The sequence below is a fragment of the Xenopus tropicalis genome, chromosome 2 (assembly GCF_000004195.4).
Source record: "Xenopus tropicalis strain Nigerian chromosome 2, UCB_Xtro_10.0, whole genome shotgun sequence".
In the NCBI taxonomy this organism is placed as follows: Eukaryota; Metazoa; Chordata; class Amphibia; order Anura; family Pipidae; genus Xenopus; species Xenopus tropicalis.
In genome coordinates this window covers 88,656,824-88,728,912 of record NC_030678.2, presented here as the reverse complement: position 1 = coordinate 88,728,912, position 72,089 = coordinate 88,656,824, and the positions used below count along the sequence as shown (strand labels likewise).

At 36.7% G+C, this 72,089-nt stretch overlaps 1 protein-coding gene across 2 annotated transcripts; it reads right to left on the bottom strand.

Moving 5' to 3' along the window:
• Positions 1–13,667: 13,667 nt before the first annotated feature.
• c1orf94 (chromosome 1 open reading frame 94) lies at positions 13,668–70,209 on the bottom strand. 2 transcript variants are annotated; one of them, XM_031896920.1, is made up of 8 exons: positions 69,870–70,209; positions 46,352–46,557; positions 43,465–43,662; positions 38,107–38,264; positions 26,459–26,545; positions 17,871–18,058; positions 16,691–16,797; positions 13,668–13,928 (listed from the first exon to the last, which is right to left on the bottom strand). In XM_031896920.1, exons 1-7 carry the CDS (start codon positions 70,112–70,114, stop codon positions 16,731–16,733), a joined length of 1,149 nt encoding a protein of 382 aa, XP_031752780.1. In that variant the 5' UTR covers positions 70,115–70,209; the 3' UTR covers positions 13,668–13,928; positions 16,691–16,730. The 2 variants fall into 2 exon arrangements, with proteins under 2 accessions (XP_031752780.1, XP_031752781.1); XM_031896921.1 differs by having other exon boundaries at positions 26,459–26,542.
• Positions 70,210–72,089: the final 1,880 nt, after the last annotated feature.

Sequence of the window (72,089 nt, the reverse complement as noted above, 5' to 3'; positions counted from 1 at the left end):
GGGATATATGTGGGAGAGACATGCTTAACTGATATACATTGTAGGTAAATGTAGGAAATTACATGTATGTACCATATTATGGCACTTTACTAATGTATATAGTAAAATTCTTCTGTGAATATAAGATTCTAAAATATATGAACTATATCTGACCCAAGGAAGAACATACATATTTTTTGCAGGATTTGAGCCGAGAACTACTATTTGTTGGGATATTGAAATTTTTTGGTGTGAATTTAAGTTTAATTCATACAATATTGATTTCCTATGTCTTTTAAGGGCTTTTGTCATGAGTTTTAACATTTAAAATTGTATTCTTGAACTAATAAATGTATTAACTGTAATATTGGTAGGCAGATTCATGCCTGAATCTGAGCTTTCAGAAGGAGCCAGCACTACACAATAGAACTGCTTTTAGAAAAGCTATTGTTTCTTGCCTGAGCCAGACATGGATATTTACTATTAAGTGCTATCCCCATATCTACCACTAGGTGGGACATGAGAACATTTTTACCAACGCAGGTGTCAGGGAGCTTTTATCTTGCCAACTTCCCATTATTCTGCTGATCAGCTGCTGGGGGAGGGGAGAGTGAAATCACTCACACTTGCAGTCAGTGTCGGACTGGCCCACCAGGATACCAGGAAAACTCCCAGTGGGCCCAGGGGTCAGTGGGCCCTCCTGCTCCTAACCATTTGGCCTACATGATCATTCCCTATTTCTGAATGGGAACAAAGAGGATAAATGGGAATAGATGCTAGCATGGAAATAAAAGAGACTTGGAGAATAAAGTGGTTTAGTAAGGAAAGGATTAAAATTAGGTTGGAGAGTTGGCCCATGGTCTAAGGTTTTCTGGTGGGCCCCTGGGGTCCCAGTTCGACACTGCTTGCAGTGCAGTAAATACATAGTAAGATCTAAAAATTGCAATCCTATGGGTTGTAAGTTCATGTAAGCAGACTCCTCTGGTCCTATTTTTAGCCCTTGTTTGTTATATTTTGTAAGATCTTCTGGATAACATGCTAACACTATGGGGCACATTTACTAACCCACGAACGGGCCGAATGCGTCCGATTGCGTTTTTTTCGTAATGAACGGTATTTTGCGATTTTTCGGAAAATTGTCGCGACTTTTTCGTAGCCATTCCGAAAGTTGCGCAAAATCTGGCGATTTTTTCGTAGCGTTAAAACTTGCACGAAAAGTCGCGCCTTTTTCGTAGCCATTCCAAAAGTTGCGCAAAATGTTGCAATTTTTTCATAGCGTTAAAAAGTCGCGACTTTGTCGCAGCTTTCGCACCGAGTACGAAACATTTGGATTCATTCAAGCTTCAGTATGGTGACTTTTCTTGGGCCAGGTTGGAGCTGCAGGGTGCCATTGAGTCCTATGGGAGGCTTCCAAAATCATGCTAAGTCTGAAAGTTTCGCCCGCCGCTTACGAGCGCTCAATACGAAAAAGTCGCGACAAGATACGAGCGAATCATAATGGCTATGAAAAACTCGCGTTTTTTCGCGCAAGTCGTAATGGCTATGAAAAACTCGCGTTTTTTCGCGCAAATCGTATTGGTAATGAAAAAGTCGCGTCAATTTCCAAAAAAGTCGTAAAGGCGCCGAAAAAATTGCCAAAAATACGAAAAAGTCGCCAAATGTTCGTTTTCCAATCGGAATTTTTCCAATTCGGATTCGTGGGTTAGTAAATGTGCCCCTGTATAGATGATGATGATGATGATGACGATGATGATGAATGACCATAAATCTAACTAAAACTGACAGCAGGGATCAGATTCAGCTCAAGCCAGAATGGATGCAAGACTGGCCACCAGGCAAGAGACCTTGGGAGTAGTGATGAGCGAATCTGTCCCATTTCACTTCACCAAAAAAATCTGGGAAAATATTATACATTTTTAAGATTTTAATAGTCATGAGCAAATCTGTCCCATTTCACTTTACCTAAATATTTGTGAAACTGCTAAAAATTGGTGAAATGTGGCTACAGCACAACTTTTTTGACGTATGAGATTTATTTTGGCTTGTTTTGACATCACCGTAAGTTTTTTGAGGTGACCTCGACTTTTTTTTTATACAACCAGTACTTTTTTGACGTGACTGTGATTTTTCCTCATGATTTTTGTCACAGTGAATTTTTTCACAAATAAATTCACCAATGGTGAAATGCGGATTTTGAAATTAATTTATGTCTGCCGGGGAAAACTAAAGGGCTAATTTGCTAAACAAAGTTCACTTTGCCACTCTATAGCATTTATTTTGCCTTCCTCTTTTCAAGGACAAGAATATTTTGTGTAAGAAAAATATTTGTGTCATCATAAAACCTGCTTTTCCGTATTGTTGCCTTGAAATTGAATTAGTTATCCAATTGCTTCCTTAATTATTATACTGTAAATTTATTTCGAGAAATTGCTTATCAAATTAGACTGTCAGAAGAGATTAATTAGTGAGTCAACTGTCATAAAACACCTACTATATAATTTACTAAGTTTCATTTTACGTAATATAGATTGTATTATACAGTATAGCTGCAATATGGAACCATATGGCTCCATTCAGCAAAGGTCAGTAAGAAATAATGCACGCTATTGAGAACATTTTCTGTCATTTCTATCGCTAAAGTGATTGAGGCATGTGATTTTTATACGGTATTTAATAATAAAATGTATACTGGAATATCATTATTCCTTAAAATATAGGATTGTGTTATTTGTTAAGATTGAAGGGGTAGTTTACCTTGAAATTACTTTTAAGGAGAAGGAAAGGTAAAAACTAAGTAAGCTTTATCGCAAAGGTCTTTTTAAATACAGCCATAAACACTCACAGAAATGCTGCACTAGAGAGATAGATAGAGAGTCCTCTATCAAAATAAACACAGGATTTCTTGTCTTCTTGTTCGAGTGTCTGACTTCCTGTCTCAGAAAAATTCTTAATTCCCTGGGCCAGAGTCTGGGCAGCTCTCTCCTGCTCCCTCCCTCCCCCCTCCCTTAGGAATGTGTGATCTGAGCTCCCAACCTCTAGAGCTGTAGCAGGAAGCTACTTAAAATGGCAGCTGCTGTCTTAAGGTATGGTAATGCTTTTTGCAGAATAAATATATTCTTATAGGTGGCACTAATGTGGTGAATCTATTGGCAGTAAAATTACTTTCCTTCTCCTTTATTCTGTGGTATAGATTATCTATACAATTTTCCATCTTTTTGCTATTTTCTCTGCAGCTGTCCAGTTTGAAACTGAAATTATCTGATGGGCGGTATATTTCATGTTTTATTACATAAACAATTTTCTCCAAATTCAGTTCTGTTTTTTTTCCCATTGACGTCAATAGAGTTTCCACGTGATACATCTACATATGAGCAGGTCCAAATAGAAAGGTCAGTAATACAAAATAATCAAATCTAACCTCAGCATAAATATGCAGGTTAAAATTCAGATTAAAGGGTTCTTTTCACAATAGAAATGACCATACCTTAAGACTAGTAAACATCTTTTAAACATTAAATAAACCAAATAGAATTGTTTGATATCAATATGGATTCATGGAGTTTAGTTGGGATCAAGCAAAGGTACAATTGTATTTATAGAGAAAAAGGAAATCATTTTTAAAAATTATTATTTTGCTTAAAATTAAATCTATGGGAGATAGCCTTCATATAATTTGGAAATTTTGAGATATTGATTTTCCAGATAAGAGCATGCTCATGTACTGAATTATTTTGAAACCATTTCAGCAGGTTTGGGATTTTTTTTTTGCTTAGAAAAAAGCAAAGCAAACAAAAAAACCCCCACTAAATATTGATACAAAGCAAAAATCTTTACCTGCTGAAGAAAAGTTTTTGTTATGATTGAATACACTTTGCAGCTTAACCTTTAATAAACTGCCCTTAATGAGACCAGTGAACACAACACATTTTAGAGCTCTCATACAATGTGAGTTTTGTATGTGAACACTAGCGACAGAAGAAATAATTTACCAGGCATGGATTTGTGGCGAATTTCTGCATTTCGGCATTGGAGGGTTTTTTTGCGAAACCGGAGACAAAATTCGCTGTGTGATGAAAAATTGTCGTCCGCATCAAAAATAATTGCATGCATAATTTTTTTGGTACATGATAATCTTTTTTTGACTGCCAACATTTTCACTATTTCACAAATTTTTCGACTTTTCGACAATAAATTGAAAGATCCGCTAATTTTTCGGCGAAACGGGAGAGATTCGCTCATTACTAGTAAACACATAATTAGGTATTTGCTTTACCTCATTCACTGCTCTCTGCAAAAGTGTACAGGAAAAAAATAGCTATTTATAGTACCATACCGTCATAGTAACATGTTACATAGTAACATGTCTTGGTTGTTGCAATACTGTACCAGCTGATTAAAATTTTCAAATATAGGGGATGCCATTGGTTTATATAAATGCTAGAGCAGCTTAGGATCGAACAACACCACCAGTCATGCCTTGAGTTATATATATATATATATATATAACTTAGGATGTTTAATTTGCAGTATATATATATATATATATATATATATACAGTATATATAAATATATATACACTGCAAATTAAACATCCTATGTTTATAATGAAGTAATAAATTAATGATGCATTCCTAGAAACAGTAGGAGGTTTATATTAATCATCTTTTTTATTTTACTTTTCCCATGCACCATATCCTTACAGCCATTATTTCTGTACAAATTAGTTTCATTTTCATATTTATTTAATCTATAATGCATATTGTACAGTATATAATATATATTACAAAATATACAGTATAATAATTCAAATCCCTGTCCTCTTTCTTTATCCTTGCCATTCATATTATGTTGGTCCTAGTGCCTTGAAAAGGGTTTCTTTCAAGCAATTGTATACCATTGTGAATAAGACTGTCAAGAACATAAAACAAAGGAAACCGTAAAGAAAAGAAGTATGTAGGCGTCAGTCTTGTGTATCAACATAAATAAGCTCCATTCTAATGGGTTTCATTATTTAATCACTAGATGTATAAATGTTCTGAGAGCACAAAGAGAGGATAACAGCAATGATTTTCTGGTGTGCATTTTGTGCGGCTGGCGCTGCCATTAAAGCAAGTCAAGGATCTCAAGTGATAAAAGGTAACAGGCACTGTATGCTTAATGTGACGTTACTGGATTTCATAGAAATGCTGCATTTGGCAACACGCATACCTGTTGGACCCTCTCATTCGCTATATTCCTGCTCGCAGAACAAGCACACATATATCTTTGTCTTACTTGTATAGTAACTATATACAGGTATGGGATCCGTTATCCGGAAACCTATTACCCAGAAAGCTATGAATTACGGAATGCCTGTCTCCCATAGACTCCATTTTAATGAAATAATTCAGATTTTTAAAATTGATTTCCTTTCTCTCTGTAATAATAAAACAAAACATTATATTTGATGCCATCTAAGATATAATTAACCCTTATTGGAGGCAAAACAATCCTATTGGATTTAATTATTGTTTTATTGTTTTTTTAGTAGACTTAGGGGCACATTTACTAATCCACGCATCCAAATGCCAAATGGGAAAAAATCGGATTGGAAACAAAAATTTTGCGACTTTTTCGTCGCCGTCCCGTTTTTGTTCATATTTTGCGCAATTTTTTTGTCGCCGTCATGACTTTATCGTATTTTGCACAACTTTTTCGTCGCCGTCACGTTTTTTTCGTATTGAGCAATTGTAAATGGCGGAAAACCCAATCCAATTTTTTTCGCGCCGGCAACGGAAAAGTCGCGCTAATTCGCGAAAAAGTCATGACAGCGACTAAAAAGTCGCGACGGCAACAAAAAAGTTGCGACAAATCACGAAAAAGTCGTGACGGTGACGAAAAAAAACGCAAAAAAAACGATCATTACAGAAAAACGCATTCAGACGCTTTTCGGACGTTCGTGGATTAGTAAATGTGCCCCTTAAGGTATGGAGATCCAAATGACAGAAATTATGGAATACCCTTGTTCCTGTGCACTCTGGATAATGGGTCCCATACCTGTAGTTATATAGATACTTTATAGATTTACCCATTTTACATTCGGCAAAATATATGTATTTTTTGAAAATATTAGGTATTCTGGGGTCAACTTACTTATTTCCTACTTTTCCCACATATAGTTCTATTACCAAAAAATATACGCCATGAAATATGTATACACTAACTTTCTTTTGGTGTCCTTTTGGGAGTTTCCGAGCAGGAGAGGAGGCAACTCTACCTGAAATTACACTGCGTCTTGTGGCTTAACTTAGGGGAGCAAATAAAAAGTTTCTGGTTCTGACAGGTTTACAGAGACATTTTGGATATTTTAGGCTTCTTAAATTATGGCTTACAAAATCCCTGCCTCTTTCATGACTCTAGAAAGTTCTACAGTTGCTGCTGACAAATTATTGTATTAATTAGTTGAGGAGCCAGAAGTTCTTTTATGTGGTAATGATGATGAATGTCTGGCAGCCTTAGAGCATTTAACAAAGTATATATAATAAAATTCCTATACATACCACAATCTTTCAGTTAAATGCTTGCTCATAGGACAATAATGATAAGTACCAAAAGCCTGTACTACTTCTAATGAAGCTGTGTTTTTTTACCTTATGAAGGTTCAGTGTAAATTGACTGCCTTGAATAAACACACCACTGTAAATGAAGTATTCAAAAAAGACTATTTAAACAAGTTTTGTCACAATGTTTTGTACAGGTATTTTCTCTTTTCTAATAGCACAGTCCTTAGTTGTTCAGACATTAGGAAAGCTAAGTCAAATAACGAAGGAATTAGCTGTCGTTCCTTGCCATCAGCAGGCAGGACATGTATATATAAAGTGACCCTATTGTCTAATGTTAAACAATTCACTAGAAATTCTTTGAAAAACCAATCTTCTGAATATTCATTATGAGCCTGGAGGGTTTCTAATGGCCCGTAAGGTCAAAGTTTAGTGTGTATGTAGCTTCTCAAAAGTCAGTATTATGTGCTCATGTGGGAATTAGGAGATTATGAGTCAGAATCTATAATTCTAAGCAAAAGGAAAATTAGTAAAAAGGAATGGGGGCAGGGAAATACATCAATTCTTTTAATTACAATGTGATAGCCATATATAATATATTACTATATGAATATATAAGGCATTTATTATTGCATCTGGTAAGGGCACATCCTTCCTTTGTCATGGATGGCATTTGGCAACAGCTCAATTTACACTTTATATACACGTATATATATATATATACACGTAGAAGGGTGCAGATCTGGCCTTGGTTTACTAAGCAGGAACTGCAGATTTGTCCACCCAGGGAATGCAAATGCACTTCAACACCACCACTCATCCTCTTCAACTTTCTTTGATTAAACCATGCAGAATTGTTAAAGCAAGTGAGCCCCTACATGTTATTTTGCCAGAATTAATGATTTACCTTTACCTTTTAGTTAATCAGAAAAAAAAAATATATTTATTCCACTACAGATTATATTCAAGACCTTATTTGTAAATTCCAGTCTGTGTGTTTACTCAATAAATGGGAACTGTACCCCATACTGTTACTTAATCAATACATTTCTTCTGCTATAATTGAATATATTCTCAAATTCTCAGTTTGTAATCTTTACTAAAGGCATACAAAAATATGACTGGATAAAAATCTCATAGGTAAATGGCCTGCTTACAATTAAAAGTACTTGACAAGTATTATCTAATAGTCCACATCCACCTATAACTCACACTATAACTCATATTCCGCTGGAATTATCATTTGTAGGGTGAATGAGATTCCTAAAGCAAGTACAGTATGAGTGAGGCAGCCAGACCAGAGAGCAGGCAGAGTTTGTAGTTGGACTGGTGACAGTTAAGGCCCTACATATGTATTTTGCATCAAATGCAGTAACCTGTGTAGGCAGGTTAAATACTAGCAGCAGATGAGCAGAACCTTGGCAGACAGGAACTATATCAGTGGTTCTCCAACTATGGGACCTGCCTCCCTAACCTGGCTCAGTGCCTTGTGGGAACCCAGCTGAAATGTTAGCCTTCCAAATACAGTAAATGCACATTTAAAAGCTTATGGAACATATACACTTATGGGCTGCATCCAAACTCTGTTTATTCTACTATACGTAAGTGTCGGTATTCAGTGATATCTTTATTTATCCATACATATATATCCATAAAAAATTGTGCAGTCAAGTGCATTAAATATAGAAAAACAAATGTTTATTTAGTCAAATAAGTGACTAAATAAACAAATGTTTTTCTATATTTTAAGCCCCTTGAGTTAACCATTTGTTTATGGATAATTATTAATAACTTTTGGTAGGGCGGTGTCTTTTTTGAGAAATGCTTTTGCCAAGTAACTATCTATCCAGGGTCGGACTGGGCCACTAGTTCGACCCTGGATAAATGTCCTCCCCTGACACATTGCACTTATGTGCGCTCAGGAGGGGGCCCCTGTGGGGGTTTAGGGAGACGCAACAGGGGACAGAGTGCGTTGGGGGGTGCGGCCGGTGGAAGCACCTTGGGGGGTTGGGGGCCCCTGGGGCGTTAGCCCCGGTCGGTCCTGCACCCCCCAGTCAGACCATCTATCTATCGTCTATCATCTGTCTATTTATCTATATGTAGCCTCAAAGAAGAGTTTGACAGATTAACATAAAGCAATATACACAGCATTTCTATAATTAACTTTAAAATTGACATATAATTCATTCCACAGGCATAATCCTTACCAAACTACTGGGACAAAAGACTCTGATTTTCTGTGCATCTCCTCTGGGTAATCGTCATAATGTTTATTGGTCACACAGCCTTATGAAAGATAATCAGCAGATTTACTTAGTGATTTCAGTCTATATTTTTACTCGAGAAATGAAAACTCTATCCTATGCTGTTACTTAATCAACCCCTTTCTTCTGCTGTAATTGAATATATTCTCTAATTCCCAGTTTGTCATCTTTACCAACGGCAGAAAAAATATGTACTGCAGTGAAAGCTTTATTATGTTTTTATAAAATTTAGATTGTTCCAGGAAGCTTGAAGTCTGCAGAATAAAACAGAAAATTGATGCCCTGCCTGGGTGTATATATCAAAAGCAATTAGTAAATATTGCATGCTTTTTTGTTCCTTAATAATGATTTTACATTTAAATGTATTCTTTTAATTGTGTATTTCTTTTTTGCAGTTTAACTGTTCTAGAAAAATCAAATGGGATGCTTAAAAGGTAGAGAAAAGCACATACGAATGTGAGAGATACCTTAAGTTTTTACTAATATTCCCTATTTACAATTGGCAGGAAAGTATAAAAAATACAAGGGTTAAGACCTTGTTTTTGGCACTTTGCATCCTGCCACAGACGCGTGCACTCTAAAATGGGAGCAAAAACAAGCACACTTATCATGAAGGGGGTGGGCAGCACACAGTACCTGCATCATTCAGAAACACAAGCTAGGGAGCACCAACAGCCAGGCATTGAATATAGGTCTCCATTTCACCTACAGCTCTGAGCTCTGCACTTCATGCATGATGGTTTTTGAACATTCTGTGTGTTTTTTTAGGGCCATTTCCTAAAGGGGATTTTTTGTTTACTTGTCAGGACTACCCAAACATGAAGAACTAATTGTAAGGAATCTATGTGCCCTTTAACCGTAAATAAACTGGTAAGGTGCTTGATGAAAACCAAGAACACAAATACTGTGCATTATGAACAAATGGAAATAAGGTACAATAGAATAGCTGGAAGGCAGAAAAGTCAGTCCATAAATGGCGATGGAGAAGAGGTTGGTTTCAATAGGTACTTGATAGCAGGGCTGCGGTTATTTATCTCCCCGGTACTTTTTCAAATTGTACATGCATATTTTTTCCATATCCACTTGGCAGAACACCTCCCCACACCTGCTTGGCAAAAAACAACAAAAAAAACTCTGGTTTTGCACTGCTCTCTTGTAATCAGCTGTGCTCTGATTTGATCTTTCTTCTTGTGGATTCTCCAATCAAAGCACTGCTCTCTTGACAGACAGTAAAACTCCAATCAAGGCACAGATGTAGGCAGCACTGGGGAGATATTACAAACTGAAGGCACTGCAGAAATGAAGACTGATGAGAGGCATCTACAGACTGTAAACTTAACCTCACCAACTCCTACAGGTACTATACTGTATCATCATCCAACCCCACAGGTACTATATTGCATCATCATCCAACCCCACAGGTACTATACTGTATCATTCTACCACTCCCACAGGTACTATACTCTATCATCCTCCCACTCCCACAGGTACTATACTGTATCATCATCCAACCCCACAGGTACCATACTGTATCATCCTCCCACTCCCACAGGTACTATACTGTATCATCCTTCCACTTCCAAAGGTACTATACTGTATCATCCTCCAACCCCACAGGTACTATACTGTATCATCATCATACCCCACAGGTACTATACTGTATCATTCTACCACTCCCACAGGTACTATACTGTATCATCCTCCCACTCCCACAGGTACTATACTGTATCATCCTCCCACTCCCACAGGTACTGTACTGTATCATCATCCAACCCCACAGGTACCGTACTGTATCATCCTCCCACTCCCACAGGTACCATACTGTATCATCATCCCACTCCCACAGGTACCTGTATCATCATCCAACCCTACAGGTACTATACTGTATCATCCTCCCACTCCCACAGGTACTATACTGTATCATTCTACCACTCCCACAGGTACTATACTGTATCATCATCCAACCCCACAGGTACCATACTGTATCATCCTCCCACTCCCACAGGTACTATACTGTATCATCCTTCCACTTCCACAGGTACTATACTGTATCATCATCCAACCCCACAGGTACTATACTGTATCATCCTCCAACCCCACAGGTACTATACTGTATCATTCTACCACTCCCACAGGTACTATACTGTATCATCCTCCCACTCCCACAGGTACTATACTGTATCATCATCCAACCCCACAGGTACTATACTGTATCATCATCCCACTCCCACAGGTACTATACTGTATCATCATCCAACCCCACAGGTACTATACTGTATCATCCTTCCACTCCCACAGGTACTATACTGTATCATCATCCAACCCCACAGGTACTATACTGTATCATCCTCCCACTCCCACAGGTACTATATTGTATCATCATCCAACCCCACAGGTACTATACTGTATCATCATCCAACCCCACAGGTACTATACTGTATCATCCTCCCACTCCCACAGGTACTATACTGTATCATCATCCAACCCCACAGGTACTATACTGTATCATCATCCCACTCCCACAGGTACTATACTGTATCATCATCCAACCCCACAGGTACTATACTGTATTATCCTCCCACTCCCACAGGTACTATACTGTATCATCCTCCCACTTCCACAGGTACTATACTGTATCATCATCCAACCCCACAGGTACTATACTCTATCATTCTACCACTCCCACAGGTACTATACTGTATCATCCTCCCACTCCCACAGGTACTATACTGTATCATCATCCAACCCCACAGGTACTATACTGTATCATTCTACCACTCCCACAGGTACTATACTGTATCATCACCCAACCCCACAGGTACTATACTGTATTATCCTCCCACTCCCACAGGTACTATACTGTATCATCCTCCCACTTCCACAGGTACTATACTGTATCATCCTCCCACTCCCACAGGTACTATACTGTATCATCCTCCCACTCCCACAGGTACTATACTGTATCATCATCCAACCCCACAGGTAATATACTGTATCATCATCCCACTCCCACAGGTACTATACTGTATCATCCTCCCACTCCCACAGGTACTATACTGTATCATCCTCCCACTCCCACAGGTACTATACTGTATCATCATCCCACTCCCACAGGTACTAAACTGTATCATTATCCAACCCCACAGGTACTATACTGTATCATCATCCAACCCCACAGGTACTATTCTGTATCATCATCCAACCCCACAGGCATCTATAATATCCCTATCACCCTTACTCCAGTCCTAAATGAACTCTTTCTCCCTGAAAGAGCTATTTGTGCTTTTTATATACTGTATTTGTTGATGGGTTTTTTTGCATTTCCTTTTTTTTCTTACTTTTCTTTTTTCTTTTCTTCATTTCTAGTTAGTTACAGGGGAGCTCTCATGAGACTGCATAGCTGGGAAACAAACCAATGTTGGGTTTCAGTGCCAATGTTATAGTGCGAGGGCCTGAATATCTGGCATCAGTACCCATTGCATCTCACCGTATATAATGTGCTGGTTTGTAAATACAGACTGTATATAATGTGCCTGGGATATCAGGACCCACTGCCTTTCTCGCTATAAAACTAACTAAAACACATTTAAGCTAAGTGATCACAAACACAAATGGATGGAGAACCCCTCACAGAAGTACATGCATGAATACTTTTACATCCTTAGCATTTTTGGGTTAAAAAAGCACTCCCACCTACACTTTTGCAAAGTATTCCTGGAAGTCAGTGGGAACCACAAGAGGTAGTTGGGAGGATTATTTTTTATGCCAGCAATGAATCCACTAAGTCTGACATTAGCTTTAGGCCAGTCTATGTATGGCCCATCTTTAGCCTCCCCCCAAAAAAGGTCACCCTCCACTTAATAGCTAGAAATGCAAAAGCGTAGAAAAGGTAAGTATACACATGGCTTAGGAGTATTTATCTGCAAGTACACTTGCCCTGTTTATTCTTTTTTTTGGACTGACAGGAAATGTGCAGATTTTGAACAAGTCTGCATTAGTCAACAGACAGATTTCTGTATTGGTGTGTCTACTGCCTGCAGAGAGCTATGTAATTTTTATGCAAGGTTACTACAACATTTAATAAGCCCAATATAGTAAACTAATAATCATTTACAACTATATATATTTGGAATTCATTCAAATGGCAGAAGTTCCAATACCTATTTCAAAGAAAGACAGCTACACCCAGTGTAACTTCAAGCAGGTAGGAGCCTGTGGGTTATTCACAGGAGGGTTTTTAACAAGACATGTCACTTTCAAATTCACTTCAGTATCAAGATATTTGGCTCTAAACAACTAAAGCAAATAAAGCTATCACAAAGATAATGTTTGTATACATTATGGACAAAAATACTAATTTGGAAAGCCCCATATCTCCTGAGGATGCCAATGTATATATAGTATATTTGTAGAAATTGCTAATTTCTACAGGTCAATAATCTACAGTATCACACTGTCACATTTTCAAAGTACTAGACCCAAAATTAGAATGCTTTAGAGTTCAATGCCAAAATGCCACTAACAGTGAGTTGACTCTTTTCAGTACACTTTTATGTGTTAACCTGCATGGCTTACTTCCCTTTAACTACAGGTAGGTGGAAGCAGCAACTCAAATCACCAAGAACATTTGTTTAAGTGTTCTGCTTTCATTATTTGAGGACATCTGTAACAGCATACATTAATGCATGGTTTGGGGCATTTACATCTGAGCCTTTATTATGATATCACCTTTTTTATGTATACACCTTTACCTGAGGCCCTTTTCATTTTATTAAATTGTTTTCATGGTGTATGAAAGTAATGAGCACTCTCTACATGAGTTTCCTAATATTCAAAGAAAGTTCTAGTATAGTTGCACCTGTTTCCAAGAAGAGTTCACACTACTTGCGCTTAATTACCAGTTTATTTAAGCACAGGGTCGCCAGGTTTAGAATAATCCACACAATTCATAAATAAAGAGAAGATTCTGCATTGGTTACATTCACTACAACGTCTTGCCAAATGCCAAGAGCAATGAAAGTTTCGCTAATTACTCTCAGTCCCAAGTTTTGAATCCTGGTGCTGAATGAACATCAGAGATATGGCAATCTGAAGAATAATTCTGCAGGAGATAAGCTGGTCCAGCAAGCCTCAAAGTTAACTTTCCTAAATAAGAAAATATACAGAAAACAGCAGTAAAATTCCAAAGCTTTTTCATGCCATTTCATTTTCATAGATGTTAGCAAGCTTATGGGCAGTGTGCTTTGGGTCTTAGCAATCCCCTAGTAGCAGCTCAACAAGTTCTTCAATATCGGGATTAGTGATGGGTGAAATTTGTTGTGTATCACATGTACAAGTTGGTGAAATTCCCAAAAAATTGCAAAGTTTTATTGGAGTCTATGTTCCCAATAGAGAAATGCTAAGTTTGTTAGACAATTATGACATTGTGCTTAGCATTTTTCCATCTTGAAGGAGGTAAAGTTTTAACTGTTTTTTTCTGTAACAAACCGTTGGACAAATTAAAGGAGAAAAAATTATCATGAAAACTCCACTGAGATCTATGGAGAAATATTGAACTGAGATAATTTTTCTCCTTGAATTGAACCAGCCCTTTATTACACACAATGCATTAACAGATATGTACAAAGGAAAATTATAGGCACAAAGAAAAACATTTACAGTGCCCATTATTTGCCAATATTTTTTAAATATTTATATATAATGTACAGTTTACTCAAGATTATAAGGATAGCTGTGTAAAAAAAAAAACTCAGACCTATCACAATATTACTGAACACTTAGGGGCAGATTTACTATAACTTCATAATTTCTCATTTATTTTATTTTTAAATTCAACTAAATTCGTTTTCTCGAATGTCTGATATCTACTCAAAAGAAAAGTTGCTCCAAGAAATGTTGTAATCACCTTTTTTGCATTGTCGCAGCAAATATCCCGACTTTATCTGATTTTTGCTGCAACGTATTGAAAAAGTCATGAAAAGTCATGAGTGGAAACCTAGAGGAGTACCTTTGTAAAATGATTAAGGTGTAAGCATACTGGCCAAGGTAGTTAGCCAACCTCAACAATCATAACATTTTGTTAAAAAGCATACCTGATTACTAGTGACGAGTGAATTGGGGTGAACTATTTTGTGAAATTTCAGCGAAAATGTGCCATGGAAACATTCGTAGTGCGTCAAAAAATGTTGTGGTCACGTTGGGTGCGGCAAAATAGGCACGGTCATGGCAAACTGGGCATGGTCACAGCTAAATGGGAGCGGTCACAGCAAAATAGGTGCAGTTGCAACAAAAAAAGCCACGAGCGACAAAAAAAGTCTCTTGACAAACACGTTTCATGGATTTTTCACCGTTTCAAGAAAAAGATTAGCTCATCACTACTGATTACACAGGTTGATGTGGTTAGGTGAATCATGAAAGGAAGGACCAGATAATACATAGAAAATAGGGGTTGCAGGGCAGATCTCTGGAATTTCTTAGAATTTTTAATTTTATTTAATTTTTAAAAAATGTTCTTTGAGTCTTTTTATTTAATACATGACTCTACCTAATAGTCAAACATTTAGAATAAGTAAGATTTTTGCCATGTCGAAGAATAACTTCTGGGGTTGCAGGCTGAAGATAGTCCAGAGAGTAATTCTTTGCTGTCTTTATAATTGTAAAAACTGATCAGCCAGTGAAGGTTTATTAGCTATTGCTAGCAGAAGAACAAATAGATTACCAGCTGGAAAGGTAGCTATTACCAGGCTTTCAGAACTCCAGTACAGACAAAAGAGACAGTCCACATCAGGCCCAGACTGACAATCTGTGTGTTCTGGAAAATACCAAAGGGGCTGCTGTAAGATGCCATAGACAGTCAATATTTAGTGGGCTAGTGGTGGTTGTTTGGGCCTCTGTGTAGTTGAAATGCTAGAGCTTATTTTGAATCCTATTCCAGACCTGGTCCACATATTGCAGTGATAATGCAAAATTGTGTGCTAGTATTGGGATAATAATGGGACATGATCAAATCATGCTCTCCCAGATGGTGCTATGCAGTTTTAGCTAGCTGAATATAATCTTAAATCACTATTTTATAATATTAACAGTTTAGAAATAGTTTAGTAACCCTTGTCTAACGTTTAAACCACAGGAGATAACATTAATATATATGATCACTTGAAATATGTCCACTGACAGTTAAACACAGTCTTCCACTAAACCTCACTCCCATTGTATGCACATAGCAAGCAGAATGGGACCCTAGTGTTAAAAGGCCCTTAAGCAGCCATCTTTGTACTCCACTATACTCTACTATATAACACGCAAGAAAACGCTAAATGCTGACTTGCAGATAATATTCCCTTTAATTTCATTTTGACTGTGCAAAAAAATTATTAAAAAAAGAATGATCCAATTCCTGTCATTCAACATGTGATTAGGAAGCATAGGATTTGTACAGGCAATAATTCTTACTATATGGAACAGAATGTTGTTCAACTGCTCAAAGCAATCAAATATATTCTGATGTATTAAGGGGCTGATTTATTAATCAACATTTTTTTACAAGCATGCCGCTAATAAAAAAAGATAATGATTTCCTTGCTGAAACAAATTGTATTATAATAAGAATGGTCCTCAGGGAGCAAGGATTTTGATGGAATGTCATTATTATCCCTTTTATCTAAATTCATAATTATCAAGATGTTCTTCATTCTGCAACCATTCTGCAACCATTCTGCAACCTAGTGGGACATCCAAGGTAGACTAACAACAGAGAGCTCCCTCTGCTTAAATCATAGAGAAATGGCAATGCTACAAAGGCTATATCATAAAAACCAGCCCTCTAATGATCCTTCTTGCTGCCCCTTGATTAAATTAAAATACCCTCAAACATATCTACATATGTAAAAGAAGTAGGAATTAATTACCTGTGCTTTATATCCTGAAAAACAATCAAAATGGTTTCATTTATTTTCTACTGTAGGTAAAATATGCATTGCTCATCATTGCTGCTCCTGGAAATGGGGAATTGAACCTAATAGAAAAGTTAGTTGTATGAAAATCTTTTTCAGTGAGTTATTTCAAATTGAATTAATTTATAACAGAATGTTTTGCTCCAGTGCTGTCTAAAACCACCAATTCACACAGACTAAATTAAAAACAAACAAACAAAAAAGAACAAGTTTCAAAACCTTCACACAAATACCCTATTCTCATCTCAAGGGAACCAAGGGGAAGATCCCTGCCTTATTAGTTACCTTTCAGTCTGTTTCATAATAAATACATAAATAAAAGGTAAGTTCTACTTTTAAATATAGAAATACAAGTATAGGACCTATTATACAGAATGCTCAGGATCTGGGGTTTTCTGGATAATGGATCTTTTTGTAATTTGGATCTCCATACCTTAAGTATGCTAAGAAATCAATTCAACAATAAATAAACCCAATAGGCTTGTTTTCCCTCCAATAAGGATTGATTATATCTTAGTTAGGAACTTTCTGGATAACGGGTTTCCAGAAAACGGATCCCATACCTACGTACTGAAATGGTTAAAATGATAATCACCCTTATGATATGAAATGATAAGAATCAACCAGATACAGGTATGGGTACTGTCATTTAAACATTACATTAACCCAACAGGATTGTTTTGGCTCCAAAAAGGATTAATTGCAGTATATCTTAGTTGGGATCAAGTACTTTTTTTATTATTACAGAGAAAAAGGGAATCATTTTTAAAAATTAGAATTATTTGCTTATAAAGGAGTCTACAGGAGATGGCCTTTCTGTAATTTGGAACTTTATGGATCATGGGATTCTGGACAACGGATCCCATGCCTGTACCAGGGAAAACATGGTTTCTCTGATACTTTAACAGCACTAGCATTTATTGACGCTAACTAGCCTAGCCTGGGTTCCAGAACAAATGGCAAGTAAACTTTGGTGCACCAATCACTATTTTAGGGCTTTATGTCATTTATTGAATAAATAGTGATATGATATTTGGGGGTGACATAGGCCTTCCTTCCTCAAGTAAAACTTTGCCATAAATGAGCAATTGGTGGTATGTCAACATAATTGCTTGCATTTCCTATTAAGACATACCTGTGTGGATAAGGAAACTGATGTGGAAGTAGATCTCCACCTTGCTGAGGACGACCTCTTGTGCCAGGATTTCCTTTTGGAAAGTTCCATTGTTGCCGCAAATAATCTGGCTGCATACATTGGATGAATCCCGTGACTGGAGGGTAAGTGGCATAGAACAGAGTCTGTGCAACCTCATAAGAGTTAAACTGGTAAGCCAAAGTAAAAAGAACTGAGATTAGGAATGTTATCATATTCACCAAAGCACGAAGATGCTCATTCATAAAAAAATCTTTTTTTTTTCTAATTTTAAGAACTTTTCATAATGACCATGATAATATCGTTAAAATAGTACAACTTTTTTGTGGTTTTCGTTAACTTCCACAAAAAAGTCGTATTTTTTGCAAAGACTATGACCATGATTTCCTGATTTCCTCTGGAGAAAAACCTCCCTCAGTCTTTTTAAAACTAAACTTAAAGACTACCTTTTGGAGCACTTACCCAGCACCTGATCTGGGAACTAGCACTTATATTGTAGTGACCTACAGCAGTTATACTGTATTTGCCTATTTGTATCTGTAAGTTACCCTCCCACATAGATTGTAAGCTCTACGGGGCAGGGACCTCCATCCTCTTGTGTCTTTGACTCTTAACTTATTGCAACTGTATTTATCTTGTATTTATATATAAATATAAATAAAGATATACATACATACATACATATATTTCGTGCCATTGAGTCCTATAGAAGGCTTCCAAAATCATGCATTGAAGTTTCAAAGCCAGAAAGGTTTTCGTGCCGTTTATGATCGCTCGGATACGAAAAGTTCATGACTTTTTGATCGCAACCACAATATTTTCATACGACCAAGAAAAGCATTTTCATGCAATTTTCCCACATCAGAAATTATAGTGGTTACTCTGAACAGAAGAAATAACAGAAGAAATAACACCCATAAAAAGAGGCAGTTGCCAAAATTTTTGGAATAGATTGTCTCCATTAGTTAAATACCTTAATCTTTACTAAGAGTACGCTAAACTACTAAACTTAATCAACAAAGTATATTTATGATGCTGTTAGCGGAGATATAATTACTTACAGTCAACTATATAATTCTCATGTATTTAATTCTCTGGACTGGACTTTGACACACTTTAATACAAAATTATTTACGTCATATGGGACAAATTGACGTCTCCTGTCCCCTCTCAATTTTACACAAAAAAAATGTCAGAAGCATAAAAAAAACTATTTTTTTTACGTGGCCGACATTTTTTCATTATGTGGTGAATTTTACCACATCGTATTTTGTCGCCCGTTTCGCAAAACAATCTGCCAATCACAAAACGTGGAAATTTGTTGTGAATCCATGCCTGGCGAATTATTTCACCAATAGAAATGACACTAGGCAGACTTCCATGTAATTGCACTGAATAGGTCAATTCAGAATTGAAAGCAGGAAGGAGTAAACAACACCGATCACAACAATATGGAAGTGTGAGAACCATATTTTGATGCAAGCACCTCTAATGAAAGGGGTTTAACATGCAACTCACTGCAGGGAAAAGTGTGCCACTGTGCTGAGTTTTGAGAATGAGGCCAGTGAGACCAGTACAGAGATCGAGGGAGTCTAAAAATATACATGAACATGTCTAGCTTTGTGTTATTGCATCTCTAAAAAACCAGGAAAAAAATCTGCCCAAAACTATTATCAAGTTTAGAAAATCTTACATCAAGACCAACATCATATTTGCCATTACTTAACTACAGGAAGCAGTAGTAGTTAGGTAAGGGCAAATAAAATGCAATGCAAACTAAGCCAATCTAAATAACCATCTGAAGCATGTACAAGTGGAACCTTCTTGTTTACAGTAGTTGGAGTTCCATGACCTGTATGGCTTTGCGCCTTTATCTGACTTCAAATAATGTATTTTACAATAGAGGGTACATTATTCCCTATAACTGGTGCTTACCATTTTTTTTTATAATCAGTGCTTTCATTTGTGTTACAGGACTCACATACACCTGTCTATTTCAATAAACACCCTATTGAACACTTTATTAGTGTACCGTACACGTGAGGCATATATTTCACTTATTTTTATTAAATAATTGTTTAAAATGCTGTTGCTTGGGTGGGGTGGGCTAAAGTCCTTTCCAGCCTGTCAGGGCTTATTTCAAGAAAAGTGCATGGCTAGGCACAGTTAAATGCATTTTTGCTGGTGTCTGTTTATCTGTTACACTGTATATCTGCACTTTGAAATGATTCATTCCCAGCGCAGTGAACCTCACAATATGTGTGAGTGATTGCAAGCCTGACAAGAACATTAATGGCAGGTACCATTGTTTTTATCATGGAAGGAATCACAGAGTAATTCAGTTTGGCATGCTGCACTTAGTGTAATAAAGATGCCTCTGTGACATGGAGCTGCTGAGAGTGTAATGATGTTTACTGTACCGTATGTGTATTCTCTGTCAGAATTTTGATAAATTTGGATTATGATATATAACTTAATATTTAACAAAAAGAGTGATGAAAAAAAATCATTTTCACCTGCCCATAAAATTACATTCTATAAGCTAAAGCCACATTAAGATTTTTTTTAATGTACTTAATTTAATTGTGAATGTAATAAAAATGAATTGTGGCTATGTTTCTCAAGGATTTGTCTCCATGATTAACAGAGGTGATTAATCACGTAACTGTTAATTTTATTTATCCTGTATGTTTCTATTACCTATTATGTCAGAATCACAGCAAAAACTACTCAAAGCTTCTAGATAACTCCAGTAATTCAAGCTGAAACCATTTTTTTTTTCATGTTCATCTAGAGTAAAATGAAACATTTAGCAACTGGATCTGATAGCAACATCAGTTTCTACTATTGAATTATGTGAAATTGGTGCTTCTTGCTTGCTAAATTTAGATTTTTGGCATTTTTCATCTGATAACTATACCCTCTGGTTACTCTCAGATTATAAGGAGGACAGCTATAATGGCATACAGTAGGTTTATGGTTATGGTTCCTGCTATGGAAATGTATTTTACAGGCACTGTGTGGTTGGCCATCAACCCTTCTAGGCCGCATTGCCTTCTGGCATCTTGTACAGGTGTGGGACCCATTATCCAGAATGCTCGAGAATTGGGGTTTTCCGGATAATTCTGATCTCCGACCTTAAGTCTACTGAAAAAACTATTTAAATGGTAATTAAACCGAATAGGATAGTTTTGGCTCTAATAAGGATTAATTATATCTTAGTTGGGATCAAGTACAAGGTACAGATTTATTATTACAGAGAAAAAGGAAACCATTGTTAAAAATGTGACTTATTTGATTATATTGGAGTCTATGGGAGACCGCCTTTCTGTAATTCGGAACTTTCTGGATAATGGGTTTCCGGACAAGAGGTCTGATACCTGTATAGAGATTGTAAATAAAACAGAAGCAATGGGGGTGGTGATTGTGATTATCTCTGTACCTCCTGTATCAATCAGTTTTTTTTTGTAATTAGTGATGAGCAAATCTGTCCTGTTTTGCTTTGGCGGAAATTTTTTTTTTTGTGCCGGCGCCCTTTGCAACGTTTTTTTTATGTGTAATGAACTTTTCCACGCCGAATTTTCGTGTGAGTATCGCAAAACTATTCTCCAATGGCGAAATGCGGAAAATCACTGCGAATCCATACCTGGCGAAAAAATTCGCTCATCACTGTTTGTAATTTGTATGTTTATTGGACTGCACAAATATATTGGTGCTTTATTAATACATTAATACTAATACATTTCCAAAAGTTTGGGAAATGTAAGTAAATGCAAAGTAAATATGCTTTCAGTTACTTGTATTGCAAATTGAAAATTTGTGGCAACCAAAGTTTAATTATTCTTTGTGCCTCCTGCATAGGATCTTTTTAATATATAGCAGGGAAGCCTGGATAAATGCTCTAACCTCTGATCTGTCCCTCCAGTCTGTTTCCATGTACATCTGTGCTTGGCATACGTATTTTAATATTAGGGCCCTTAAATATGTAGTAGAGCATAATTTTTCTATAATATGGTTGCACCAGAAACCTTTACCATTATAAAAAATCAGAGAATAAGAGAATATCCACTGAATGTGGAAACGCCTAATGTGGAAAAAATAGTTTTACCATTGTTGAGAGATTATTAAAAAAAATCAGTACAGACACTCAAGCTCTGTATCTCATCTTACTATAGAATTATAGAAACATATTATCTCTAGAGCATTATGTATTAATAAACATTATGCTCTTGCATTTACAGATGCAGGTTGAATACCAATATTAACGGCATAAGACACTTGAGGATTGTTCTTTTAATCTAATAGACATTTTAATTAGGCATAAGGAACAAAGGTTAGAGACTGATAGCCAGAAATGGTAGAAACTGAGAATAAATTGATGGAAGTTAATTTGGAAGAGGTAAAGATAAGCAGAATATAAATAAACAGAACCGCTGGAATACAATATGAGAAATAAAAAATATCATTTTATGAAGAATAAAAGGGACCCCCAGCTTGATGGAAAAACCCTATCAATCTATCTATCTATCTATCTATCTATCTATCTATCTATCTATCTATCATCTATCTATCTATCTATCTATCTATCTATCTATCTATCTATCTATCTATCTATCATATCTATCTATATACAGTATCTATCTATCTATCTATCTATCTATCATCTATCTATCTATCTATCTATCTATCTATCTATCACATATATCTTTTATCTGTCAACAAATACAAAGCTTCAAGTGATCTTTTTCCTTTAAACCAGATGACAACTCCTACCTCACTGATTTAAGCAAATTATGTGTATCTACATAAATGCCCACTAAGAACTGCATTATACAATATCCCTCTCAAAAGCCAAGAGACAAAATCAGACCCACTGTTCACACAGAAATGGGAAAATTAGTTTAGGATGCTCACTTGAACATGAACATCGCCAAAGATCCTGCAACACGATTATTATTTAAAAACGACAAAACATTGGATCTGTACCAAAAACCCTTCAAAAAAATTCCATTTTCATTTCATTTCAAAAAGATAAACAACACTTCCTGCATTGTGTGACTGTATCTCAAAAATTAAAGAGATCCTCAAGTTTGAGGAAAACTCTAAATTGGATATGGACATGGACACCCCGGATCTTATTTCATGAAAAAGAAAAGTAAAGGGGACTTCACACACCCAATTTTATAATCATATACTAACACTTCCTTATCTTCAACATCGAAACGTTCATTTGTATATGTTTAGATGCAATGTAATATCATTGTATGCTGTGCTTCCTTCTTCCAAACCTTCATAGATCCAACCTTTGCACACACTTCTACACCCTTTAATCTTAGCTTTATATCTACCCCAGTTTTTTAGATCCCTACTAACTTTGTCACTTGCCAAATTAGTCTAGAGTTAAACCAGAGGTTCAGTTTCAGTGACTTATTATGCTAACAATAGGACTCTAACACTGCCTGCAATTAAAAGAAAGTGCATGTTGGATTGAGTGAAGTCGTGGCTGACTACAACCACCCCTTGACAAATACATTTGTTGCTTCTTTGGCTTCTAAGGTAATTGATGATATGTTCACTACACTCTAGTGGGAAAATTAAAAATCATACTATAAAGGTATTTTTTTTCTATTGCTGCATATAACATCTGACTATATAATTTCTTGCATTCTCATTATGTAATTTTTCTCTAGAAACCAACTATTGTATTCATGTCCTTGAAATATTTAATGGATTTAGGGTTAATCCCCAGAGCTGGCATGAATCTTCTCTTGTTCTCTCAAGAACTACTGATTTAGGAGCAGCTAAGCAAGATCCTAATGAACTTCCTAGGGACTTGCTGTGTTTTGTAACCTTTCTGAATTCAGGTTTGACATTTGTATTACAATTTGCAGGGAATGAAAAATGGTTGTGGTGCTAGTTTTATCATTATTAGTCCCACAGCTATATGGATGCATGACTACTATACAACTATAAACATACAGTACATCTACAGTCAGGTCTGAAAAGAGATGATGATGACTGAGGCTGATTAAGGGTGAGGAAAGACAATAAGATATTCTTGTATGTTCTTACAAATATCTACAACCCAGGAACGCTAATTAATCATAGATGAAATGATAGACTTTCCCCAAATATCTATCTATCTATATATCTATCATCTATTAGTGATGAGCAAAATTTTTCGGCAGGCATGGATTTGCAGCAAATTCTCGCATTTCGCCATTGGAGTATTTTTCCACGAAACAGGCACAAAAATTAGCTGCCGGAAAATTCATTGTACGTCAGAAAATATTGTTGCGTGTGCCAAAAAACGGGACAGATTTGCTCCTCACTATTATCTATCTTTCATTTTTATTAACTCTGCTTTGAAGATAGCAGTAAGGTGGTTGTTAGTTACACCACATGTTTTAAACTTTGGTACAATATATACTGTATATTAACACCTATTTGGTTAATTTTGAGCAGTCTGTAGGCCAGGTTAACTAGACCTGTGTATTGCAGCAGAACATTGATTAGTGTTGATATCCTATGTGGTGAAAGGTATGTGAACACCCCTTCTAATTATTGAAATTGGCTATGTAAGTCACACCCCTCATTGCTAAATGAGTGCCACTATATTAGAAAAAGACAATTCTTAACAATTCCATGCAACCTATTTTGGTACAAGTGTTTGGGGATGATACACTCTAGTAGAAAACCTTCCTAGAAGAGTACAAGGCAAGGGTTGTTTGTTTTAGCAGCAAAGAGAGGGCAAACTCCATATTCATACCCCTGGTTTTCAAATATGTTATACAGTATAAGCAGGTATCCACATACATTTGGCCATATAGGGTATATGGAATGCATTAAATGTATATACATATGGCATACATTTAAAGTATTGTTAGTATATTGTTAGCAGTATGATTGTCTGCAATATATATATATATATATATATATATTTTATTTTTTTTTTGTTTTGTTTTAAGATTTTACATTTTAACTTTAAAAATGATTGCTTATGTCCCTCTTAAAAAAAATGCTCCTGCCATATTTATGCATGTGTATCCTACTTGACTACTAGTAGTTATGAATGGTAGAAATGAATGGTCATTTTAACCTTGAATATCTCAACTGCAGATTTATAGCAAAGCCTCTTGGCCTTATCTTATTCAACAGATGGAGGCATTAACAATGTACTCAACTGTAGAGATGCTAAGCTTGATATAGAAACTGTTAGAATCTGAATAATGACAAAAAAAGATATGTGAGCATAAAATACCAAGGGCTGCCTAAGGAAGTCTTTTAATGACCTGTTGAGTTAATTTTCAATAGCTTGTCAAATGTAATTAAATGTTTATATAGAATGAAAAAAGTAATGAGCCAAGTTCTGTTCCTATTGCTTGGAAACTAATAGTCCATCTGGTGAAGAAGGGGTCAACAGCCTTGGTTTTTTTCAGACATTCAGGATCTAGAACTGCAGATCAGAAAGCATCACTAACGACTTAATGAGCCACGCGTCAGAGTGCTGCTCTGTATATCCACCAGTCTGTGGTAGACACAAATTAGCTGTTGACATTGTGAGGATGCTAGCACTCTAGGTCCATGGAGGGGGAGTTAATTGGATATGCCAGATTATGAGCATGCGTAGCCAGGCAAAAAAAGGAAGCAGGATGCTCTTTTCATTATAGATAACTTTGGTCAGAGATCAGAACTGCAGCAACCACATTTCTGACTAATAAAGCACTCAGTTCTCATAACATATCTATATATTTTTTTTTCAGTCCAAGAAATCTTACAGCGCCATATAGTTAGCTTAGCTTCTTATTATATATGTCAGCATCCAAGGATGGTAAATGTCACATATTTAGAAGCTTGGGGTGGATGTACTGGCTTAGCTGTCAAAAATAATTTATATAGGTAATGAGAAGACATAAAAAGATATATGATTAAAAAGACAAATGTAGTCTTATATTTCCAAATCAACAAGGTCTTATTAAAATTACCATTATGCATGAAAAAATTAAACAGATGACATATTAGCTAAAAATAAAACATAACAGTGACTCGCCTTAATAGCCTCTAACCCACTTTGTACAGTAGAATTCTATTACTGACACAGTTGCAAATTAACCACAGTGCGGTAACCTAGCAGCAACCAATTAGACAGTTACCATTACCAGTCGTAATGTATAAAACTGATCAAAGCTAGTGATGAGCAAATTCTTTTACTAGGCTTGGATTCCCAGCACAATTCTGGATTTCGCCACTGGCTATTTGTTAGTGAAACTGCTGTAAAAATGTGCAACGAAAAAAAAACGCAGGAAAAATGCAGCAAAAAAATACAAATTAACTTCAATGCATTTGGAGTAATGAGAAAAAACACCCAGTGACTTTGATGTATTTGGAGTGAGAAAAAAATGATTTTCAGACTTGAGAATGAGAGGACAATAAGGTGATATGCTGTATAGTATAAGTACTACGCTTAAATATATCACAATACAAAACATTTTTGCATAAGATATACTGTAGGCAAAACACCTCTATTTTTAAAACAAACATTTTTAATTTGCTGGTTTGTTTGCACTAACCGTTCCATTGTATCCTCCAACATGTGGCTGAAGAACTGGGAAGAAAGGTGGCACCCAGAATCTCTGCTGAGTGTGAAATGAACTCTGCTAAAAAAAATAAAAAAACATAGATGTGGAAAGTATAAAAGGACACACTAATTCAAATGCAGATTGTATCAACACATAACAAACAAACAATATGAATTAGATGCAAATATCATTTTCTGTATTCAAGAAATTAAGGACCTGGTGTGGCCTTATATGAAAAGCTAATGGCCCAGTCTTTTTTTTTATGTTTGGGTAACAAGTCCAATTCACCAACACAAAACCAACTTGCGACTTCTATATTTGTTTTTTTAGAGATCACTGTTGTCTCCTGCCTTATTTTTTCATCCTGTACCTGCAGCCCATGCCACTAGAAACAAAGCTGAATTTCAAATCCAAGATTTTCTCTCGGTGATCAAAAGCCTCAATCCCCTCCTTATTTGAGCAGTAAGGAATCAAAATACTTCCATTTCCCTTGTGTGCATGTCAAAAGCATGAGTTCCACCAGACATAACATTTCTCCAAAGCACCTCAGAATAGGAAAGACTACTACTACTTTCACCACCCCATCTTGCCATAGATTAAGGGACCTTTCGGATTTTTTTTGTTAAATACATCTAAATGACAGTATTATATATGTTGGTTTGTAGATGGATTGTGTTGATTTGCATTCAGGTCTGCCTCTTTGTTGCTTTTGGTGCATGCCTGAATTATATAAACTCAGGCAGCACTATATTGAAAACTTTTTATACACTTTTGAAGATGCAGCAGTTATTATTCCTGCGGGAAAATAACTATTTAAGTGGCAAACAGTGGTATCATGCATTGTATTTAGAAGGATGCTATGTATGGCTGCATACAAGCTTTATGCATATTTTTGCGTGTTCTTAGGTATATTGCCAGTTACTCTGCACTGGTATCCACCTAAAGGTGCAGCTAATGCAAAATATAAAAGAATACAAGAGTATTTCTTCTATTATAACCCTCAATTAAGTTACCCAAACATGAAAAGGCTGGGCCATTAGCTTTTCATATAAAGCCACACCAAATCCTAAATTAATTTTATAAATGCAAAAAGACACCCTTTCCTATTCTTAGGCCAAAACCTATGTTCAGTTAAATGCAGAATTTCCATAACACATAGATAACATTTTTCTCTCCTTTTGCAATGAATTATTCTTCTTTTTTGCCTTTTGCAGAACACATCAAGTTTCTTGGATCCATCAAGGGAAACAGCTCCATTTGAAAGTGCAAATCAATAGCCAATTATAGACTACCAAACTCATTTAAATTTCTGTCTTAATTTCTAGCTTAATTTGCTAAATCTCTGATGAATCTGGTCCCAATTTCCTGGGGATTTAATGTAAAAATTGACAATACAGTTCTATATTTTGAAGCTGTAATCCAATGCATAATTTTGTTCTGTAGATATGAGCAGCACAGATAAAGTTGGGATGAAAGCTGCCTGTACCTGGGAGTAGCAAACAGTTTCCATTGTAATCAATGCTGGGATGGCATGGCCACTTCTGGGAGGTTTTCTACCAATGGAGGAACTACATGATTTAATATTAGCCTTGTGACCAAGAAAAACCATCAGTTACTTGAAAAGCTAAGGTTCCAATAAGAGAGGCAGTTATTTCATGTGAGAAAAAACATGGAACAGTCTTCCGGTTACTCAGTTTATTCTGTAAATCCCAACATATATAATCTGAAGGTTATGCATTGTGAGTTTATAGTTTTTTCAGTTATTGCAAGAATCTGTCTCTCCAAAGGAGATAGAATAGAAGCACAATTTACATTTATACTGATATATATTCTTTATGGATAAATGCATTTGTAAAAATTGGAAAAAAAAGAAATACTATTGTAAAAAAAAAAAAGAAATAATAACCACAAACAATAGTTTAATTCATCAACATAAAATACCCAGAACTGTATAAATCAGGATATAAATGCACTGCAAGGTCAGTGTAAAATTGTAAGTACACAAAAGCATATAGAGGGAAAATGCTAGCTCATTTGAAAATGCCCTCTTTGATTGGGGGAGGGGCATGGAGGGGTTACCATAGTTACAGGGTAAAAAGGAGCCAGTCTGATAGCAAGATAAAACAGGATATGCTTGAAACAAACAGCAAAGCAAAAAAAAAAACCTGACTCCAATAGCTCTATTTATTGCTGCAGAAAAAAAGAATGGCTTGTGCAAGAGCAGTTCATCTTGGCAAGTAAAAATGACAGCAAATCAGGAAACACAGAAATGTGACAGATAAAAACTGGTGGAGTTAAACTGCATTGCCCTTTTTAAACTCACTGGTACAGTTTAGTCTACTCCATAATTGCCATTTTAGTACTAGAATAGCGATCATTGATGTTTTTTTTTCATATGACTGACTACACTAAGAATCTACAGTTTCAGTATAAAATTCTGTTGCTTGACTCCATTTTTTAGCACACCTATCCAGTAAAGTGAGTGACAACAAAGCATAAGACATAAGGCATTAGGCAGCTTGCTACCCCCCAGTGACACCGGAATTCTGGGGAAAAAAATCGCTGCATTGTAAAAAAAATAAATGGTGCATGCGCTCAGAATTGCACTTTGCTCACTGCACTTGGAGATGCAAGTCCGGAAAGTACTTTTTTATCACTACAATCAACACTCTCTGTTATATTCTATTTTAGCAACATTCCTGCCTCTGCAACATCTCCTCTTCTCCCCATTTACAAAACTACTCCCTCAAGCTAATTTCTTTTTGTTTACCTCCTCGTCTGTATTTTATTTTTTTTTGGGTGGCGGGGCATTCTAGACTCTGGGCCACTAATGAGACACTCTTTTTGTTATTAAGATTTTCATGTAGTTTATATCAGTAAATAATAACTTGATTACAATGGGTGAACTCTAATGGTGAAGACACACGGAGCTGCTAGTAGGAGCTACTCTACTTGTCACAGCTACAAAAATAAACAATGCTGATAAATACTGATAATTGTCTCTATGTGTGTTTTAGCAGAGGCAGTTCTCAGTATTGTCTATGGCAGGGTATTTGTAACCCTGACAAGTAGCTGCTACTAAGTAGCTCTGTGTGTCTTTGCCCTTAAATGTGTTTTAATCAAATATATATCCACATGCAGCATCCTTGTATCTTTTTTTGCTTATTCTGTTGATGCCTTCATGAAATGTATTTACAGTATCTGAGACTTCCTGCTTAGGGATTATAAGCATCCAACAGTTCCAAAGCCAGGCAAGCTACATAAACTTGCTTAGACCTGCTTCACTTAACCTTGTAAATGCCAGTGAGCCTGTAGGGAGATAGTTAAGTGGGTCACTGCTGGCATCTGTACTAATAGGGTTAAGTCAGTTATTCTGCTGATGGGAGACTGGTAATAAGGGAGGACTCGCACACCCTGTCAGACTTTGGAATTGTTCAGGTACCACCAAGTAGAATGGGGGGATCCCTATGAAATAAAATAAGCACACACAGGTTAAAAAATATATATTTATTTACATATAAACATAATATCATAAGCATATTTACACACAATCTGCAGCAAATTAAACCTATGTGGTCATACCTGGGCACAGTCAGCTCCACTGGGGAACTAAATTTGAACAGAATAGTTCATGGCCCAGGTCTTAAGCTGGCCATACATTGCCAGATACCAATATGCCAGATCCAATATGGCCAAACAAGGTAGTAATCAGACTAATCCAATAATTGGGAATCATACACTGGGCCTATGGAGAGAAGTCTCAGAGAACAAATAATAGTGCTGCGGTGTACAGTGGTCATTTTATGATGTTCTGTATATGTCCTAACTGAACTAGTGGTAAAAAGTGTATGCTTCTAACTCTAACTAATACTTTTATTAATATAAATTACGCATATAATACATACAGTATATTAGAATAAAAAAGAAAAAAAAATTTACTCCACTAATTGTCTCTTCACTGCATAGGGCAGTTAAGACCAGAAAGCTGTTGTACCCCTTTGGTAATAAAGATATATCATTTATAGTTTACTGGATGTTTTTTCAATTATGAATAAAATATGAATCCTTATCTATAGGAAATGTGTTATAGATGCATTATTACTGGGTAATTGCTACAGATATTTTAAGTGCAAAAGTAAACTTTAGCAACTCCATGCTGTGGTCTAGTGAATTTTCCCCAATCTCTATACTTCTCCTCAGATCTTCATCTATAAATCTAACAGTCACTATTGTGAAGTACCCTCTCTATTGATCAGACGCCAATAATATTTAGAAATTCTCTGCAAGTTTAGCTTCTGTAAATATGCACACTGGCTCCAGGCTACCAATCAGCAGGAGCTCAAAATCTATGTGCATTGATTTTATATTAAAAGCTACAGGCACTTCAGCAGAGTAACATGTGTGTTATTGATATGAAAATCCATACAGAGTTGATGTTTTCTTATTTTTTAGATAACTGAACCTTTCCTACCCCCCACCAGGTTTATTTAAAAGTTAATGAAAACATTTTTTAATGTTGCATACTTACACTATGCTGAGGAAAATGAGAATGCAGACTGAATGCAGAAATGTCTGGGAGTTTACCTGTAAAAGTTCTATGGTCCAAGTAATTAGGCATGCCCTCCCTCCTTATCTTGCTACAATCTGTGGTGCTTTTCCCGACCTTCTGCATCAGCAGCAATATGAATAATGATGCAGTGAACCAGTATTGGTAAAGCAGTGATCTATATTATCAAATTACATACTTTCCAGGCCCGGACTGGTTATCTGTGGATTCTGGCGAATGCCAGAGGGACTGCAGTAAGATGCAGACAATCACTATTTAGCGTGCTGGGGGGGGGCTGCTTGGGTCTCTGTTTACTCTGTGAATTGCCAGGGCCTATTTTGAGTCCCAGCAGTTTTTGGTGCCCGCGCCCTTTTTTACGTGACCAAGCCCAATTTGATGCGACTGCACCCTTTTTTATGCAACTGCGCCCAATTTGATGCATGACAAAAAAAAATCCGTGCAACGAATTTTCACAGAAGTTTCGTAAAACAATTCGCCAATGGCGAAATGCGGAAATTTGCTGCAAATCCATGCCTGGCGAAAAAATGCACTCATCACTACCTACCAAAACATCCAGTTGGCTGTTCAAATTACTGTGGATGTTCCAGCACACTTCTTCCAGTCGTACATGAAAGGTTATATAAACTCTAGACCAGTAAAAGATAAGTGCTAATTGGTTTCTGAAGGTTACAGCAGGAGGGCATTATTTTCACTTTTTATATAATAGACTTTGATGGCAGTTTTTCTTATTAAATTGAATCTGACCCACTAAGGTAAAAGTGTTGCTAAAACTGATCCAAATCCCTGCAAATAATATTACTCCAAGAGAGCATATTGAGTTTTGTAATAAAAGGTGCAAATAAGGTTTTGTAGTAATAGCAACCAATTAGTAGGTAGCATTTACTGGTCACCTATTTAAAAGCAAACATTTTATTGACTACTATGTGTTACTGCACCTGGGAAAATTTTCCGCTCTTTATTACATTGAAAGATAGACTTTGGATTCATTTTACAAAAAGAATTTGTCCAAAACGTTTTTTTTTTCTGTTAAATTGATCTACACAGTCTAAAATCATTCAGAAAGTAATTTCAGAAGTATTTTAATCTACTTATAAAATCCCAAAGTAAATCAAGTTGAAAGGGTGCAGGGGAAGAAAATGATATTTTCTTCATTAGCTGATGCATTTGGAACTAAAATATTTACAAGATAAGAAAGGGTATGTCTGATTATTAGAGATGTAGCGAACTGTTCGCCGGCGAACTAATTCGCGCGAACATCGGGTGTTCGCAAGTCCGCAAATTCGCGAACTTTTCGTGATGTTCGCAATTTGGGTTCGCCGGCACCGAAAAAATCGCAAAACTTACGATAACGTTACGAATGCTCCGAAAAAGTCGCAAAACTTACGATAACGTTACGACTGCTCCGAAAAAGTCGCAGAACTTACGATAACGTTACGAATGCTCCGAAAAAGTCGCAAAACTTACGATAACGTTACGAATGCTCCGAAAAAGTCGCAAAACTTACGATAACGGTACGACTGCTCCGAAAAAGTCGCAAAACTTACGATAACGTTACGAATGCTCCGAAAAAGTCGCGAAACTTACGATAACGTTACGAATGCTCCGAAAAAGTCGCAAAACTTACGATAACGTTACGAATGCTCCGAAAAAGTCGCAAAACTTACGATAACGTTACGAATGCTCCGAAAAAGTCGCAAAACTTACGATAACTTTACGAAAGCGCCGGAAATTACGAAAAAGTCGCAAAATTACCGATCATTTCGAAAAACAGCGTGTGTCAATTTTTCAGAGAAATTTTTGCTTGATCCCCCTCCTGCATGCCACTGTCCAGGTCGTGGCACCCTTTAAACAACTTTAAAATCAGTTTTCTGGCCAGAAATGGCTTTTCTAGGTTTTAAAGTTCGCCTTCCCATTGAAGTCTATGGGGTTCGCAAAGTTCGCGAATATTCGCAATTTTCGGCGGAAGTTCGCGAACAGGTTCGCGAACTTTTTTTTTGAGGTTCGCTACATCCCTACTGATTATTAGGCAATACAAAAGTTCTGCTATAGAGTGACTGCAAGTAGGGGCAAGAGGAGGTTTTCTTTTCAAATAAATTTGGGCAAAATAGACTAATAATGCAAGGAAAACATATTAATAATAGTGAGGCTTCTTTCCAGGGACTGTGAGGGGTAAAGGTCACTTGAAGTTAGCATCACTAAGTCATTACTGCTAACAATCATTGCTGAATCAGATAGGGAAAAATACCTTTAGAAGAGTAATGTGACTGTCATTGTAAATGTTATTAATTAGCGCAAGAGGGATTTAGCATTCTGTGCAGTAAGGAGGCCTGCTAGCGTAGTGTGTGCACAGGCGGTAATCTGGGGATAATTAACAAGCAGTCTTCAAGATGTGGATAACTTGTTATACCTGCAATCAGTTTTCATACACAGCCCGGCGATGCGTATTAAAAGTGACAGATGGAAGTGGATAGGCGCAAGCAAACAATATTTCTGATGACTTTAGCACAAAGCAATGTCTGAGAAGTGTTTTCTTTTATCATTGCTATTTTATGGCAGAGCCGTTGTTGTTCTGCTCCCCTCTATTCTTAATAAATATCTTGAAAGAAAGGAAGGGTTATACATTTTTTCTTTGCCTACCATTTATTCTTAAATGGAAAACAGATCATTGTTCTGTGGTAGAAAGGCAACAATGTGAATCGTGCCTGTCAACATTGTTGACATTGCACATGTAAATATTAAAGTTGCTTGTAATTGTATGTTATAAATATGTTGTAGGTCTTACCACACCAGCATTACAGGTGCTTAATGATAACATCATACATTAATCTAAGGTATAAATACAGATGAATACAGATAAATATTCCTTGAAAGTTACAATTAATATCTAGAAGTTAGTCTGGCCTTACCATTATTAGCAACTCCCAAACAGCTTATAACATGTCTTTGGTAGCCTGGAAGGTACAACAACATCAGGAGGAGTGCAGTTGTAAATCCCTACTTAAGACAAGTGATTACAAAATGTAATGAAAATGTAATAATAAATACTTTCTTTGATAAAGACACTTTCTTTCCAAGCGCCATGACACAGGATGATGGACATGCGCTATCTCTCCCCTATCCTAACTCAGCCCTGTCTAATTGGTTGCTAGGGATGAGCGAATCTGTCTCATTCACTTCGCCAAAAAAATCACTAAAAGCTATTTTTGTTTTTACGCGCACTGCAATTTTTGCCAGGACCATCACATTTTTTGATGTGAGTGAAACTTTTTGACACAACCGCAAATTTTCTACAGCAAAATTTTGCGCCCATGTGGTTAAAAAATTCGCAGATTGGGAAATGCAGAATTTAGCTGCGAATCCGTGCCTGCCAAAAAAAATCGCTTATCACTATTGGTTGCTTTATTCCTAAAGAGAATTCTTCAAAAGTGTTTCTATAATACAAGAAAGACCGGATTTTCAGCCATGCAGTTTTGCAGACTGAGAAGAGAGGATGTGCTAGACCAGTAAAACTGAGCTCATTCATCCACTTGCAATTAAGGCAGTAAAATCAATCTCACTGTGGTGTGTTTGGGAGTCTGCTCAGAGCTTTATCGTCTGAAGAGAAAAAACATAGAGCACAGAGTTTACCAACCCTTCTCTCCTTAGATACATCTCAGTTCTATCCCATTCTTTTCTAAATAACATATCCCATCTGTCATTAAAATAGATTAGCTTGCAATAGATAAACAGATTAAGCGTAGGCCACTAAAGGCAGAGTTTGGGTGAATGTTTATATTCTGTCTTGGAAACTTCCAGGGTTTTATACTATATCTGTAAGCATGGAATGAGTTAAACATAGTTTTTAATCATGAGAGTTATTTGAAATTAACTAATTTATCTATCTATGTAAAATACTAAAAGGGTTACGCACAAATTGTCTTACCCATTTTTAATGGGTATTAGGGATATTCTGAATTTATCTTTTGGGATTCGGCTAAATCCCAAATCTTTCACAAGGATTTGGGAGTATCCTGAACCAAACTCTAATGTGACACTCATGTACATAGTTCTCTGAAAAAAACTTTTCCTTAATCATTTGGCCGAACCCTGATTTTCATGGTTGGGATTCAGCCAAATCCAAGGCGGCAGCGTTCTGCTCATATTAAATATGCAATTTAGTGTTTATATTTGGTTTAATTTTTGCCTACCTCAAGAACATCCTTTAAATCTGGTTTCAACAACACATATCCTGGAACGGGCTCCATTACAATACACATAGTTTGATGGCAAAATTACAACATTTATGTCAAACATACTAGACCCACTTGTGTTTGAAGTCACAGCATGTCTTTGCTATTGGGCACAGAAGATTTCTATTGCACTAACTAAGGGCAAGTGGGTGGGAATTCCTTTTAGATATGTAAATTACTTTATAAATGTAAGTGTTGCTATAACTAGATATTAATATACCGTTTGTCTTTGCGCAGGTTACTAGATTTTCAAAGTGTTAAATGTTCCCTTTAATCTTCAAAATATAATTTGCTTTGTGCATATTAATGCAATCATGTGACATTTAAGAAGTATATGTCCTATTGGAGCTTTTTTTGACCTACATTTACAAATCAGACATGTAGCAGTATAATTGCAAAGTCAACTTCATTTTTAATGTCCCAGAACGCATAATTTTATAAAACGCAGTGCCTATTTTATGTGTTAAGAATGCTTAGCAGTATAAATGTGGTGCCTACTTGATGGCTTAAGCTCCCAGCTCACCTGGCTTTGAAGTCTTCATCTGTCAGATACACACTAGCAGCAGAATACCAAAAAGAAAAATCAAAGCTACACACAGGTTTTACTTGATGCAGGTACTTAGCACGTCTACTCAACCATTACCACCTCAGTGTTTCAGGTGGAGGGGTGGTAGGTACCTCCATTAGTGGAGTGGGGTAATACTGTAAATTAGTTACAGTATAGCCACTAAAGAATCTTGTGCACTTCAGTACTGGTGGGGCAGATTTCAGTGGGCATTTGTGTATCACTAGAAGCAGATAAAGACAAAGTTGGCATAATTTTGCTAGGGGACCAAGGTTCTGAAACAGGTCCTGTCTCTATGAAAGAAGTGTTGATAGGGCCCTTACTCTATGGCAACCTTTTATCTCCATTTGTGTCATCTGCAATGTATGCATCCTTATCCATTTTAGGTAATAGATTAAGGGGCACATTTACTAATCCCCAATCCGAATCCCGAATGGGAAAAAATCAGATTGGAAACGAACATTTTGCGACTTTTTCGTATTTTATGCGTTTTTTTCGTTGCTATCGCGACTTTTTCACGTATTGAGCGCATGATTTTGGAAGCTTCCCATAGGACTCAATGGCACTCTGCAGCTCCAACCTGGCCCAAGGAAAGTCACGATACTGAAGCGTGAATGAAAAAATCGCAAAAATACCGATAATTACGGAAAAAACGCATTCGGGCGCTTTTCGGATGTTCGTGGATTAGTAAATGTGCCCCTAAGTATGGTTAATGAGTAGAAAATTAGATTCTGCATGATATGGAATTTTAGGTCAACCCAAAATAATACAGAAGACAATGACCTTTATATATGTAGCCCGGTTAAGACTGATTCATACAGTGAATATACTTGCCCTGTGTGTGTTTATATTTATAAAGCTGGACAAGATTTGTGCACAATACACATCTTACTGTGATTCACATAAAAAAGGAAAGACAGATATAGCAACACAATATTTTAGCATTTAGGGGAAAACAACATGCAAATAAATAGATGCTGTATGAAGTTTATAAATGATCCCCATTGTTTATTTTTTAGTACAGTAATTGTTTTGTCTCCTCACCAAATGGGCTTTTTTTCTGGAACTCCTACTCCATGAGTGCTCTTTTGATTTTCAAAATGTTGATCTTTTCCTTATCGAAGCCACCCATACCTCATAAAGTAACATAGTTTAGTTCACAGGCTGGTGAGTTGGATGGGATTAATGAAATAATTTAAAGTTACAGTTCCCTAATTGGTTTATACAGTATGTCTTCTCAATCACCTAAGTAGCATATGCACACTTTCACAGGTCATTGCATTGTACTGTTCTTCAGCTTCAAAGTGTGCACGTTTACATTTTTCTTCTACAGCATTGAATTGATTTCAAGAATAGTTTAATATGTTGCCCAGTCCCTATATGATTCATCATTTAACCAAAGCAAGTGACAAGATCAAACAGTCATTTATAATGGTAAATAGTAACTATGTACTGTAAATAATAGAAATAAAAGTGTTAAGCACCACCATGCAGTTTTGCCTAGACCGTGTACTTTCTTTTAAATGCACCAGAATAAACACAAGCATACACATCCTGAGATTCAAATTCACAACAGAATACATTTATAATTGGCAAATATGAACAAGTGAAATTACCTGTAGCAACCAATCAGCTTTCATTAAACTTCCTGCAGGTGGCTAAACATAGCTAATCAATAATTGGTTGCCACAGGCTACTGCCCAGGCATGCATTTGCCCAGCATTGATGAATGATCCTGATTGTTCCATACTAAAACCATATACTATTCTATGAACTATTCTATGAACAATTTCCTTCACATATTGATTCCTATATATCATGACCCCTTTTTTTTAAAAGCATGTACACACAGAATTTATCAGTGTTGCTTGCTTCAGTTTTTCTTTAGCCCTTGTGCCTTCAGTGCAATCCTGTCCATGGAGGTGCTACTGGCCTGGAATAATTTATGTATGTAGAGATGAGTAGACTTGTCCTTTAAAGCCTTGCTAACGGGGCCCTAAAATGTAATTGGCACTGGCCCAAAATATGAATTGGGCTACTCCCTGTAATCATCAAACAACATGGGCAGTATCCTATAGCAACCAATCAGTGATTGTTTTCAGCCAGCTGCAGGTTGAACAAAGCATCTGGGCCCAGGTGTGGTTAACACTGCAGCCCCTTTAGCCGCACCTCTATATTCTGACCAGTCTGAAAGCCTAGAAACGTTGAACAGATAAGAACCATACAACAAAACTGTATATACATCAACAACAAAGGTGCAATAATAATAGCAACTTACCTGATATTGTACAAAACGTAGACCTCTGGGAAAGTGGTTTGAGATGTGCATATTATTTATAATAGTTGAAGAAAAACACGGTGTATATGAAGGGCAAGTATATCCTGTAATACGCTGCTTGTTCTTTCTAGAAGTCAGATTTGCCACTGGATTTAAAGCTAAAAGTGGAAAAGGAAACCAAAATACTGTTACAGAAAACTATTATATATTATAAACATTAAAATAATGATAGTATCAGTTTTTTCCTCTAGTATTTAAAATAATATACCAGGATGGCATGTGTGAGCCCCTTGGCTATCTAGTCTGATTTTTTACTTTTCTTCTCAAGGTAGTCTCTGAGCTAAATTTTCGGAATATCTGTGTTCCCATATGCCTGGCTATTTTAATGTACAGTGTTACAGCGTTTTCTTTGGTATAAAATGTCAATCTTGCCAGAAAAAATGATAATAAATAAAATAAATGATTCAATACATGAAATAATGATAAATGTATATCTGCTGCATCTGTATGAAATAAATATGTTGTCTTTTTCCAGAGAAAGTGGGTGTAAAAGGTAGCAAAATAGTTTAAGAAAGTTCTATAAAAAAAAGTTAGAATTCCTTACTCTCCCTACTGCATTTACCTGTGTATGGAATTGTGGAATCTACCAGTATTCAGTCATGGTTGTTCATATGGCTCTAGCTAAATTGGGCACCACAGACCTGGTGCTGGGATCTTAATTTCTCAGGACAACTAAACAACTGTCAGGTTGTCAAACCCGTGTCCATCAAATTGTTGAACACATTCAACTAATGCTTTTTTTTATTTACATTTGGCAAGAATATCCTGAGTTTCAAATTTATCTCAAGGCTCTCTAATCTACCAGACATGGCTAAATTCTCAGAGTTGTCTCTTCGTTCCTGCATTTGCTCTCCTGAGCTGCTATAAAACAAATCCAGCACTTTTTCTGACTTTTGCCACCAGAGAATGTCCTGTTCTGTCACAGTTTTGCATTATCTCTAGCCATACAGTCTAATTGTTTTTAATTCTATTTATACTCATTGATAAAACCTATGCTGTCATTTCAGGAGTTATAATATACTCTGCTGTGTTAGCAATATCCCTCTCCTAATCTCTATGTGAATTTCTGCTGATTAATTTATAAGCAGAAAGGATTCAATCAAAACTGATATTTGTTCAGACAGCTTATTCGTTTGTTCATATGGGTGGGAGCTGCTACCATTCCCTGTAAAATCCCATGCCCTGAAACAATGACCTCCAGTGGCCAAACTGTCAATGAGCAGTAAAATTCTTTCTTACTTCTTAGCTTTTTTTTCAAATGATTCCTGTTAAATGGATTTACTCAGTTTTTTCAAAGAAACTTGCATATTTATTATTTATTCATAACACATATGAAAAAAAAATGTGTTTCCGTCCTTAGAACCAGGGGCTTTCATCAGGGGCACATGCAAAATCATTGTATAAGAAATATATACAGTAGCCTCTAGTCTATTCAAAACCAGGAGCCCTGAAATTCCAGTGTTCTACCTTCATGTTGCTTAGTCTTAGATGCACAGTCGTCAGATTGAGTGTTATGATGTCATCATTAATCCAGCCCTTAAGTCAACTAAAAATCATTTAAGCATTAAAGGAGAAGGAAAGGTAAAAACTAAGTAAGCTTTATCAGAAAGATCTATGTAAATACAGCCATAAGCACTCACAGAAACACTGCACTGAGTCCTCTATAAGAGCAACACAGGATTTCTTCTCTTTTTTTTGTCAAAATGTTGTTCTTACTTCCTGTGCTAGAGTCTGTGCAGCTCTCTTCCCTCTCCTGCTCACCCCTCCCAAAAGAATGCTAAGAACTCCCTCTCTTCGAAGTGTGTGATCTGAGCCGTACAGCAGGAAGTTTCCTCATAATCTTACAAGATGCTCATGTACAGGGGTCTTGGACTTGGTGCAGGAGTGAGGCATTATGGGAATTTTGTTTACAGAGCTCAGCGGTTTTTTTCCTATGAGGCTTCTGATCATCTAAACGGGAGAAATATGGGAAGACTTAAGGGCACTATTGAGAGAACTGAAGGTATGCCTGCAGCTTGAGATTAACTCTTTATTAGCCTTCCCTTCTCCATTAAATAAACCAGCAGGGATGAACTGATTACAGTTCAATTAAAATGCAATCAGTGCTGCCATTTATTAGATGTGTCAATGAATTTTTAGGCAATCTGGTCACCCTAGTTTGGAATTTCAGCAGCGATCTGTTTGCTAGGATCCACATTGCCCTAGCAACAATGCAGTGGTGTCAATGAAAGTCTGGAAGATGAATAGAAAATTAATGAATAAAAAGTAACAATAACAATAAAGTTGTAGCCTTACAGAGCAATAGTTTTTTGGCTGCTGGGATCAGTGACTTTAAGTTAGCTTAAAGGTGTACTACCCCTTCAATGCACTGGCAAGAAAAATAAATATAAAGAGGATATAATTTAATTTAGCTCCAGAAGAAAGCAACTGTACTGCCCCATTGATTGCACTAAAAACTTACTTGCCATTATTAGCAGATGTTAACCTCCTGTGTGACATAATGTTGCCCATTCCTTTTACTGCCCTTTTTTTGCCCATATAAACGTACTGTCCCAATAGCTCTAGCCAGCTACAAGCAGTAGCCATTAATCTACATGTGACATGCTATAGGTCATTATTTGTCTGGAGAATGCTACCCAATATTGATTTGAAAAGACTTTTAAAAGACTATGAAAAGACTGTTTACCAAACAGCTAATACTGCAGTTGAAGGGGAAATATACTGCATTTAAAAGACGGTTTGCTTTCACTAAAATACTGCTGTAAGTATGGTAGCCTTATTTATGTGCATATTATGATTTAGTCAAATGGGAGGGTGCTCTCATATCAGCTGCTCTTGTAAGTATATTTGAAATCTTATTCTTAAACTCTAAAGGAAGTGATCTAGAGCATATAGCATCATGAAAAGTGATGATACTTTAATGGGAAAGCTTTTGGTTTCTCTGACAGCTGATACCCCTCCAGTAAGAAGGTTCAGAAGTCCAGGAGTACACAGGACCCAGCAGAAGTCCTGCAAAAGACTAGGAATAAATAGGGTGTTTTACATAAGTAAAGAGAAATTAGCTGCTGGTGGAGTACCATGGCTATTACAAACTCAATAAATCCATAAATGTCATTATATTGTCCTTTCCAAAGTGTCTCATTGGAGATTATGTTATATATCAATGCAGCTTTTCAAAGAGGGCATCGACATGCAGGGTCGGACTGGGCCACCGGGACACCGGGAAAATTCCCGGTCAAATAGGCAAGGCTCCTTTTGAAGAAAAGTAAATGTAAAAATAACTCATATAGTAAATAGTTTTGATCTATTAATTTGTACTTAAATGTCCATAGAAATTAGTATTCTGCGAGATTCCTGAAACAGGCCATTTTTTCATTTTCTTGGCACTAGATATATCTTAGATTCTATACCTATTTTGATTAATATACAGTAGGTGTACAGAGTGGATACAAATATTAATTACCCATACATGTCTTTGCCTCAGGTTTCCTCCCTCAACTTCTTTAGTTTACTTTTCTTAGGATCTGGCTTGCCTCCCTTTCAAACTGAATAATACATTTTATTCTTTTTCAGTGTTAGATACTACTGTAGCAAAGAAGATTGAAATGAGACATCAGTCCATCAAGTTCAACTTACTGCCAATTACCTGTCTGTTGATACAGTGGAAAACAAACAAAAAAGAATCCCATTTGATACAATCTCCGACTTATGCTCCATTTGGGAAAAAAGAAGAATCCTATCCTTCTCAGTGTTATAGAAATATGTTATAGCTGTGCGGATCCATTTTCTTAGATCTACCTTTCTGTTTTGTGCTATTCACAAAGTTTGTTTTGTTCTGTAGGAGCCGCTATCAAGTCCATGTACTTTTCTGACTTTGGTCCTTGGTATAGTTATAAATATAGATGATTCGAGCATCTGGTGAAAAAGGGAATGCATTTTCCAAGTCCAAAATACAGCAGTTAATAGCGTTTTGATGTGTTAAATCCCTGCTGGTTTTTATGAAAGCGTTTACATAACTTCTAGCCTGACACACAATAAGGATCGAAAGTAGGTTTTGACAAAGCACCTTCACATTCTTATAAAGTCAAACCCCAAAACAGAGAGAGATATGTCGGCTTCTACTTTTAATATGTGTAAAATGTTAGTTTTAAAACGGTTACCGCTGCACTTTCCCCCACTGGAATACAAACTGCTACATAGTGAGCGTACCCAATTAAAAATGGAGCACTTTAAAAGAATGATACTTCCTAGCAAGGTTTATATTCCCATGTAAACAAAGGACAGTGCAGTTACACTAGATACAGTTACATATTCAGACACAACAAAATTAAAGATGGCAAATACTATTCTGTTAAAGCTAGTATTGATGAAAAAATTATGAAATTATGATAGATGAACAAATGTGTAGTGGCAAAATCATTTCATTGTTAAGAATTGCAACCTAACCATTGATCTAGGTGCCTGCTCTTCCTCTGTAATCCATGATGCTTAAAGATTTGGGTCCTCATTTGAAAAGTCCAGGGCATAGTGCAAAGTGCACAAAATGGGCGCACACCACAGTGTGTTTTTGCACTTGCACCATGAGTTTTGAATGACATGCAATTTAGGGTGCAGGAATGGAGGATGCCTACAAGCCTCTGCCAGTCCATCCTACATCAATACAGCTCTTTTGAACTCCAGCAGTGATCTATTCTCTATGCATCCTTGGTGCAATATTAGATACAGGGTTCAAAAGTCCGAAAAACATGACAGTTTGCACCCTGCCCTGAAGCCCATTTTTTTTTGCCTCCAGTACCCCTCCAGTATGGGGGTGCAAAAATTTGCACATGACAGAAAATGTTCCCTGACAAGTAAAACTTTAGCCCAACATGTAAAAGGTAGCATGAGGCATCCCATCATCTTTCACATACATGTCCTTTACTTGCTCATCATTACTGAGGTACAAGGAGGATCATATCAGCCCACAAGGTTTTCTGAGCCAAAAAGGCACATATTGACACAAGAAGCAGAAAGAAGCTTGCACTGGACCACTGGTAGTTGCAAGTAGTGAGTGACTGGCACCCTTTTGGCTGTTTTCTGGAGACCCTTTAGTATATTAGCACTTATCTTATGGTAAGTGAGCCCTCTAGTGCACAGAACTGGATGAGCTTACAGGATTGACTTTCCATGAACTCAGTCTTGTTTAAAAGATCTACCTCGTGTGTTAGGCTTTCTTGTATTGTCTTTGTTATGGAGGAGTCATTAACTCAGTATAACATTATTGATGGCAGTAAGCTGTATAAACACTTAAAAGCTCACCTTTTATTTCAAAGCTAGCATTTATCTTGCTGTCAGCTTTCCCTTTATGGTCTTTTAGTTCATCTTTTTTCTTTTCCAGCTGTCTGCCGTTTTGGGAGCTTGACACAGAGAGTCTTGATGTTTTATCCAATGTACATATCTCGTTATGGCTAAGCAATTCCATGCTTGTTGATATATTTTCAGTACTTGAATGTGTATCTGCAAATTAAAAGAGACAGCATGATTGGTTAACTCCCAGTGCTATCAGGGAAAGATGCTGAAATGGAACATTCACCAAAAGTGAGCCTTGTTGTAGGCCATAGGTTATCAAACTAGCCACCAGGCTTTATCTGCTGTGCATAATGTTCTACACTGCATCAGTGTTTGGCCTTTCAGAATTACCTATCCATTTATTGATCTTCCTGTTGCTGTGAATAACTATTGTTGACATGAGGCTGAGGGTACATTTGGGAACCTATTTTTGACAATACATACATGCATGCATTCTGAGCTAACTGGCAGTTAAGCATCCCATATATGGAACCAAAAGATTACATTTCTCATGGATATCAAATATCCCAGTTTGCCCAGATATTGATGTAACTATACACAAATTATGTTGGTTGGGAAGCATCATGACAACAAAACTGTAATACAAAATTTGTCAAATAAAAATAAGAAACTTTTTATAAATCAGTTATCAAGAATTCTGGGCATTTATCAAGTAATAGTTCACTATCCCCCTCTCAGCAGTGACTCTCTCTTCGTACAATCTATAGGGTAGATTTACTATTGGTTCTATTTATATTCCCAGCGATTCTAGTTTTCTGCTCTAAAGCTCAAATTTTCAGTGGAAAAACCACACATTTCGGCAATAATATGCCATCTAAAAGCTGCGGAGGTCATGTAGAATTCAATTGGCATTTTCCTAGACAAATTCTAAAAATCTTTATTTAATATGTGATTTTAGAAATTTTTTTTTGGGGGGGGGGCGTTGTTCATTCCACATTTTTGAAAATCTGAACTTTAATAAATTTGCCTCCACATTTTTGAGTCAGCTCTGATACATTATTGGTTCAGGCTTCCTTGCCTAAACGATGCATTTGGGCTAGTCCAGGGTTCCCTGCACTAATGGGTGCCTTATTCTTTGCAGTAAGAGAACAGGCTCTCAGCGCAACAATGTGGAAGTGTAAGAAGCATGTTTAGACACAAGAACCTTTAATGAATAAGATTGAATAAGCATTTATTCTAGCACAATTAAATTTACACCATTCCAAAGATTGGTGGAAGGGTGATTGTGAAGAATAACTAGATTATTTCAGTAATGGCACATAAATTGTTTATATTATACCCCTCTTCAGACTTTTAGCTTAGTGTGATTAAGTTTCTAGGGTTATTTAATGGGAGGAAAGACAAGAGGACAAGGTTGGAAAAAAAAGGCACATCAGCACACAAATATTAAAGTACCCCCTATTGAAAAATATAAGGATATTATAAATCACTGTGGAGTTCCATGACAACATAAAAGCATAAAGGTCATAGAACTCTGAGGTAAGTTCTAATATCCTGATATTTTACAACAAAGATGTATTTTATTTATTATAACACATTTCAGTAAATCATGTGACAGAAATTACATTGCTAAGCACAATTATAACTGATGACATCACTAAACACCACTTATAAGGATATAATATTAATTAGATATTAATGGCTCTTGAGTATTTTATTATTATCATTTCCTCTTCCTCTGCCTGCTTTCCACTAGAGTTATATTTATGATTAATTATATTCCTACAAAATCAAGTACCCAGACACTTGTATACTTTCTCATGTGTAGGAATGAACATGCTGAATGCAGGTATAGCCCTCCATAAAATGTAAGAAAGTCTTATAGCCTACTAAAATTATCTTTTGCAAAACAATTTATACCTAGATCCAAAAGAAAATTTGCATGGTATTCCATGCAACTTAGAATTCCAAAGGAAAAAGGCTATCTATATAACAAAACCATGAAAGTTAAGTCTTTTACTGTAGACATAGCAAGTTAGGAGTGCAAATTGTTCCATTATCATTCTGAGTTAATGAACAGTAAACCAGTTTCTCAAAATTTTGCTGTTCAGCTAAAGCCTAAAATGACTAACAACACAAATATTTTGCACTCTTCAATTTGCATACTTTCCACTTTTGGAAATAAACTTTGCATGGTTAGGGTATTCATTTGAGTGTGGAGAACGTTAATTGCCTTGCAGTTGCATTTTTCAGGCAATGATGGCTTTGCAAAGTAAATTTCCTTTTAACTAACACCATTTTTTGAGATGCTGCTAGCTGATGTTCAGGTCCACAAAAATAATCCATTATAAACTGTCCACAAAGTACAGTCCATCATCAATATGTCCCTCAAATGGAAGGCTGAATAAGGATATCACATCATCCCAGAAACTGAGGGGTATATTTATTAACATTGGAGACAAAGATCACCGGTGATGTTGCCCATAGCTACCAATCAGCAATTAGATTTAAATGGTCACCTACAAAAGCAAAGATCTGGGCAACATCTGAGCTATGGGCAACATGACCCGTAATGTTTGTTTCAAATGTTAATAAATACACCCATTATTGTTTAAACAGGAAATGTAGGCCAACTTGCATGACTTGGAAAGCAAAAGGGCATATTGCAACCTAAGCTCACTGAGTGATCTAGAGTGATCTATTGCCTTAATGGGCCTATGATTTTTCTATTTTTCATTAAATTCATGTTGAACAAGGGGGTATACTGCCTCTTTAAGTAACATTTTTCTGTCAACTAACAGGGTAAGCGGGTGACCTGCCATATGTCTTTAGTAAGTAACCCTCTTATATACCCTGTCTGTGCTACCTAGAACACTAACAGTTTAAAATCTTCAACCTTTTTGATAATATTCCACTGCACCAAGCTTCTCCTTCACTTGTTCTTTTTGTGTGACTTCAGCAAGGAAGTCAAGTTTTTGCCACTTTTTGCTTCCGGCGGATTCCATCAATAAGCATAAGTATTCCTGTGCAACCAGGCAAGAAATGTCATACTTGTCAGAGGTCCATTCTACTGATTTGTTGGTCTTCATAGATACAACATCTCTGCAAAAAACAAAACATCAGATTAGGGTACTAAATTATTTTATTTTATCAATCAATCATTGCAATATTTATTTATTCAATTTATTTTTTTTAAATGTATATACTTTTAGTTACTCAATGGGAGAAGTTTGAGTAAAAATGTATATAAAACATCCCAAAATTAGGATTCAGGATAAAAATGTTAAAAGCCTATACATCTATAATGGTAGCTGATGGCAACTATTGAGCAAGCACTGCAGTACCTTACTGAATGTACTGCAATATAACTTTATGGTTATAATATGTGCTCTCTGTACTGTGTATATACTCATGCACCATGCAAAAACAAAATGCAACAGGAAAATTTGAGTTGACGTCATCTGTAATGATCTGCCACCACAAGATATGAGTCTTACAATTTGTTTATTTTTTCTTTTACAGAATAATGTTTGAGAACCTTTTCTCATAAAGTAATGTGATCTCAGCTTGTAACTATTGTTCTTGGGAGTGCTAAGAATATGAAACACAATGTTCAAAAGCCTTCATAAAACACAAGCACTATTTTAACTTTGAGCAGTAAGCCATAGCAACTAATCAAATAATATTAATACTTTAACTATACTAGATGATCACCTCCAATTACTGATAAGCTGCTATGGATTTACTACACTGGTAAAAATGTATGATAAATAATGATAAATAACCCTGAATCCTGGTAAATAACGCTAAACCCTTCTTGTTGAAACCTTGAAATATGGTTTGCTACTAGACTTTTTTCAGTGGAATTAGCCCAAACGACTGTCAAATGAACAATTTACAAAAGGATAGACAAATAGATTTCCAAAAATGTAACCTTGTTAGAGTTTTTGTAGGGTTGTCAATATAAACTGATGATTACATTGAAAAATCCTTATGGGGTTATAATTAATGAAAGTTTAGAGTATTAGAGTGTTTCCTTATACACCCCTGCCATACATAGGTGACTAAAGATACAGTGATAGGGTCACCATCAGAATAACCACATTTTACACTGAGGACCAGTACAGGTGTAACATTCAGGATTCCCTTTATGTACTAAATATTATTTTTCAGGGACTTATAAAACTGAGTTTTATGTGTGTGACGTTGACAGTCTGATGGTGTATCTTACATGATGTGTTAAATTATATGCTCTAATGAGATATTAAATATTGGCCTCTTGCATTGACCAATATTTGTATGTAATCTTTATGTTCCATGCATGTACCCTTCTGTTGTACAGCATTGCATAATATGCTAGCTCCTTATTAATACTTATAAATAATCATATTAATGTTCCATATAATGTGTTTGTAAGCTTCAAGAAAAAAAAACCTCGTTTGTGCAACAATGTACAATATGTGTGCCGCATGTAGGGTTATTTATTTTTAATCCCTTTATGGAAACACAACAGCATTGCTGTATATGCTATTTTGTACATAATAGGCTGCAAAGTTGTTTTACTCATATAATACTTCCAATATTAAATGTACACATACTATACGTGGACTGTATTGGAACCTGGACATGCTGATAATGTGACTGTATAAGGATGACTGGCTAAATATACCTTAATAAACCATGTGTTTATATTTATCCAGTATTAATAGAGACATAGCATAAGTAACATCCCCCCAATCTTGTAAGCAATAACTAATAATATATGGTGCTGGTTTCACTTTGGGGTACAATCTTGTTAATTTTAAAAATGGCTCCTATATTGGAGTGCCCCATAGATCTGACACCATCTCTGTTCTTCTGTTTCAAATGAGGGGTGAATGTGTTCCCAGCCAGAAGTACAGTAGGAGGGGCAATAGCCAGTCCCAGCCATGCAATCACACAAGCAAAGAAGGGCTTAAGTTCCCTATCAGGTCAGCATAACTGCTGACTCGCTTCTATCCCTACAGTGCATTGTGCTGAGTGATACTGCACCTTTGCACAGTCTGGGAAAGGAGGCAGCAGGAAGTGGAACAGATGGTTTTAGAGACATTTTAAAAAATCAGCCCAAAACCCATTTTTTTCTTAGCCCATTCCTATATTTAAAAGAGTATAATGCACTAGCATTTTTGTTTTTTACACAATATGCCTTCTTCAATAGTATAGTTTAGTACAGAAGTATATACTAAGAAAAAGCACATAACAACAATACACAGGAATCACAAAACATATGATGATTCAAAAGCTATATATGTCCATATGTCCATATGTTTATAAACAAGCATATTAATAAGACATTACCCCAAGTTCTGAAGCCTTTGACCCACTAAGAAAATGATCTTGGACAAAAGATATTGGATAGAGTTGGACAGATTAATCAAAGACCAAATGGTAACCATTCAATCATTGGTAGAATTTTTTAAACAGACATATCAACACAACTGTTTTTCTGAAAAACCAAACACCTAAACAGTCCTGTGATCAGCCTCTAGAAATGTGATTACCAGTGTCAACAGAGCAGAACTGTTGCATTTATATATTTCTTATTTATATACATGACTGGATGCTCACTTTGTATCTTTAGCCTGAACCACCAGTTCTAAGAATGACCTGGAAAGCAAACCGTTAACTTTATGGGCATTTAGTTATGCGTTACAGATTATCATCAGTGAGGCAATGAGCCGACACAGGTTTGATGAGTCATTTGTCATTCATCAAGATTTGACAAAATGAAAAACAGTTACCAAATGCCTGAATTGGATCATTATCTCCCTGATGAAATGTTATATATATATATAGGACTTCTATAAAGGCTACACAATGGTTACAATGCTCAGTCACAAAGGTAGATGCAGTGTGCACCTGTCAATGTTAACTGAACTTTATTTATAAAAATACAGTAGAAGCAAAAGGTTTTTTTTCTATTTTATTTTAGGAAATAACTTGTAAGGGAGGAGATAGGAAAAAATCCAGAAAGCCCGACACTTCTGATTTTTAATTCTATTAAATGATGTATTCAGTTCAGGGATTAAACAGGGTCAACATATTTTTACTGGATGATAGCATTAAAGAAAATCTATACAGAAAAGCAAGAGACACTGCAAAAGATACCAGACAACAGAGAAAAACTCCTTTCTCAAAATTCAACTCGTCAAAAATTTTCTGACTTTCCCAAGAAACTAAACCTAAATAGGGAAGAACAATACTGAGGTTGTAAATAATTAAATACTCATTTCCTATACACAGCCATTATAGATCCTCACCAAGCACTCAGGGCTCACATCTACCACACAGAATAAAATTGTGATACTTTACTCCATTTAATGTCTTACTGTAATTTGAAGATAATCAGCACTTAACACTAGCAGTGCACAACATTTTATATTGTTTTAATGGGTTTCTAATTTTAGGTTGAGATTTTAGCCTAACTGTACTAAGTAACAAATTGGCATGCGATTTGCACACCAAAGCAAAGTTCAGCAGAGTAGTGTTTGGAATATATATGACCAAATAAAGCTTGGTGTATTATTATTATTATTTTTTTTGCATTATAGGGTTTGCAGAGCCAATTGAGGGGGAAAGATTATGCTTTAGTCTTTTACTTCCTACCCTGTAAGCTGCATGTGCCCTGACAAAGAAGAAACAACATGACTTTGTTCAAATTTGTGCTATAGTATAAATAAACTGGGACCGATTCAAAGATATATCACTGGACTGTTACTACACAATTTAGATATATGTAAATATGTTAAGATGATAATCTGTCTATTTCTGATTTTGTTGAGAAACCATATGACTGCATATGACCAAACTCATCCTCTTATCTAGGAGGAGGCTAGGATTTTTTTTTTAGTAAGGCAATACACATATGTCTATCAGACCAATGAGATTGAGCCATTCAATAGCATTGACAAACTTTTCAGTAGCACATTGAGGAGAAACATGTAATTACAGGGTTTTAAAGGTGTTGAGTTTTAAATGGTGATCCTTTTACCCTGTACTCACAGGTCCTTTGATTTGAATGACATTTCTGATAGGATCAGAAAGCTACATCGGATCAAAGAAAACATATCTACATATCAATAGAGATGTAGCGAACTGTTCGCTGGCGAACTAATTCGCACAAACATCGGGTGTTCGTGAGTTCGGAAGTTCGCAAACTTTTCGCAAAGTTCGCGAATATTCGCACTTTTGGCGTAAATGTTTACAGTATCCAGTGCAACATGTTTTAGAGATGCCCATCTAAAAAGCTCAAGGGCAGTCTTTCAAGGCTTCTGCAATTCATGGGCAGCTTTATGTAGAATGTCAGCTTTATTTGGTAGACTTGGAACTTGAAATAGTTTGTATATTTTTTGCCCCCATTCAAAAACGAAAAATATTGTTTATTGTTGAGTTTTACAATGCAACATGCATTGTTTTTAAAAGGGAAAAAAACAACGATTTTTTTTTTTTTGCTCTTTGCTCCCTGCTCTGAAGGAGGCAGAATTAGTGCCAGTTTTTGTGTTCTCTTTCGGACCTAGTTTCACCCCATGAATACAAATTTCCTTTGTTTGTCAGCAATTCATTTGTGATAGGCAGAGGGACATGGTTTTGAACCAATTAATGCTCTTGCACTTCTGTCTGGGGACTATAAAACTAACAGAATAACTATTATTGTCAAATCACTTGTTCAAGTGAACCTGGCTATTATGACCACTGAAACATTTAGTAATTGGAAATGGTTTATATAGTCAGATGAATCATCAGTCTACCTTTTCCTAACATTGAGTACTGTATCTGTTTTGTACTTTAGCTGGGGCTTTTAGTGTATTCAGGCAGGTGGGTGTATATACAACAAAAAGGCCCATTCTTTGTTGTAATTAATGTAGTGACAACTAGGCATTCATTTGTGTCCTTGCCAGCAGTTTGAATGTACAGGTATGGATCTCAGTGAGACCGCTTATGGCTGGCTTTCCATAAGGACCCATCTCAGCCTTATTGAACACAGCACATGTCAATATCCACTCTATCTGCTATGTGTCATAGAGCACTCTGGGAGAGATATACATTTCCTGTAGGGTTTTTTCAGTCCTTGAAACAAGGGTATGTCCTATTTGAATGTTAGGATTATCTAAGACACTTCAGAAGTGAGCAGTGAGGATATAGACACTGAATTTCTGCTTAGAGACCAACACTCTTAAGTAGAAAAACATATCATGCAAGGCTGCTCCAAAGTCTGTTCTTTTTCTTTGATTATGCACTTTTGTTCATTCATTAGCCATCACAGCTGTTTCGAACTCGGAGGGTTGGTTAGGAGCCTCGTAGTTCCCCGCTAAATTATTGTGATGGGATTTTCCTAATTTGAAAATTAACATTTCAGTTTTAATATCTTGAAGGCTGGGGGGAGTGGGGGGTGGGGGGGGGTTGGGAAGCTTCATGTCTGATTACTGTGATGTATATTTCCCTTCATCTGAGGGAATAAATCAAAGGGGGACAAATTAGAAAAGGGTCAGCGCTATCTGAATATTATCCAAAATGTTATTTATGAAGACAAAGTATTACAGTAATAATGAATGCAAAACAGATGCTCCATTAGTACTGCAATTCAGCTTTAACAAATAGCACGCTTTTCAAATGTAAATATCTCCATTTGTAAAGATGAAATGCTTTAAAAATACGATTATGTTAATGTTGGATGGACTATTAACAAAAAAAATTATATCTTTTGCCAAACCTGCTTGAGGGTGATTGTGAAACTCAATTTCACAGTTCTCCAAATAAAAAGTAGCTATTGATTTATCATGGCTATTGATTTTTTTAAATGATTAGGTTAACTCATAAAGCATGTTATTCTTAATGAATTCTTTACTCAGCAAACATTCCGTGTCTTTTGGCTCTAAAGCACTTTGCGATTATACTAGAGTTAAAAGATTTTTATTGCAGTTGGTCCTAGTGACTGACTTTTATATATGCAGTTTTATTGTAGGCAGTTCTTAATGGAGCACTAAGCCATCAGACTGTCTACTGACTTAAGCATCTGTTTCTTTTCTCTCATTTTATTCCCTGGCCATTCTAAGCCCATTGCCTGCTCATAATGTGACATCTGGGGTGTCGACTAGGATATTGACTATGCTGCCTGTTTAAATATAAACTAATAACCTGCCAATTATTGAGCAACAATTAAACGTTATATTGTTCATTCAATACACGATTGCTTCCAGTTAGAGTGAATCCTTCCCAGGAATACCTATACTGCTTACCTATATCTTTCCTATATTGTACAACAAGACTGCAAAACTGGCAGATGCATCTTCATGGGGGTCCCTATATAGTGCTTAGGTATAAAATGTGTTAGCCATATAGATCTCACACATACATAAAAAGTGGATACTGCTTGGACAGCAAGAAAACTGCACAGTATTCTTATGCAGGTTGCTGCTGGTTCCTAAGTGTGCCACCTATCCGAGCTGCATGAGAATGGAACCCAGTGGATGTCATACACATATACAAAATGCCAATAGATTTTTTTAAATGTGGAAAAGATTTCATTGACATTAGAAGGGTTTTTTATTATAGCGCAAGTAATACAGGCACACTAGGGGGGGGGCCTATTTATTTTACCGTGTAAAACAAATGGTGACAGCATTCGCCACACATCACCAGGCTTAGCCATGTAAAAAACTGCATAATTTTTCATGTGTCTTTTTCCTGTTCATCATTGGCTGAAGGTTTTTAACCCTTACACTGCTTTATAAAAAGTAAGAGTGTAAAGAAGAAGGAAAGATGGGCAAGGTGAAAAGTGCAAAAAACAGGTGCAGTGTTTTTTTGCACTTTGACAGATTTGATTTTGCAACCCTTAGTGCTCTAGCTTTCAATAATCTATTACATAGGTTTACACATTTGCATGTAAGGTATTTTAAAGCTTGTCCCATGCTGATTAAACATAGTCATGTGCCTTGACTCACTTTCCCGTGTCCAACTGCTATCCAAATGCCGAAATGTCCAAATGCTAATTCCTAGCTCTTATGAAATATTAGCACCCTATATATAAAAGCAGCTGATTGGGAAAACCAAATCCTGCTTACCAAATCAATTAATGTTCACAGCAAGTGAACTGTACAGTAAAGGCTAGCTTTGTTACAACCACAGAACAGACATTTGGATCTATACAAATAGCTCTTGATCACTGAGAAGTATGGAGAAATGTGATTTGGAAATGCATATAATTTAAGGTAAATAAAAGAAATAGGAAGAGCAAAAATAAGCAGAAAGTACCAAAAAGTAAACAGATTCAAAATGTACTGCAGCATACTGGAGTATGTAGAATATTACTGCAGTATTAGAATCATAAATAAACATGTATACACAGGTACTCTGTAGAACATTTACCGTATATACTCGAGTACAAGCCGATCCGAATATAAGCCGAGGTACATAATTTTACCTAAGAAAACTAGGAAAACTTATTGACTCGAGTATAAGCCTAGGGTGGGAAATGCAGCAGCTACTGCTAAGTTTCAATAATCAAAATAAATACCAGTAAAATTACATAAATTGAGGCATCAGTGGGGTATATGTTTTTAAATATTTATTTCAAAGAAAAACAGTAAACTAGCTCTGTAAGCAGAGAAGAGCGTCAACAAAAACAATATGAGTACTACTCCATGCTCCTTGCGCATTGGCAAACTGGCAGCAGACCCAGTCCCGGAGGACATGTAAGGGGGAATAAGTATTGCTAGTGGGAGCCTAGGCCAGGCCACTGGTGGGTCTGGTTGCAAGTGGCCTAATTTGCACACAAAGGACAGAGGGTGCTGAAGGGAGTCTGGAGGGACCCATGGCACCCGACTCGAGTATAAGCCGAGGGTGACTTTTTCAGCACATTTTGGGTGCTGAAAAACTAGGCTTATACTCGAGTATATACAGTAACTGCATTCCAAAACTTTTCCTCTGAAATCCTTCATTTAAAATGACATAAAGTACCAGACAGTTACACTAAGGTTAAAGAAGCAATATTTTGCAGTCTTCACAGGCTTTTTCCTAGAGAAATCCAATATAAGCATAATCCCATGCTGTTTTGTCTCCTTTGATGTGCTTAGCCACTGTAACATTAACAGCTAGGACTAAGGTGAAGAAGCAACTTTATATGTACCGGTATTCAGAACACTACAGAAGCAGCTAGGACATCTGCACTGCCTAAAGGGGCATTGTGTTTACTATTTATTTACCTAGCAAATAATCAACGCACCAGAGGTCACCCCTTTAGATTAGAGGAGCAGAACATCCATTTGAAGCAGCGTAGGGGGTTTTTCACGGTGAGGGCAGTGAGGTTGTGGAATGCCCTTCCTAGAGATGTGGTAATGGCAGACTCTGTTAATGCCTTTAAGAGGGGCCTGGATGAGTTCTTGAACAATCAGAATATCCAAGGCTGTTGCGATACTAATATCAACAGTTAATATTAGTGGTTGTATATATAGTTTATGTATGTGAGTGTATAGATTGGTAGGTGTGGGTTGTGTGTGCTGGGTTTACTTGGATGGGTTGAACTTGATGGACTCTGGTCTTTTTTCAACCCTATGTAACTATGTAACTATATCTAAATGTGCCTCATCTATAGTCAGTAGTAATGGTAGATTTTGTATTCAAGGGTTTGGCATGCCTTTAGAGAGAGTCAGATTAAAAAGGACAGTTCAGCCACTAACTAACCTCACCTAGGAAGCAGCATTGAACTAGAACCCATATAGCACAAAAGCACAGATATGAACAGGCCTTTGCACAGTGATCAGTGAAGGACATCTGAATTGAAATAAAATATTTGTTGAACTATGGAGTATGCCTCTGAAAAATTTTCGGCAAAGCAAAATGGGACAGATTTACTCATGACTAGTATTAATGCATAATAGGGTAACTACATTTCACTGTGACTATACCTATATCCCTTACAACAACTTTCTAAATATCTTACATAGCTCTTGGCTCAACCAAAAATATCTTCATGCTCATACTAGTAATGCTGAATTTCTCCTGTTTTGTAAATACTGTATAATTTATGCAACTCATAGTTGTATAGCATTTCTCAAATTTGACAGAAAACCACATGTTTCATCCTGCTCTGTCCAGCTACTCCTTGCCATAAAGGCATATCCTGTTTCTCAGTCACCACCACCCCCCCCAACCCTATGCCAATGACACATGTTTGACCAATATCAGTATACATGTCACAGAAGATGCTGAGATCTTGAGAAAAAAGTTAGCAAGAATGGCAACTTGTAACACAGTCATTTGACCTAAAAAATATGGACTTTTCACTATTGCCACAAGCTTTCTTCTAAACACAGCACATTTCATGGGCTTCAAAATTCAGCACAATCACTAAGTGAATAGGAATGAAAAAGGGGGTTCATCCCATGTACGTTTTTACCCTTTTGTACATACATTATTACATTTAGAACTGCTAACTTAAACTGGAAGAATGCAATTAAATCAACTCACTGTACCCAAAGCACACCTGTTTTCCTCTTTAAAGGGGCAGGATACCCCTTGTTTAACATGAGTTCAGTGAATAGCAGGGATGCAGCAAATCCACTATTTTAGGATCCGGGTGAACCCTGAATTCTTTGTGAAAGATTTGGGCGAATACCAAACTGAATCTGAATTGTAATTTAGGACAAATTAGGGCAAGGAAAGACAATCAGGTGCATAGCAAAGTAAAAAAAATTCAACTTCCATTATATGAGAAAAAGTAATGTGATTTTAAGGGTATTGATCCAGTTTGGCCAGAGGCATGAATCTGGCCAAATCATACTGTAAAAGGCAGAATCTTGGCTGAATCCCAAATGGAATCCTGGATTCAGTGCATCCCTAGTCATAGTGAATGGTAATCTAATTATCTGCCTCACAAAGACCAGAAATGAAGTAGCTTCAGTTTGCCCTGTTTAGCTCAAGAAATAACAAAAACCATTGATTCTTTTTGTGATGAAAACAATGAAAAACTATGTTCAGCACAAGCCCTAAAAATTAAACAAGCAATTATACTGCCTCTTTAATAATTATTGGGTCTTGGACAGTGGGAGAGGCTCTCATTTATGTTTGGACAGTTATATAGTTGACTGTCCTCTGAAGGACTGGAGAGCCTTTTTTTCTTATACTGTTTCATACCTTTTTTTATTAAGTCTCCTTAATCATTTACTATTGTTCCCATTGGTTTCAAACATAAATTAATATTAGGCATTACCGATAATAGTGGCATGTCCAAGATAAAATTGTTCTGTTTGTCCTCAAGACAAGAGAGAAGAAACCAAAAATCCCAAAATCTGCAGTTTCAAAAAGCATTGAGTGTTCTTATTTTAGAGCAATTGTTCCGAATTGCTTTCCGTTCAATCTAGGGAGTTGTTGACAATTTAGCCAGTAAGATTTTTGGGCTATTTTCGCTTTTTGACTGTTGAGATGAAAGACCAAGAATATAATTTTTTTCAGCTTGTGAAGCAACAATACTAAAATGTCCTGTGGCATAGGACTGTCAGATGGCTTTCAACAGCAAACCTTAAGCATGAACATTTATATGAATGGAATAGGTCATTTTTTCTCCAAGAGGAAAAGCAAATTGTTGTACATGGAAAATATTTTGACTACCGTATGACTAACTGTGGGTTACATTCATTCAAGATATTCTGGCAATTTGATGTTGATACAATAACGCTGCTTAGGTAAATGTAGGGAAATACAGTATGCTGGACTCATAAGGTATTGAAAAATAAAGATGGAGAAACACATGCACATGTATTTAGTCCAGTCACTCTTTTTTATATTTGCAAATAGAGATGTAGCGAACCTCACAAAAAAGTTTGCGAACCCGTTCGCGAACTTCCGCCAAAAAGTGCGAACTTTTGCGAACTTTGCGAACCCCATAGACTTCAATGAGAAGGCGAACTTTAAAAACTAGAAAAGCCATTTCTGGCCAGAAAACTGATTTTAAAGTTGTTTAAAGGGTGCCACGACCTGGACAGTGGCATGCAGGAGGGGGATCAAGGGCAAAAATTTCTCTGAAAAATACTTTGTTGACACAGCGTTGCGTTTTGTGCTGTAAAGGGCAGAAATCACACTACATTTCTAAACTTGTGTAATAAACTGCTTTAAAACGTCCGGCGCCTACATGCCAATCAAGTCGTGTAAAGGTTACAGCCGGTTCACACGCAAAGACAAAACGCAGCAGTAGTGGATACGGAATATATTATTGCTGGTGGAAAAACATCGCTCAGGTGATTTTATTGCAATGCAATGTCACTACTATGTGTAACGTGTTTGGTGCACTACTATGAACAACAGCAAACAGCACTGGACACATTAAAGAACAGTAAGTTAAATAAAAAAAAAAAAATTTAATAATAAAAAAAAGTGATCTCTGGTTGGTGCTGGGGGTGAACTACTAGGAGCAGCACACCAGTCCCCCACAGCTAGACTAATAGCACTGGGCACTATAAATTACAGTAGCAAAGTAAAAAAACACAAATAAAAAAAAAATGATGTGAATGTGTGGTTGGTGCTGGTGCACTACTATGAGCAGAACACCTGTCTCCAACACACACAGACGGAGCTGCAGTACACAATGAAAAGAAGAGTAACAGTAATCAGAAAATAAAAGCAGTCCTTACAAGGACTATTGGGTTACAGCAGATGAGATCAGCAGGACAGCTGCCCACAGCAGCTACATACAGAGCAGTAGAAAGTAGATCACTAGTCAGCAAAGCTACCTAAACTGTCCCTCAAACCCCTGCACAGCTCTCTCCCTATGCTAACTCATCAAGCACACACAGGCAGAATGTAAAATGGCTGCTGGGCTTCGGTTTATATATGGAAGGGAGTGGTCCGGGGGTGGTCCAGGAGGGAGAGCTGCCTGATTGGCTGCCATGTATCTGCTGGCTCTTGGGTGAGAGGTCAAAATTTGGCTCCAGCTAAGGCGAACCCAAAATTGCGAACATCGCTAAAAGTTCGCGATTTTCGTGTGAATTAGTTCTCTGGTGAACAGTTCGCTACATCTCTATTTGCAAAGTCACCAATCCCTGGAATTAAAATTCAAGGTCAAATTTGTCTGTTGCTTTAGGCATGTAAAAGCATCTTTAGACAAATTAGACAATCAAATCTGTCAGAAGGCAGGATTGTAACAAGAGAAACTGCAGACTCTGCACATGCCGGTTTTAAGTATTTTTGCATCTCCTTTGCATGTTTTTAAAAGTTCAGGAATCATTTTACTAGTGCTGAGTTTTGGGAAAAATGGTGCTGAGATTTTTCTCCTTGGGTAAAGCTGATGCTAAATAGAATAAATATAGGTTGCCACAAGAGCTTCAATTGCAACAGGCAAATACCCTTTTAACAACAAGTCATTCTGCTGCCAGAAACATAATAGACTGCCTTATTGCCCCTTATTACATGGCTTACTTTTCATTTTCATGTTGATTGTACCTGTTAGCTAACAAGCATCACACATTCATTGAGAACCCTGGCCCAACCTCAATATAAAACTGGCACTTAATAATTGGCAGTTAATCATTTTAATATTGAAAAGACTTGCTTATGGCCAAAGCAATAGAGGACTCACAGACTCACAGAGCTTAGAAGAAAGTACCCTAGGGATGATTTCCTAACATAGGTGTTAAATTACACCAGTTTAAGCACCCAAGCAGCTAATTATTTACTATGGGTAATTGGTGAGGTATTTCTTTTACTACCTGCACATTTTACTACCTGCACAACACTTGGATAATTGTATGCCAGTTTTTTTTTTCATTGTTACCGAACATAAACCTTTTTCACTTTTTTACTCTGTATTTTATACTCATGTTGCAAGTTGGAATAGACAAAGTATGTGTTTGACATGCTGAGTTCATAGAACACGCACACATTTGCTTCCCAGAAACAAGCAAGCTAACAATATTTGTACTCCATTCGCCATGCTCTTTCCTCCAGAGAAGAATACTGGATGACAGGAAATCCATCATTTTCACAGAGGAACACAGGCAAATAGATCAATACGTATGCACAAAATCTAGGTAGGATTTAGAAGTGCATAGAGGTGACAATCTCTACATATTTATGTCCTAGAAGTAAAATAATTCAGTATGAACTCAAATACCTGTGTAGCCATGCAAATGCAAGGCTAGGCTGCATGCAGGAAATATTGCCATTATGCCCAATCATTTTCTGTAAAATACATTTCCATTTCAGAGTTGCTAATAACCCAGTATTTAGTACCAAAAATGATGCATAGTTGGGGGTAAAAAGGAATCAAGAGGCATAAAATACATATTCTGCATGATTTTTTTCTCAACAAGTTTGGATAAGCTTCCATAAAACTACATTACTTTACAGATGCAAATCAAAATACTGTTCATAATATTATGGATTTTAGCATGAAGTCTAGACACACAGAGTGCACCTGCTGTTATGGTTGTTTGCTAATGGAACACAGTCCTGACCCATTTCAAGTTTAGATAAACTCAACTTTAATTTACAAAAACACACACACACACATATATACACCTGTAGAAAGAGTATTATTTTTAATAAATGATAGATTTAAAAAATAAGATAGATCCAGGAGGATATTATTATTGAACATATTTACAGTGATTCAAAGTTTCTGCAGCAAAGCCACAGTCAGCAATAGGCATTGCTAGGCAACCCTTTTTTTCCATAGGAAACCCTGAAACATAGAATAAACAGCATTGCTACCTACGTAATTCCATTTCCCTACAGTAGCTTTTAAGATCTATATCTTTTCTAGTGGTTAGCAAACCTGAGATTTACTTCCCCAAATCCTCCCTCTCCAAAGTAAAAACCAAAACAAAAGGACAAGTTTTTATTTCTAAAGTAAAGTGTTAGGTTACAAGGGTTATGTCAAGTCAAGCAGCATGCTCTAACATTTGTGCCCTGTTCACAATACAGAAGCAACATTATTATGTGTTAAAGGGGAACTATCACAACAACAAAAATGTTCTATATAAATATAAGCTTCACTATACTGAAACATTTTAAATATGATCAATTAAAAATTCTATACTGTTTGTAAAATAATAATAATACTCTTCAATCAGTATGTGTCTCTCTTCATGCTCTTTATGCAGGAGTTGTTTTGATTGTCTTTTGATTCAAAGGGATGTTTCACCGTTACATTAACTTTTAGTATGTTATAGAATGTCCTATTCCTTGCAACTTTGCAATTGGTCTTCATTATTTATTTTTTATAGTTTTTAAATTATTTGGTTTCTACTTCTACATCTTTCCAGCTATCAATATGGGGTCAGTGACCCCGGCAGCTAAAAAACTATTGCTTTGTGCAACACTGGATTTCTAATAACAGTGCCCAGAGGCCGCAGTAATTAGCATGCGCATCCATTTAGCTCGGATACGGAGCACTGGGGACAGGACGCAATGAAGTTTTCTGCACGTCCTGTCCCTAGCGCTCCATATGTGGGCAAAGTTTAGTCTTGCCACAGATCCGGGCCTGGCTCTGTAAGCTTTGAATTGCATTATTATTATTATTATTGTTACTTTTTAACAAAAAGCTAAATAGCTGAAAAACCAAAATAAATGAAAAAGTTGCAAATTGTATCAGAATATCACTGTCTACAGTACGCTAAAAGTTTATTTAAAGGTGAACAACCCCTTTAATATATCTTTTAGGGGGATCCCTTTCCTAGTAGATGTATTTGCTCAAGTAAACATTTCAGCATGGACAAAATCTGACTTTGACACAAATACTGAATGTAATGAGACAGGATTTCTGTCAGTTGGTTATTTTGAAAAAGGTGGAGAGAAACTTGATTATTTCAGAAATATTACAAAATTGATTATATTTAGAAAGTTTCTTATTTCACTATGATAAAGCTTTTATTAAAAGTTAATTGCGATAGTTCCCCTTTAAATGGATACAGTTTAAGTCATCTTTAGCACCTTATATGAATTTAGCACCAAAATTGCACTGTTGATTATAAATGATAGAAGTCCCAGTTGTAGTTAAAGTTGTAAGCTCTTTTGGGCAGGGCTCTCTTCACCTCTTGTATATGCTTTATATGTTACTCTGTATGTCCAATGTATGAAACCCACTTATTGTACAGTGCTGCGGAATATGTTGGCACTTTATAAATAAATGTTAATAATAATTATAATAAAAATGGAAATAACATTGTCTTTATACCAACAATATAGCTATAAAATGTCAGGATGAATGATGCATAGATGTTTCTTTGTATTTACCTAGGTATAGTATACAGGCTCAGACTGGCAATCTGTGGGTTCAGGCAAATGCCAGAGGGGCTGTTGTAAGATGCCATAGACAGTCACTATTTAGTGGGCTGGTGGGGGGTTGTTTGGGCTTCTGGGTACTTGTAATACTAGGGCCTATTCTGAATCCCAGTCCTAGCTAACAGTGCTAGCTTATACCTGTACACATACACCTAATGGTTGTGTTGACTGTAATGCAAGGACAACTGACCAAATAATGAAAACCTGCAGCTGAGCACTGAATACATTCTTTGCTCCACTTCCTGTTTAAAGAATCAACATGATGTTATAGCTATATCTCCTGTATTGGTAAGTTTTTCAAATTTGTAAGTTATTTAAATTCCACTTATTAAAATAGTTGCCACATACTTACTGCTCTTATTGGTTTAAAGCCATAATTAAAGATATATCTAATATCTAAAAGAATGTTGCCACTTATATGGCTTCAAGTTGGCTGAGCCTATGGCAGGGCATGCTCAGTATTTTGTGCTACTTCTAGTGCCTCTGACAGGCTGTAGCCTTTTTCTTTCCCCCATGAATTGTCTTGGGCTCCCATGGTTCTTTCCCTGGTCAAGAATATCTCAGCAAATTGAGTAATCACAGCAGAAATGTAGTCATAGTGGCTTTCTGAACTTCCCCTGCAGATTTATGTAACTCCATGTGTTTCCAGCAGAAACTGATGAGACTATCTCAGTAATTTTATAACTATGGGTCCATCTTAATGCAAAGACTTCCAATTTCCTTACACAGTCACTACAGTATTGATTGAAGACTTAACATTATCATAAACAATTAGAGGGATTCCATTTGCCGGCTAATACCACTATATTGGTTTGGCATCCTAATGTACTTTAGAAAGCAATGAAATAAATGGCTTCTTCACAAGCCTATAAAGCCTGGCTGACTCCTGCTGATTGTATAGTACATGCTCAAAGTGTAAGATAAGGGATTCCTATTTAAAACACAAACAATATAGCATAGCAGAACCAAACAACCAGAAAAGTTAAAAAAAATGGATGAAAATTTAGATATTATAAATCTTTTGGCAAAAATCTCAAGAATTGCTCAGCAGAATTTAAACATTGCATTTTCTGTGATTTTTACAGATTTTTTTGTTTTGTTTCATTTTGCCACTTCTATTATATTATCAGTGTGAAAACTTGGTTTTATATTGTACCAAATGTTTGCAGGTATTAGGGTGATTTCCAAAGATTATGGTTTCATTGCATCCCTGAAAGTGTGTAGCTTGGAATAGCATGCCAAGTGCAAGTTTGCATTCTAGTGGCATTGGAAGTTGGTAAACATATTAACCTAAGAGAGAGAAAAGTATAGGAGGAGATAATAGGGATTATATCAGAAAATGGAGGGTAGATATGTGAGAGAATTAGTGCATTTACCATTTATAATGGCACAAGTAAGTGACAACCAGATGGGTAAGCTTGAATTTATAAAATCTTAACAACACTCTGCTTTAGTGTCATTATCAGTAAAGGTTTAAGTTAAAATAAGCAGCAATGTGACATATTCTAGTCAATCAATTTAATCAGATATGTGGGTGTCAGTGAGGTTTTACAAGAAAAATGGGAAGTGTGACGCAAAGACAGGGGGAAAAGAACAATGTTATGTTATCTTAGTTTCTCAAACTATGGGGCCAACCTAACTGCTTTGATTCGGGCCAAGTAGACACTTAACTCCTGATACCCTGTACAAGTTGCTCCTACTTCTTCATAGGCTAGCTAGAGACCCACATTTTCTATTGTTCTTCTCACTAGATTTTAGTGATGGCAACATACATGTCAGCTAAATTTGAAGGCGCCTGTAGAGTTTGTTGTAATTTTAGAAGTGATTTTTCAGATGGATGAGGACTGATGTTGACTATGATAGGCGTGGGAGACCCACAAGCAAAAGAGAAGGAAGATTGAGAGCCCCTACTTTAGTAGGCAGAAAGGCAAGTCAAGGCTCACTGTGCAGATTAAATTGTTTTTTCTTGCTGATGTTGAAACAGGAAGTTTTCTTTTACAATTTTTTTTTTAATTTAAAGTTTTAATTGTTTTTTTAGTTTCAGATAGAAATCTATGGAAAAGTCCTACATTTATGTCTAACTAAATACGTTGTACATGCAGGGACTCATTTTCTATATCAACAATAAACTATGCAGTGAAATTGTATTGTATGTACAGAAAAATATTTCCCTTCAAGTATGCAGTTATATACTGTAAGTGGACATGTCTACAGAAAAATTAGGAAAATGTTATAGGGTGACGGGAGGGCGAGGGGAGACTGGGGGGAAAACGTGAAAAGTGGGTAACTCCTGAAATAAAAAAAGGGGGGAGGGTTGACAGTTCTGATATTATTACCTCTATTTCTTTACATAGCACCAGCAGCACAGTAACCAACCTTGCTTCTCATTCCCTACCCCAGTGGAGCTCATAATCTAATTTCCCTGTTATCTTAAAACCCATTATCCAGAAAGCTCCAGAATACAGGAATGCTATTTTCCATTTTAAGCAAACAATTATAATGTTTTAATTCCAGATAATAGATCACATACTGCAGTGTCGGACTGGCCCACCAGGATACCAGGCAAACTCCCGGTGGGCCCAGGGGTCAGTGGGCCCTTCTGCTCCTGGCCATTTGGTCTGTTTCATGCTTATTACCCATTTCTGAATGGGAACAAAGAGGAGAAATAGATGGAAGAATAGATGCTAGCATGTAAATAAAAGAGACTTGGAGAATAAAGTGGTTTTAGTGAGGAAAGGAGGAAAAGTAGTTTGGAGAGTGGGTCCATGGTCTAAGGTTTTCTGGTGGGCCCGCGGGGTCCCAGTCCGACACTGCATACCTGTACTTGATATATGCTGTCTATTTTACATCTTCATATTGAAATGATGTGTAATGATATCATTGGTAGTGATGGGAGAATCTGTCCTATTTTGATTTGCTGGAAAAAAAATTGCAAACTGTGAAAGAATTTGTGAAGCAGGGAAAAACTTGTGAAACACAAAAAATGGCACGTATCGCAAAAAAATTGTCACGTGCATCAAAAAAATGGCACATCATTGGCTGAAAAAGCCACAATATAAATGCAGGTTCATAGTTATTTTAATGTAATTGCTTTGTGGCACAATATACCCAATACCTGCTAGGAGATCTATCATGTCCAAACATTTATTGATTTTGGATGCTTTTAACTGTTTGATTTTAGATATAATAATACTGACAATATTTGCTCAGTTCTATTACACACACACATATAGTAGCCAATTAGATGTTTTCTTTCAAATAGGCAAATACTATATGCTGACTGGTTATTATTAAAATAAAACAGGAACAGGGAATTCTTCATTTTATATAATTGTACTGGGTAAGCATGAAACGTGTTAAGCCAGTGCTGTCCAACTTTCTGGTGGAGGGCCGATAATGGAAGCCAGTTTTGGCTACTCCCTTTTTTAACTACACCCACTTCAAACCACACCCATGTTATCACAAAAGCTTTTAAGACCATACCCACATTTATGGTGGTAGCACAGCAAAAACCCAAATGGTTGGTGCTCACTGCAGGGATATCCCCAATATTCAAAAAAAAGTAATTAAGTCATATTAAGCCACACACTTATATCCATATCCTCCTCCCCTGTGGGTAGCACAGCACCCCCAGCACATAAAAATTACACACCTTAGGGACCCCCTAACAACTATTTCCAAACAAAATTACCAGAACAAACCCCTGCCAGGTTCACCTTCCACGGACAGCATTGGCAGTGTATGGCACACAGGCAGCATAGGGCAAGCAGAGTAAGGCACACAAGGGCAGTGTAGGGTAGGCAGAGTATGGCACACACAGTAAGGGTAGGGCAGGCAGAGTATGCCACAAGGTGTGACATTGCAGAGTCTGAAAGCTGTGACCAATGCAAGGTCTTAAAGGTGTGAACATTGGAGGTTCTTAAAAGTGTGAACAATACAAGGGCCTACAGTTTGAATCTGAGGTGTGAACAATACAGGGGCCAGTTCATCTTAGTACTGATACCATTTAAAGCTTACACAGGTAACCAGTCACAGCAGCCAGACAGGTGGGGGGGCCACATGGGGTGGGGGGTCGCAGGCCTGATGCAGCCATAAAAATACGAAAATTTTGTGACTTTAGGATTGCCAATACGATATTATCGTGACTAATACGATTTTTTTCATAAGCATATTCGTGATATTCGTGTCCAATCCGAATTTATCCCATTTCTATTCGGGATTCAAACTCGTGATTTCATGAATCTGGCCCTTAGTATTCAGAATTGCATTAACCTAGGGTAAAAAGACTAATATAGTGAAAACTGTGTCCACATTTTAGAAAGGCTGCAGGAACAATATACCATGTTTGCTTGGGTATCCTTAAACCCTCTGGAAGATTAAATAAGAAAATTGACATTAGGAGCACTATCAATTTCCATTTGAACTAGATCAACAGTCTAACTACAATAGCGGCATTTGAATATGAAGAGACTCTTACAGATTGGCAAGAGGGCATAGGGCAATCCTAAGATTATAGGTTACTTTGCAAAGAACAATATCACAACCTAACAACAAGACATATTAGCTGAGAAACAATATATTGTCTCAAATGTATGTACTTGTAAAATGTAATTTTGAAAAGCCACAAGAATCTTTTCTTTATATGAAAAAGTAGTTGCTCTTATTTCTCACCAGTGCCTAATATCTGCTCTGTCTTTTTGTTTGTCTTTTCTCTGATGCCCTGGCATCATATTAAATGCCAGTCACTTTCCTATGGGGAATAGCTTTTTGCAGGTTGTCTGTGCTTCCTGCATCGCTAGAGTTTGTGTACTGTTCTTCAAGTGACTCTCTGCCTTTGCTATAAATATTGCCATTTGTTATATTAAAAAGCTGTTCAAGGGTATGTGAGGCGCAGAATGGGAAATTTGGTTGTCATGATGCCTGCATCCCCTAATTCATGTTTTCCCTTTTCTATTTGGAACACTGACAATTGGATTTAATTATTCTTTAGAAATTGTGGTTCATGTGTAATAGGTGACCCTATTGTTTTCAGAAAAAAATGGAAGCTTGGTTTGTCTGAAGCATAAAAAGCGAGCAGATATTTTTTTCTCTGTTTCAAAGCTAAAGATAAATGCATTTGTGTTGTGCTTTACAATGATGCAGACTGCACTTTCAGACTCGTACATGTTCAATTTCACAAGGAGATGCCTCTAAGGTTATGTATTAGTCTGTACAATCATTTTTTCTCCTGCGGCTAATGAAGTTACCATTTTAGGACTTCATTAAAGAGTCTTTATATTATAGAACTAAAAAGGAGGACCCAACATTGCATCTACGCAAAAACATTCATCTGTAATAATGATTAAAAAGAAAAGTATTAGATCCGACCAGGTCATGCATCAATAGGATTACAATAGCATACGGCAAATAGCAAAAATCCTATTTGTTGGTGATAATGCTAGACAATATCTCATAAAATATCATAAAATGTGGCCTCTACACAATATTTCCATCTTTCCCCACCCCCAACCACCCAATAATGGTATTTTTCGAATGCAGCTGAAAGTGTGGTCACATTAAAATAGATGTAAATGTTGTGCTTTTTTGGGCAACGTTTATTAAAGGAGCTTGTGTGCAAACACACTTCTTGCATCCGTACTGCATCTTCTGCCTCTTCATGAGCAAATGCTTCTATTGACATTGGATTGGATTTTTAATGAGGCTAGGGGAGGCTAAGCTTCCCCAAACCTGCTTAGCACCTTAAAAAAAATATTCACTCTCTTGACAGACAGTAAAATTGACCAATCAAGGCACAGATGTGGGCAGGGCTGGGGAGATATTACAAACTGAAGGCACTGCAGAAATGAAGACTGAGGGATCTGCAGGCTGTAAACCTTACCTAAGAACCTCACCAACTTTTGCTGCAGATTTCATCCCACTCCCACAGGTACTATACTGTATAATCATCATCCAACCCCACAGGTACTATACTGTATAATCATCATCATACCCCACAGGTACTATACTGTATAATCATCATCCAACCCCACAGGTACTATACTGTATAATCATCATCATACCCCACAGGTACTATACTGTATAATCATCATCCAACCCCACAGGTACTATACTGTATAATCATCATCATACCCCACAGGTACTATACTGTATAATCATCATCCAACCCCACAGGTACTATACTGTATAATCATCATCCAACCCCACAGGTACTATACTGTATAATCATCATCATACGCCACAGGCACTATACTGTATCATCATCCAACCCCACAGGTACTATACTGTATAATCATCATCATACGCCACAGGCACTATACTGTATCATCATCCAACCCCACAGGTACTATACTGTATAATCATCATCATACCCCACAGGTACTATATTGTATCATCATCCAACCCCACAGGTACTATATTGTATCATCACCCAACCCTACAGGTACTATACGGTATCATCATCCCTCTCCCACAGGTACTATATTGTATCATCATCATACCCCACAGGTACTATACTGTATCATCATCCAACCCCACAGGTACTATACTGTATCATCATCCAACCCCACAGGTACTATACTGTATCATCATCCAACCCCACAGGTACTATACTGTATTATCATCCCACTCCCACAGGTACTATACTGTATCATCATCCCACTCCCACAGGTACTATACTGCATCATCATCCAACCCCACAGGTACTATACTGTATCATCATCCAACCCCACAGGTACTATACTGTATTATCATCCCACTCCCACAGGTACTATACTGAATCATCATCCCACTCCCACAGGTACTATACTGCATCATCCTCCAACCCCACAGGTACTATACTGTATCATCATCATACCCCACAGGTACCATACTGTATCATCATCCAACCCCACTGGTACTATACTGTATCATCATCCCACTCCCACAGGTACTATACTGTATCATCATCCCACTCCCACAGGTACTATACTGCATCATCATCCAACCCCACAGGTACTATACTGTATCATCATCCAACCCCACAGGTACTATACTGTATCATCATCCCACTCCCACAGGTACTATACTGTATCATCATCCAACCCCACAGGTACTATACTGTATACATTCTAAAGTAAAGTAAAGACCAAGACCTACTAGGATTTCTCCTAGTACCCCAGTGGGTCAGTTCAATGGCTAAACTACATGGAAGATTTTGATCAGATTTTGTGGGTTGGATGGCAAATTTTCCATGTAGTTTAGACATCTGACACCATGCAATCTGTCAATTCGACACCATCCTACTAAATCTCCTGTGTAGTTTAGCTCTCAGCGTCACAATGAAATTCATGCATGATAAGGAGCAACCAGAAATGTACCTTAATGTATTAAAATTTAGAACCAAAAATAAAATATGCATGTGACCATTTTTAAGCATTAATGTAATCTGCTAAAATCTGAGATAAAATACTATTTTTCAGGTGAACCATTTCTCTGAATATGGGGAGAAAGGGCCCACCTGAAAAATATGTGTTACATAATTTCTTCCTGAATTAAATGTACATTTTACAGTTCACTGTATAGAAAATCATCACTAGGAACTAACATCTGCAGCTTTTATTTTATGCAAACAAATATTTCCAACTGGTCAGTGCTTAGCTCCCAGGCAAACCATTTCCTGTTTCCTGTTTATTAAAACTCATCAGTCTCCAGTTAAGCGGCACTCAACATTTTCTGACACAAAATGGTTCATCCCAACAGAAAAAAACAGAAATACTTTATAATTTCTATAATACTTTCTATAATCTATTTTTTGCTACAGGTAACTGTTTTATATATATAGTAAATCATGTATTTGAATAAGTATCTAATACAGGACAGTTTCATATTTTAAAGGTTTTTACTGTGTAAATAGAGAAGGATACTCTATTTAAACCTACCACAAGCAATACTGATGTTCTGTGACTGTTCTGTACTACAAAGCACAAGATGACTTTACCTGTTCCAATAAGCGGAGACCTTTGGCATAAACAACATGCATAATGAACATGGGAACACTTTATAGCAGAGTGAAAGAAAAATTTAGCATTTTCGAAAGGGCAATTTCCCCCTCATTAATAGCTTACCTTTTCCTGGTACCAGCTGCTTCTCTTTTCTTCGTTTTCTCAGAAGCAGGAGGTTTATTTCGTTTTCTAAAATTCATTTCTTCTAGTGAGCTCTGGACTCGCTTCCAGATTTCATAACATGCCTTGTCTAGGCTGTCTTGTGGGGTGTCCTGATGGACCCAGATATATCTGGGAAATGGCCCTATAGGTGGGGCTTGCTTGGACATAGCTGAACACTGCTGTGGTGCTGTCACAGAGCTAAGCATCTTCAGATTTTAGGCCAAAATTCACCACTTTTGGTTAAGCCTGACTTGTAAGTATATTCTGTCCTCTCTCTGCAGTTTTTTTAAACATCTGGAGGTTGGTTGGTATCTTGGCAACCACGGAACATTGCAAGCAACACACAGCATGGCACCCAGAAAAATCAGATCATGATTTGAGATACAAAAGGAAAAACATAATTCTTGATCATGAGAAGACTTCAGTAGGAAGCAAGCAAGACATAATTCAATAACGTCAGAAACCACATATCTAATGCTAACCACTGCCTTCCATTTACAAACTAGCAAGTGAAACTGTACAAATAAAAATACATATTAAGCTGAGACAGAAGTCCTTCTGCTTTTCACAATGGGAAGTGCACTGATTGTCATAGAGGAGAGAGACTTCATGCCCCAGAATCCATCATCCAACATGGAGCAAGTGATGGATTGGTTTCATGAATCTGTCAGCAAAAATGGAAATGAAGAATGCTCCCTGCTAGTTAAATGCAAACTATCATTCTTTCCTCTCAATCTGTGCAATCATGTCTTAAAAAATCTATACATATTTTTAGTTGGGTTGCCACCTGATGTCATCACGTGGCAAGAAACTCCATCACATGATAAAGTTGCGTGATTACTTCAGTGAATGGCATGATGACATCAGCAATGCATGGCGCATTTAAAACCTGGCAAAGGTGGCAAATTTTAATTTTGTTTCTATAACAACAAATTGGCAAATGTAAGCAAGTAAGCGATACTGTCAGTAACTGATTTATGTGTGGTGGCCAGTGGCATGACTAACAGGGGGCTGGGGATGTGATTGCACCTTGGCCTGTCCCCCTAGGGAGGGATACCAAAACATAAATCTTTTAGGTAAGGAAGGAGGGAGAGGGTAATGTGAAGGGACCTAGTGCATATCTCACACTTATCCCATGGGTGTGTTACTGGTAGTAGCAGGTAGATAATAATGCCTAGAGTCAAACAGTCAGTTTGTTGAATTGTAAAACATAGCTTGGAAACAGACTGCAGGTCTATACGTCCATTATATATACTGTATATATATATATATATATATATATAAATATATAACATCGCATAAGTCAGTGTAGGACTGGCCAGAAGGGATGACTTTAACGTAGTTGGCCAGCTTGAAGTATATTGCAATGTCCATACATTGCAATATAAAAACGATCCCTGTTTTGCTTAAAGGGGAGGGCATTTCTTAGTAGCTTAATGCACAGAATGTCTTAATGTCCTATATATATTGATAATGGGTGAGTGCAGAGGATCTGTTGTTGTTGTCTATATGTAATTTGTGGTCACAACCTCATTGCACCCCCGCATAATGGTTTAAAATTTAGTGGTTGAGCACAACTTTCCCCTTTTTTGCTATATATATATACAATAGTGATGAGTGAATCCGTCCCGGTTTGCTTTACCAAAAGATTTGCGAAACTGCTCAAAAATGTTGACATGCATTAAAGTCACTAGCCTTTTTTTAGACGTGCAACTTTTTTTTGTCACTGCAAATTTTTTTTTCCACTCCAAATGCAATAGGCTTTTTTCTCACGCCAAATGTATTAAAGCCAATGGGTAGGTTTTTTTATTTGCTGTGTTTTTCCTCACAATTTTTTCTGCAATTTTGTTTGCAAATTTTTGCTGCAGTTTCACCAAAAAAATTTGCAGATGGTTAAATGCAGAATTCTGCTGCTAATCACTAATATGCAATCATGAAAGCAATACTGAAAGCTTCAGGGATGTGCTTCTATCCACTTTCTGTTTAATAATTGATTAAATGATTTGTGTCTATACATTAAGATGGCTAGATTTCCTCTTCAGTATAGGATGCTTAGGTACATATAAAGCTAGTGTACTTCATGTACTTGGTTCCTATAGAGAGATCAATGAATGAATGTTAATGTGAGCAAATGGCCCTGATTTTTGACCTTATATATCAGTGATTTGCCGATAAAAGGGC

Coding starts and splice junctions, on each gene's coding strand:
- c1orf94 (XM_031896920.1), bottom strand. CDS start 70,114: ATGCTTAGCTCTGTGACAGCACCACAGCAGTGTTCAGCTATGTCCAAG. Junction 26,546..38,106: donor TACGTTTTGTACAATATCAG/GTAAGTTGCTAT, acceptor TATTTTTTTTAG/CAGAGTTCATTTCACACTCA. Junction 18,059..26,458: donor TTGGAGGATACAATGGAACG/GTTAGTGCAAAC, acceptor TTGGCTTACCAG/TTTAACTCTTATGAGGTTGC.